This window comes from Rattus norvegicus, chromosome X (assembly GCF_036323735.1).
Source record: "Rattus norvegicus strain BN/NHsdMcwi chromosome X, GRCr8, whole genome shotgun sequence".
NCBI lineage: Eukaryota > Metazoa > Chordata > Mammalia > Rodentia > Muridae > Rattus > Rattus norvegicus.
Window position 1 is genome coordinate 143,809,270 of NC_086039.1, and position 72,089 is coordinate 143,881,358.

At 39.1% G+C, this 72,089-nt stretch overlaps 1 protein-coding gene across 4 annotated transcripts; it reads right to left on the bottom strand.

The window, feature by feature from the left end:
• Positions 1 to 6,395: 6,395 nt before the first annotated feature.
• Positions 6,396 to 46,614, bottom strand: Cxhxorf66 (similar to human chromosome X open reading frame 66). Of its 4 annotated transcripts, none has more exons than XM_006257603.4 (3): positions 46,479 to 46,614; positions 10,517 to 10,649; positions 6,396 to 7,437 (listed from the first exon to the last, which is right to left on the bottom strand). In XM_006257603.4, the coding sequence occupies exons 2-3, from the start codon at positions 10,594 to 10,596 to the stop codon at positions 6,498 to 6,500; spliced, it is 1,020 nt and encodes a 339-aa protein (XP_006257665.1). In that variant the 5' UTR covers positions 10,597 to 10,649; positions 46,479 to 46,614; the 3' UTR covers positions 6,396 to 6,497. The 4 variants fall into 4 exon arrangements, with proteins under 4 accessions (XP_006257665.1, XP_006257664.1, XP_006257663.1 ...); XM_006257602.4 differs by having other exon boundaries at positions 10,517 to 10,670; XM_006257601.5 differs by lacking the exon at positions 46,479 to 46,614 and adding an exon at positions 12,588 to 12,753.
• Positions 46,615 to 72,089: the final 25,475 nt, after the last annotated feature.

A 72,089-nucleotide genomic window follows, 5' to 3' on the forward strand; every position in this document is an offset into this window, starting at 1 on the left:
AGACATCACAAAAGACCTCAGAATATAGAAAGTTCTCCCATGCTCATGAATCATTAGGATTAACACAGTGAGAATGGCCATGTTACCAAAAGTAATCTATTAATGCATCCACATCAAAATTCAAACATGATTTTTCACAAACATGAGAAGAGCAATTTTCAACTTCATATGGAAGAGCAAAAACAACAAGAACAACAAAACCAGGATAGTGAAAACAATTCTCAACAATAAAAGAACTTCTGGGGGGGAATTATCATCTCTGACCTCAAGCTATACTACAGAGCAATCACAATAAAAACTGCATGGTATTGGTACAGAAACAGACTGGTTGATCAATGGAATAGAATTGAAGACCCAGATATAAACCAACACAACTATGAACACTTGTTCTTTGACAAAGAATTCAAAACTATACAGTGGAGAAAAGAAAGCATCTTCAACAAATGGTGCTGGACTAACTGGCAGGCAGCATGTAGAAGAATGAAAATACATCCATTCTTATCTCCTTGTACAAAGCTCAAGTCCAAGTGGATCAAGGACTTCCACATCAAACTACATACACAGAATCTAATAGAAGAGAAAGTGGGAAAGAGCCTTGAACACATTGGCAGAGGTAAAAATATTCTGAACAGAAAACCAATGGTTCAGGCTCTAAGATCAACAGCTATCAAATGGGACCTTACTCTGTGCCCAGAACCCACTTGCGGAGAAGTGCTGACACATCTGAGAGTATAGGTGAGACCACTATTTCTGTTCAGAGGACCCACCCAGAACTCTCAGGACACAGGAACCAAGGAGCAGTCTGGGGCAGGATTCTTCTAGTCTCTGTCTGTGCCTAGAACTGACACTGTGCCATGGCTCTCTGTACCTGGATACTGTCAAGAGAGAGCTGGACCCCCAGGAGTGCTGACACACAGGCTTACAGGAGGGTCAAGCTGCTGTCAGAGACAGCAAGACCAGCTAACACCAGAGAGAACCAGATGGCGAGAGGCAAGTACAAGAACCTAAGCAACAGAAAGCAAGGCTACTTGGCATCATCAAAACCTAGTTCTCCCATCCCAGTAAGTCCAGGATATCCCAACACACCAGAAAAAGAAGGGTCTGATGTAAAATCACTTCTCATAATGATGTTAGAGGACTTAAGAAGGATATAAATAGGGCTAGAGTGATGGCTCAGTGGTTATGAGCACAGATTGCTCTTCCAGAGGTCCTGAGTTCAAATCCCAGCATCCACATGGTGGCTCACGACAATCTGTAATGAGATCTCATGCCCTCTCTGGTGTATCTGAAGACAGCTACAGTGTACTTACATATAATAAATAAATAAATCTTTAGAAAAAATGACATAAATAACTCCCTTAAAGAAATACAGGACAACACAGGAAAACAGGTAGAAGACCTTAAAGAGAAAACACAAAAATCCCTTAAAGAATTACAGGAAAACGCAGTCAAACAGGTAAAGTAATAGAACAAAAGCATCCAGGATCTAAAAATGGAAATAGAAGCAATAAAGAAATCATAAAGGGAGACAACCCTGGAGATAGAAAACCTAGGAAAAGGAACAGAAATCATAGATGCAAGCATCACCAACAGAATAAAAGGGATAGAAGAGAGAATCTCAGGGGCAGAAGATACCATAGAAAACATTGTCACAATTGTCAAAGAAAATGCAAAAAGCAAAAAGCTCCTAACCCAAAACATCCAGGAAATTCAGGACAGAATGAGAAGATCAAACCTAAGGATAATAGGTATAGAAGAGAGTGAAGATTCCCAGCTCAAAGGACCAGTAAATATCTTCAACAAAATCATAGAAGAAAACTTCCCTAACCTAAAAAAAGAGATACCCATAGGCATACAAGAAGCCTACAGAACTCCAAATAGATTGGACCAGAAAAGAAACACCTCCCGTCACATAATAGTCAAAACACCAAACGCACAAAATAAAGAAAGAATATTAAAAGCAGTAAGGGAAAAAGGTCAAGTAACATATAAAGGCAGACCTATCAGAATCACACCAGACTTCTCACCAGAAACTATGAAGGCCAGAAGATCCTGGACAGATGTCATACAGACGCTAAGAGAACACAAATGCCAGCCCAGGTTACTGTATCCAGCAAAACTTTCAATTAACATTGATGGAGAAACCAAGATATTCCATGACAAAACCAAAATTACACAATATCTTTCCACAAATCCAGCCCTACAAAGGATAATAGATGCAAAACTCCAACATAAGGAGGGAAACTACACCATAGAAAAAGCAAGAAAGTAATCTAATTTCAACTAACCCAAAAGACGATACCCACACAAACATAATTCCACCTCTAACAACAAAAATAATAGGAAACAGCAACCATTGGTCACTAATATCACTCAACATCAATGGACTCAATTCCCCAATAAAAAGGCACAGACTAAAAGACCGGATATGTAAAGAGGACCCAGCATTTTGCATAGAGGAAACATACCTCAGTTACAAAGGCAGACACTACCTCAGAGTAAAAGGCTGGGGAAAAAATTCCATGCAAATGGTCCCAAGAAACAAGCTGGAGTAGCCATTTTAATATCGAATAAAATTGACTTTCAACCAAAAGTTATCAAAAAAGATAAGAAAGGTCACTTCATACTTGTCAAAGGAAAAATCTACCAGGATGAACTCCCAATTCTAAATATCTATGCACCAAATCAAAGGGAACCCACATTCATAAAAGAAACCTTACTAAAGCTCAAAGCACACATTGCACCTCACACGATAATAGTAGGAGACTTCAACATTCCACTCTCATCAATGGACAGATCATGGAAACAGAAACTAAACAGAGACACAATTAAACTAACAGAAGTTATGAAACAAATTGATTTAACAGACATCTATAGAACATTTCATCCTAATACAAAAGAATATACCTTTTTCTCAGCACCTCGTGGTACTGTCTCCAAAACTGACCATATAATTGGTCACAAAACAGGCCTCAATAGATACAAGAAGATAGAAATAATTCAATGCATCCTATCAGACAACCATGAACTAAGGTTGGTTTTCAATAACAACAAAAACAACAGAAAGCCCACATATACATGGAAGCTGAACAAGGCTCTACTCAATGATAACTTGCTCATGGAAGAAATACAGAAATTAAAGACTTTTTAGAATTTAATGAAAATGAAGGCACAACACACCTAAACTTATGGGGCGCAATGGAAGCCATGCTCAGAGGAAACTCATAGCGCTGAGTGCCTCGAAAAAGAAACTGGAGAGAATATACACTAGCAACTTTATGTCACACCTCAAAGCTTAAGAACAAATAGACACAAAGACACCCAAGAGGAGTGGAAGGCAGGAAATAACCAAATCAGGGCTGAAATCAATCAAATAGAAATAAAAAGAACTATACAAAGAGTCAACAAAACCAGGAGCTGGTACTTTGAGAAAACCAGTACGATGGAACGGACCAATCCCAGTAGCCAGACAAGATCCCCAGGGGAGGGGCGGGGCCACCTCCCCATTTTCATAGTTTTTGACCCACAATTGTTCCTGTCTAAATGAAATGCAGGGACAAAATGAAGCAGAGACCTAAGGAAAGGCCATCCAGTGACTGTCCCAACTTGTGATCCATCCCCCACACAGGCACCAAACCCTGACACTACTACTCATGCCATGTTGTGCTTGCACACAGGAGCCTAGCATGGTTTTCTTCTGAGAGGCTCGACCAGCAGCTGACTGATCCAGATGCAGACACTCACAACCAAACACTGAACTGAGGTCACAGCCCCATATGAAAGAGTTAGGGGAAGTGTTGAAGGCACCGAAGGGGATGGCAACCCCATAGGAAGAACAACAATGTCAATTAACCTGGACCCCTCAGAACTCCTAGAGATTGAGCCACCAACCAAAAAGCATATACAGATGGTCCATTGCCCCGGGTACATATGTAGTAGAGGACTGACTTGTCTTGCTTCAGTAGGAGAGGATATGCCTAATCCTGAAGATACTTTATTCTCCAGTGAAGGGTAATGCTGTGGGGTGAGGTAGGTGTGGATGGGTGTGTGAGTGGGTGGGTTGTGGACCACCCTTTCAGAGGCAAAGAGGATGGGGGAGGGGGACTAGGAAGAAGGGGAACATTTGAAATATACATAAATAAAATAATTTAAGAAAAATGTAAAAACTGAACAAAAACTAGAGTTATTTTTATTATTTGGCTAACTTAAGAGTGCCACATGCTCTGTGCTTGTTCTTCTGGCTTAACTAGGGAGATGATCTTGTTCTAATCACGTGCTGTTTACCCAGTTAGAGGTGGTAAGGGACCTCAATTATTCATCTTTTGCTCCTGCTTCATTAGCTACCAGTCTTGTCTGGTACTCATTGGCCCACTAGTCATCATTCTGTAGGTATCTTGAGAGTTGTGTACTATACTATGTTCTCTTTGTTCTTATGATTTTGTGGTCAGCTTATAGATTCACCATAGAGCTAACCCTACTCATAATTACCAAGTTGTAGCCATAGTTGTTCCTGGTTATTTAATATTTAAGAACTTGTTCACAGAGCAATCTGGAAGTCTCTTTTCTGAAATATATGAATACCTTTTACTGATAATTTACTCTGTTACAATTAGCTGCATTAGGATCAAGAGAATGTCAAAGGATAAAATAGTGTCTAACATACATTCCTGGTGAAATAGGGCTTAGATTAACCATCTGGCCTACTAACACTGGCTTAGAACCCTATCTTTCCTCCTGTCAGTTTGGATGTTTCATATCCAGATGCAAGCCATCCTCTTTGTCTTCCTTAGTATTCCCAATTTTACTGTTTTAATTTAATTCATGTGTATATGTGATTACCTGCATGAGTTTATGTATGTTACATATGTGCAGAAATTGAAAAGGTCAGAAGAGGAGGTTGTGTTCCCTGGAACTGAAGGGAATAGCCATGTGTGTGCTGGAAATTGATTCTGTGTCTTTTGCTAAAGTAAAGTACTCTTAACTGCTGAGCCATTTCTATAGCCCCCAATTTTATTGTTTTAACTCTACCCTTCCTTTGTAGCCCAACGTGTACTTTCATTTTAGTATTTATAATCAATGTGTAGTTTTCACCATGAGCCCCTTGCTTTTTCTATCTAGAATAAGTTGGTCGATGACTTAATTGCAACCCTTAGACTGATATAAGAGTGTTTTAGGAGTGTGTGCTTTAGGCGTGTTCCATTTAGGTGTCAATCCCTAGAGGAGAGTGTGGTGTTAGAATTGGTTGTCAGGGATTTTTCTAAATCATCCAGAAGCAAGCAGTATTAAGAATCAGTTTAGAGTCTATAACAAAAGAAGATAAACTGAGTTGCTAGTAAGTAGCAAATTTACTTCTCAGAGTTGTGAAGTCTGAGAAGTCCAAACTTTAGGCAGCAGCAAATGTCTTGTGAGGACCAACTCTGTAAGTTGTGGATGGGATTTTTTTGTGCTATCGTCTCACAGGGCAGAGACAAAAGCTCTTCGGATCCTTATTTTCATTCCTGGTGACTGTTTTCATGATTGCATTGCCACCCAAGGACTGAAGGTCTCCAAACCATCATATGCAGCATTAAGTTTCAACCACATCCAGGTTGGGACAAATAGAAGTATTCGATCTGAACAATTTCTAACCGGCACCATGTCACAGAGAGAAAGACTATGAGGTTTCCACATAAACATTAAAAAGTAGTGCTGGGCGTGTTGCTCAGTGGCAGAGCACTTGCCTAAATTGTGCAACACTCTGGAGTCCATTACCAGCACCATGTATTAAATTAAAATTACTTCAGGGAGTGGGAATATAGTTCTCTGGTGAAATATTTACCTAGAATGTACAGTCTCATGTTTGGTCACAACTTTAAAAATAAAAATTAAAAAATATATGTCTAGGGGCTGAAGAGTTGTCTCAGTGGATGAGTGCTTCTCCACAGGACCCATGCTCTATTCTCAGTATGCACGTGGTAGAACATAACTGTCTGTAACCCCCAGTTGCAGGGAATCCAGTGCTCTCCTCTGGCCTCCTTGGGCACTAGGTACACGAGTGGTACACAAGCATTATATAGAGGCAAAACACCCATACACATAACATAAAAATTTAATTGATGACCAAGTTCATCGGTAGACCACTGGACTAGCACGCAAGATACTCAAGGTTTCAGTGCTGCAGCACTGAAAAATAAAAGATAAGTAAATAATGTCAAATTGGGCCTTTTGTTAAGAGCTAATGCAAGAGAAAGAACAGTTCAGGATATCCATCCTAAACTTTCGTTCTAGATTTGTATGTGCAGGTAGAATGTAATTCCCATTCAAGTGACCACATCTAAATAAGATACACTAAATTAAAAAAAGATATACCAGATGAATTCTGTTCCCATGAGATGCGATGATAAATACAACAATAATTTGTAATGCCATGAATTTAATTACCTTAGAGATAAATAGCTCTTTACTTGATACTGATTACATGTGGATATTGTGTATGTAGATCAATTTGTTTTAAGTCCTTAATATCGGAAGGTTCCTTTATTTGTGATATCATCTTGACTTGTGTCACAAATAATGACTATCTCTGCGTTACTGTCTTCACTATCATACATTTTCATAGTATCATTGCTCACACTCTTCTGATAATAATTGTACTTGTATTCTGTATCATAGAAAGTGTGGAGACATGGCTTCATTTTCATTGAGCCACAAATATTTCCAGCATGGTTTTTCTCTGCCCCTGAAAGGTCATTGAGAAGAAATCCAGAAGTATTGCACACAAGGCATCTCTCCTTATAATGTCGGCAAGTTTTGGCTGCTGTAGGCTTGGGAAACAAAGTTTTTCCTCTATTCGCTGGCCTTTTTACCTCATAATGTCCATATGGCAGGTTGGGTTTCCTTATTCTGCATGGTTTGGTGAATGTGCTTTGCTTACATGGGATTGAAGAAGATGATTGTGTGATTTGCTTAGTTGAAGTTTTCAGAACAGCTAGCCAAGGTGTTACTTGCTTATCTGAACAGGATGAATTGACGTTACCTAATTTATAGCCATGGGTGATCTTCTGTGACTTTTTAATGTTGTGTTTCTTACATGTCCTTTCCATGTGAGATGACTTATGTAATCTTTTGGGGTCTGATGACTTAATTGACCTTTTTGACTCTAACAGTCTATTTGAAGGTTTTGGACTGCATGATGTAGATGACTTTTCTATATTTATGTATTTTGTGGTTTTTTGTACATTGGATGGTATGCATGACTTTTCTAGACTTGAAGGCTGAATTGATTTTACTATATTGTTTGATATGAGATGTTTCTCTTGACATGAGGGCCCAGATAGTTGGTCTGAATTGAATAGCAGAGGTTGAGCTTCTAGAATGTCCTCAGTTATCATATCAGGTTGACATGCTGATACTTTGGACACCCATGATGATATAGCTGCCATATTTTCTTTGTTGAGCCTGAAATGCAGAAAACTTGGGATGTCACAATTTAAAACCAAAAGTACAATTACTATCATCAGAAAATATGGTGCTAGCTCAGAGTGTAGATTTTTTCATATAGGAAAAGTAAACACAATTAAAAATTACAGTGTGCTGAGAGCTGAACTTTTTTTGCACATGTATATGAATTCATGATACATAACTTTCCTTAAAGAGTATTTTTACTATTTCAAAGGCATCAGGTACTTATTGTCAGTGTATAGACTGACACAAAGTTGTCAATAATAATAATAATAAAGACATGGTACGTGTACACACACACACACACACACACGCACACACACGAATATTACTTAGATGTAAAATAAATGAAATTGCCTGGGGAAATAGATGTATTTCTATGTAACTCAGGATAAAAAGGACAAATGTCACTCATATGAGAATCCTATCTTTAGTACTTTATATCTTGTGGGTTGAAACTCAAGAAAGAAAGAAATAACATGTGTGTGTGTGTGTGTGTGTGTGTGTGTGTGTGTGTTTTATACACCTTAGGGAGGAAGGATTAGGATTGAATAAAGGTAGAAAAAAGGTAGGGAAGGATAATACTGTGAGTGGAAATGTTTAGACGGAGAGGGAGGGCAGTTTGAATGGGAATTGAGCAGATGACTGTGTGGGATGCAGAAGGATTAACTGGAATAAAGGGAGTATAAAGAAACAATTTGAAAAGGTAGATCTACCCACCTACACAACAGCAGCTTGACTGTTGAGGGAATGGGGTCAACTAACTGTTCTCTCAATGGATTCTAGATTTTCTATATGAGGGATGGGAAGTGGACCGGTAAGACTGACTAAGGACCCAGGTAGGATGAAGTAATAGACACACAGGAGGAATGTACTTCTGATGACTAATTAAACTGACATAGTAGCATACAGCTTTCTAAATACCTATGTGTATACATACACATAAAAGCAGCTTCAGCCTTAATCAAAGGAGCCTCTCTTTACCATGAATAGTGGAGAATGCAGAAAATAAGTGATGGATGTGAGTCCAGTTCCATGCAAGTTACTTATACTACCACTTCTGAGAATAAGGGAATGTTGTGAAAGAGGTGGCCAGAAGTATGTAAGAGTCAGAAAATAAGACAAAAGGCTAAAATAAAAGGCCATTTCCTAGACTTGATGCAACTATAATTAGCATCAACTGTTGTTTCTGCACCAAGACCATGCCAAACACCCTGTCTCATTGTCCATCTATCCTCAGATGATCCTGCAACAATTTATATCAATCTAACTTGGTCCCCTTGATGATTAATCTCTGATATGTGAATGTCGACAAGGGTGGAGATCCTCAGCTCTTATATAGTCCCAAAAGTACAGAGAGTGGACTTGAAATCCGTCTTTGTAAACCAGATTAGGGTCTCAACTCTTAAGGGGAGAACGTTAGGTAGTTAAGACCATGTTAGTGGGCTTGGAGGGCATTGAAACAATGACCCTTTCTTTTCATCATCTTCCTCATCCAAAATTTCCTATCCTCCATAAGCCCTGTGATGACAATACAGCCCCTGTCCAGCAAAAGATTCTTACAAAAAATACAACTATTCCCTCGTTTCACCTATATAATCAAAACAAGTCATGAAATGTTATCCATAGTTGTGCCATTCTGTAAAACTCTGACATGTTGACTGAATAGTGACAATTTTGGAAACTAATATAATCAGATTTCCAGAATGGAAGTAACTTGCTTCTATAGATTCCTGCCTTCCTCTCTCTATCAAACTGTAGTAAGGAGATGGCCATGAAAGATGTTTATCAGTCGCCTAACATCCTTTAAATAGCTTACTGGTTACCCTGTGAATGACCAGCTGTGAGCTGTAAATGGTTATTTGGTGACTTTTTTTTTGAAACAAGAGTCTCATTTTGTAGCCTTAGCCACCCTGGAACTCACTATATAGATCAGGCTGACCTCAAATTCCTAGAGATCTACCTCCCTCTGACTCCCAAGTACTAGGATTAAACATGTGTACAACAATACTTGACTAAACAACAAAAAATTTATCATCCCCTCTACCATTTTCTGTCCCACAACTACCCCAGATTGTAAGCAAACAGTGAGCTCTTTCACCTGTAATTTAAAAAAGAATTAAATTATGTGTGTGTGTGTGTGTTTTGCTTGCAAATAAGTCTTTGTACGCTCTTTCACCTGTAATTTAAAAAAGAATTAAATTGTGTGTGTGTGTGTGTGTGTGTGTGTGTGTGTGTGTGTGTGTGTGTTTTGCTTGCAAATAAGTCTTTGTACCATGTCTGTGCTTGGTGCCTGTGGAGGCCAGAAGAGGGCAATAGAGCCCCTAGACATGGAGTTACAGGTGTTTGTGGGCTGCTATATTAGGTGCTGGGACTCAAGCTCAGGACCTCTTGTAGATCAGCCGGTTTTCTTAACTGCTAAGCCATCTCTCCAACCCATGGGCTCTCATTCTTACAAAAGAGATTTCTTCTGAAGAATGCCCCTCTCCCAAATAAAAGCCTGTATTATTGGGGCTGGAGACATCCCTTAGTGATTAAGAATACTTGCAGTTCTTGTGAAGAACCTGGATTTAGTTAATAGTACTCACACTGTGGCTTACAACTAGCTCTAATTCCAGTTCCAAGGAATTTGAGAGTCTTTTGGCGTCTGTGAGTACTGCACACACACGATGCACGTATGTATATGCAGACAAACACTCATAGATATAAAATACAATATTTTTTAAGCTTGAACTATTTTTGAGTTGCTTGTCCCTTGTCTGTCTTTCATCCTCATGGATCTTTCACTTACAATCCATGGAAAAAGCTGTGTATGGCAGCTTATCCATGTATGTCCATGCATGGGAAAGAGGTAGAGACAGGAAGATGGCTAGGCCATCCTGCCTGTGAGCCTGCCTCTAGGTTTAGTGATATACCTTGTCTCAATACAATAAAGCAGAAAGTAATTGAGAAGGACACACCTGAAATCTTCCTCTGGTTTCTGTATGTAAGCACACACCTGTGCACCTATACCATACTCCCCACATCCACACACATGCACACACAGGTTTTACATCCTTAAGTTCATAAAACTTACCCTCCTGGTGACTGGACCTCCTCAACCATACAGTTATAATGGAGTAGACAGAAACAGGTAAAGGTGAAGGCTATGATCATAATTCCAACTATGAAACCGAGAAGGCGTTTTCTAAAATCATCCAATTTTGCTCCTGTTGATTCAACGATTTCAACTGTAAAAATTGTACCATCACAAAATGTGTTAAGTAAACTAGTTTACTTCCACTTTGAAATTGGCTTGTCAGGTCTCTTTCTCAATGATTTTTTTAAAAAGATTTATTTATTAATTTATTATATATAAGTACACTGTAGCTGTCTTCAGACACACCAGAAGAGGACATCAGATCTCTTTACAGATGGCTGTGAGCCACCATGTGGTTGCTGGGATTTGAACTCAGGACTTCTAGAAGAGCAGTCAGTGCTCTTAACCACTGAGCCATCCCTCCAGCCCTTTCTCAATGATTTTTAAATGTATCTCTTTTACACAGAGAAACCCTGTCTTGAAAAACCAAAAACTTGTTTACTTTATGTATATGTGTTTGCCTAATGTGTGTGAGTGTTTGCTTGCATATATTTATATTCAACATATGCCTGTATGCCTGGAACCTGACAGAAGTTAGAAGACAGTGTCACATACTTTGAAACTGGAGTTATAATTCCTTGTAAATCACCATATGAGTGCCAGGAACTAAACTAGATCTGTGAGAGCAACAAATGTTCTTAACTCTTAACCAGTGAGTCATCTCTCTAGCTCTTCAGTGGTTTTTTTAAGCTTAAAAATGTTTCCATTATAATTTTTGTGTGTGTGTGTGTGTGTGTGTGTGCATGTATATGCAGGTGGACATGTGAGTATCCATCATAAATTTCCTCTTTGTGTGTGTGTGTGTATGTGTGTATGTGTCTGTGTACATGTGTATGTGCATGTGGACACATGGGTATCCATTATAATTTTCTTGTGTGTGTGTATGTGTGTGTATAAATGTATGCGAATGTGGACATGTGACTATGCAAGTGTGAGTGCCCATACATGTCCTTGTGGAGGTCAGAGGAAAACTAGTTGTTTTCCTCTATACCTCCTCCTGCCTCCCCCATACCTCCCATGTGTATGTACCATTTGTGAAGTATGGAATTGTCTGTGCATGCCACAGTATACATGTGAAGGTCAGAGGACAAACTTGGGTGTTATTGCCTGTCTTCTACCTCGAGACAGGGTCTCTTCTGTTTATAGCTACACTGAATACCCAAGCTATCAGATTCATGAGTTTACAGGATTCTCCAGTCTATATCCTATCTCACTGTAGGAACACTGGGGTTATATGTGCCAAGCCTTATGTGGGATCTGAATTCAAGTCATCATACTTGTGCAGTAAGTACATTACCCACTGAGCCCTCCAGTGTAATTTTCTTTCCTGAACACATCCTGGCTATAAATGTCAAATGTGAGTTGTATCTCTAGCTACACTATAGTATTATTTGTATTACTTCTGACTCATGGGGGATTATCGCAGTAACTAAAATTTTGAGCATAGGCTTGCATAGGTGAGTCAATTTAAGTTTTTCTAAATGAATTTATGTGATAGGAAACAGGACAGAATAAGAAGAAACCATGCTTATTCTCAATGGTGTGCTAGGAACAACCACTTCAGAGGCTAAGAATGAGGAGACATTTTAGGCCATCATTAGGACTTGAAATAGTAAGCCTGAAGAACACAGTGAGAACTCGATTCCAACAACTAATCCAAATAAAAACAAAACCCTGGTACTTACGTCCTACAGTAGATTTATCCATATAAGTTTGTCTAGTTTTTTTGGCACACTGCGTGTGAAAGGGAATTCGGGTGTGTATGTGTGTGTGTGTGTGTGTGTGTGTGTGTGTGCTGTAACTCTGTATTCTTTTTTTGTAATTCTGTATTCTTTATGTTTAGAATTTTAACATAGAACTGAAAATATCAGCTATTATACTCAGAATTCTTAAAGACCTCATAATAGTAGACCAATTATAACAGTGTTTTTCTTAACCTGGCATTCCTAATATTATAATAAATCAATAACATAATAGTATTTTTTAAACTTTAAGCTTAGGCACATACCTGTAGTATTGGCAGTAGTAGCAGTAGATGATTCGTTAGTTTGGTTTCTATCTAAACAATTTATTGTCCAAATGGACAAGAATAAGACATAAATATGAACCTTCATAGCCAGAGTGTGGCTGAAATGTTTCTTTGGCTAAGGTTACTGCTGTATCTTATTTGCTTCAGGCTGGTCATGGGGTTTGTGACATCACTGTCATTTTGCATCAGACTCTGACAACATAATCTCACCGTGGAAAAGCAGTAAGTTTTGGCAGGGATATTATCAAGTGACTTTTCAAAATTTACATTTTTTGTTTAAGAATGTTTTGTCTGCACGTGTGTCCATGCACCAGACTTGTGTACTACACACAGGGACAAGAAGAGAGTGTCAGATCCCCTGGAACTGGAGTGACAGTTGTTAGCTACCGTGTTGGTGCTACAAATTGAATCCAGATCCCCTTTAAAAGTTGCCAGTGCTCTTAGTCTCTGGAATCATTGCTCCAGCCCCTCAAGTGACTTTCCACCGTTTATTTTGTCTAATTAAAATCAAGATTAAAGGATTTTTCTTTGATTTTTCGAGACAGGGTTTTTCTGTGTAGCCCTGGTCATCTTAGAACGTTCTCTATAAACCAGGTTGTCTTTGAACTCAAGAGATCCTCCTGCCTCTACCTCCTCAGTGCTGGGATTAAAGGGGTATGGCACCACCGTCAGGCAGATTAAAGGATTGTTAATCACAGATAGTGTACTGGCTTAAGTGACAATGACTTATAGGAGCACATGTTTGCATACTTGATTCCTAGTTGGTAGAATGATTGACTTGTGGATCATATGTGAGATCTCAGCTACTACTATTTGTCATACCTGCCTGCCTGCTGCTGTGTTCCCTGACATGATGGTCATGGGTTCTCATCCTCTGGAACCAGGAGGCCCAGGTTAAATGCTTCCCCATCCCACTATTTTTTTTGAGACATCGTTTCTCTGTGACCTCACCTGTATTGGAATGAATGATTTCTTTTATTAGTTGCCTTGGTCATGGTGTTTTGTCATAACAATAGAAAAATAACTAATAGAGGTGTTGTGAGAAATTGTGTTAGTTGTCAATTTGACACATTCTAGAATCATCTAGGAGATGGACCTTTGAGCATGCCTCGGAGAGATAATTACCTTGGTTATATTAATTGATGTTGAAAGTTACAGCAATTGTGGCCAAGAAAGTACATTGGACATTTCAAGAATAATCTGGTTCTGGACTATGTAAACAGAGAAAGTGTTCTGAGCTTTAGAATTCACACATTTCTCATTCTGTGTTTTTTTCTTTTTGATGGTAGATGTGATCACATAAGATTCCTGCTGCTTTGACTTCCCTGGCATGGTGGACTATAACATTAAACTGTGAGTTTCAATAAGCTCTTTTCCCCTTCTATTGGTTTTACTAGAATATTTTATCAAAGTTACAGGAAAAAAACTAAGGTAGACATGAAACAGAATTTATTTTCATTTGAAACAGGGTCTTTCTATGTAGTGCTGTCTATCTTGGAACTCATTCATAGTGAAGGCTTTGAATGCACAGAGATCTGGTTGCCTCTGCCTCTTTCCTGAGTGCTAGGATTAACGGCATGGGTCACCACGCCCACCTTGTGAAGAAGAGATTTAATCAGATGATTCAATCAAGAGAACTACTAAGTGGAACCTAAAGAATGATGAAAGGCTATTGAACATCTAAGATTATATAGGTTGGGCCACAGAGCTATTTGTATATATTGTACTCTTCAATACAAAAGAAGAATGACTGAGAAAGAGACCATCAGTGTTTTTATTCTCAAAAGGTGAACCCTATTAATTACTGTCAGGAGCCATCTAGGAGAGGTTAAAGGTATGCAAGGATCTTTTCTGGAGATGGCCCGTCCTTCCGCATGGTTCAGTAGGTAAACCCTGAACTGCAGGGCCTTCAGACATCTAATATCAGGATAGATTCTTAATGCTGATAAGCCTTTTCCTATCACCATTACATAGCTTAGTGGTTCCTGGGCATCAGGTCAACCTATTGAGTAAATTTCCTGCAGATCAACATGAAGTTGAACTTTCACAAATTAATGCTGTTTAGATGAATTAATGACTTTATAGAATTCTGAGTTTGGTTAAAATAATTTTATGAAGAAAGTTTTTGGGAGATGGTTTTAGCTGTTTTGCCAGAAAGATGTAATAATGTCAGAATCAAGAATAAATGTGCCCACTCCTCATAGAATAGCAAGTAGAGGCTGCAAAATAAGGAATACAATGAGCTTTCAGAACTATAATAAAATGAAAAATAGTCTTGGGATAAATTTGTGATCAAGGAAAAAATTCATACTAGGTCAGAGCTAAGGATGAAGCCACAGGTGTGTGTAACTATAATTCTTTCAAAATCCACTTTTCACGATAATGGTTCTTAAATACTTTAACCTCCATTTTAGCCCACTGTCCACCAGAGGTAGTGTAAAACAAAAGTTATTAGGATACAGGGGAAGTAGAGCTGTTTAGAAATTGTGCTTTGGAGCAAATCCCATCTGCATTGTCAGGAGATCAGCAGTTCAGTTCACAGGTCAGCAGCCGCAGCTAGAGCCACTTGCATACACTTTACAAATATACAAGCAGTCCAGTTCAATAGTGTTGGGATAGCAAACATGAATCAGCAGTGTTGGGACAACTTAGTAGAGACAGCCAGGCCTCAGCATGAGTCAGCAGGAGGAATCAGGACCAAAAGGGATGCCAGGAGAAGTTCTTTGCCATGCCTTTCTCAAAGAACTTGAGATCAGCGATGATAAGAGGACCAAAAAGCATTGCAATGCTAGCTATGCCAGCAAGCCCCTCTCACAGTCCATTAAGTCCTATTTATACTCCCTCCAAATATCATGTGTCCTCCACATGTCTGTCTCATCGCGTGTCTTACCTCAGTACATGAGCCTGTCTTAGCAAAACTCCATGTGAGTCTGTATCAGCTGATATCACCCTAGCCATTGGCCCAGGACCATGGAAGTGGCAAGAAGCTGCCAGCACACCACCAGAAGTGTTTGGTGTTTCTCTCCATGGAGTTACGACAAATAGAGCTCAACTACGCACTGTAAGGTGAACCAATACATGCGTGTTGTTAGTGAAGAATCCTTCACTATGTGTCCTTTCATGTGCTTGCTTTAGCAAAACATCCTTTCACCTGTGTCTGCTTCCGTGAAACGTTCCTTCATGTGTTTGCCTCAGCAAAACTCCATTTGAAACAGATGACTTTCCAAAGAACCCGTAAGTTCCATTTCACGTGTGCTCTATGATAAAAGCAAAGCCATGTGAAACTATTGCTTTGAAGTTATAATGAGCTTATGGAATGAAACACTGTGTTGGATTTTCTATCAACAACCCTCTGTGACTCCTCTTTTGTATAATATTTTACATATAAGGTAATTTTTCTAAAGAACTTTGTCTAAGAAGGTATAAAAAGGCCAGAGAGAAGAAATAAAGTGGTGGCATTCGGCTCTGCCCCATCCACCTAAATGTATATATGAATGTGCCTGTTTGCCTGTGTGTGTGTGTGTGTGTGTGTGTGTGTGTGTGTGTGTGTCCAAGTAGGACACAGAGAGAACTTGATACATGAGCCAACCAGGAAGCAGGAATAACTATAACATTCAAAGCTTGCTTCCCCGTGATCCACTTTGCCAGCTACACTGCATTTCCTTTAAGTGCTACAACTTCTCAAACACCACTAGAAGCTGGGAACCAAGTGTTCAAAATATTAAGACTGTAGGGGGACATTTTATATCCAAATAGTAACCAAGGCCATCACCTTGTTTTCAGCAAGTCCAGAGACACAGAGAAAAAGGTGCGAGGTGGGGTTTAGCAAATGAATAGTGAGTTGACTCCTTCATAGAAGGACTTTTTGAGTGGGTTATTCAGAGGTATAGAGAAGAGACTGCAATTCTGGTGAATCCAGAAGTGGGGACCCTAGTAGTCCTGTAGAATATATTATGGAGCTATAAATTGAAGTTCTGAAGATGCTTTATCAAAATTAATTTTTCAGACTTGACCTTGGTTGAGTAGAACCGTATGATGGTAGAGAGAGAGAATATTGGGAATAAGGAGTCAGAATTACCTCAGGTTATCCTGAACCACTTTTAAGACCCATTTACTATCTTATTTATTATACATATTTATATATATCATAACCATTTATTATATATGTTATATATAACCATATATATCCCTTGGAATATAGTGCTACGTTTGACAAAACTCTAGTACCCACTGACCCTAAAACCAAGATTGATGACTATTCCTGGTTGTCAACTTGACTACATCTAGAATTAACTAAAATGAAAGCAGCTGGATACACTTGTGAGGGGTTTGTTTTTCTTAATTAAGTCATTTCAAGTATGAAAACACACTTCTAATCCGGATCTTTGGAGATGGGAAGATCCACATTTAATCTGGATCACACCTTCTGCTTCAGCCTATACAGAGGACATTTAAGAAGGATGCTCACTTTCTTTGCATGCTACACACACACACACACACACACACACACACACACACACACACACACACACAGAGAGAGAGAGAGAGAGAGAGAGAGAGAGAGAGAGAGAGTAATTTTTTTTCCGGAGCTGAGGACCGAACCCAGGGCTTTGCGCTCGCTAGGCAAGCGCTCTATTGCTGAGCTAAATCCCCAACCCCTGAAATCATTTTTCTAGTTTCATGTTCTACCATCTCAGTTAGGATTTCTATTGCTGTGATAAAACACCATGACCAAAAGCAACATGGGGAGGAAATGATTTATTTAATTTTACAGTTACACATCACAGTCTATGATTAAAGAAAGTTAGGGCAGGAACCCAAGGGAAGAACCTGGAAGCAGAAACTGAAGCAGAAGCCATGGATGAACACTTCATAGTAGTTTCTTGACCATGGCTTGCTCATACATCTTTCTTATAAAATTCAGGACCATCTGACTAGGGTGGTACCTACCCACAATCAGCAAGGCCCTCCCATGTGAATCATTACTCAAGAAAATACTCCACAGATTTGCTACATGACAATCTTCTAGAGGCATATTCTCAGTTAAGATTCCTTGTTCCCAGATATATCTAGGCTTTCGTAAAGTTTACAAAAAACAATTAGTATACTGACATACATATAACACGCATAAAATTTAAGTTTATATTGCATAGCTGAGAGAAAACATGATTATATTTCATTCTTCCAGTCATGTATTTTTTTTTCATTTTGGGGGGTATTTATTGGATATTTTTATATATTTACATTTCAAATGTTACTCCCTTTCCCCACTCTCCCATCTTCCCTCCCTGTCCCCGTGCTTCTATGAAGATGCTGCCACTCCCACACACCCACTCCCACCTCAACACCCTGGCATTTCCCTACACTGGGGAAACAAGCCTTCACAGGACCAAGGGCTTCTCCTCCTATTGATGCCAGACAAGGCCATCCTCTGCTACATATGCAGCTGGAGCCATTGGTCTGTCTAAGTGTATTCTTTGGTTGGTGGATTAGTCCCTGGGAGCTCCGTGGGATGTGGTTGGTTGATATTGTTTTTCTTCCTATGGCGTTGTGAACCCCTTCAGCTCTTAAGTCTTTTCTCTAACTTCTCCATTGGGGTCTCCATTCTCAGTCCAATGGTTTTCTGGGAGCATCTGCTTCTGTATTTGTCAGGCTGTGGCAGAGCCTCTCAGGAGACAGCTGTATCAGGCTCCTGTCAGCATACACTTCTTGGCATCAGCAATAGTGACTGGGTTTGGTGTCTGTATATGGGATGGATCTCCAGGTGGGGCAGTCTCTGGATGACCTTCCCTTCAGTCCCTGCTCCCCCACTCTTCCTGTATTTCCTCTCATATTTCCTTTACAGAGTAAAAGGTCCTGTAATCTGTTACATGGTAGGACAAGCTATTCTGGAAAACTAGAATAATGAATTCTTGGGGCATGATCGTTCATATTTGGCTCAGAATAAAATGTTTTATGTATAACAAGAAAATTTTCGAAGTAAATTTCACTCTAATTTATTATCAATATATCTTTGATTTATACCTATATACTTGATTTAGATACTTTTACACCTAGATTTGTGTAAAAAATTTTTATCTAGAAAGGGGTCATGAATAGCCAAATTTTAAGAAACATTGATCTATGAACTTTTTGAAAGCTACATCTTCCCTTTATGCCCCAGGTTTTTCTGTTTAGAAGAATAATGTCTTTTCCACCAGCATTGTATTTTGAAAGAATATAAATTTGGTTTTACACAGTCAGAGTTATAGAGAAAATTTACGTTTGGATGAATTATATGTTAAATTTTACTTATTTGCAACCTGAAGTTAGAAGAAACTCTAGCGTTGATATCAGAAAAAGTTGAGAGTTTTAGAGTTAATTATGATTAAATATGTGTATTAAAAACATATGACATTTGGAGGTCAGAGACAGCAGATTTCCCTGGAGCTGGAATTACAAATGGTTATGAATTGTTCAGGGTGGCTTCTGGGAACTTAACTTGGGTCGTCTGCAAGAGCAGTGTGCACTTTAATTGCTGAGCAATCTCTTTAGCCTGTAAATAACTATTAAAATGGATTAAAGAATCATGCTTGGAGCTACATTCTTATAATTCTAGCATTTGGAAGCAAAGGCAGGAAACTCATGCATTTAAAGTCAGCTGGTGAAACAGTAAGGTCCCGTCAAAAACAATTCCTAAACATTCACCAATACCGACAACTATATGGTAGAGAGAAATAAAGGAAGTGATTTCTTAATTAGGGTTTCTTTTGCTGTGATAAAATACCATGACCAAAAATAATTTGGGGAGGAAAGGGTTTATTTTAGTTTACATTCTATATCCCAGTCCATCATGAAGGTAAGTGAGGGAAGAAATTCAAGCCAAGAGTCTGAAAGCAGGAACTGAAACAGCCATGGGGGTATGCTGCTTACTAGCTTGTTTTCTTAGGGCAACCAGGACCACCAAGCCAGGGATGGTACTACCCACAGTGAGCTGAGACCTTCCACATTAATAACTAATTAAGAAAATTTTATACAGCCGGATATTATGGAAACATTTTTTAATTTAGGTTTCCTTTTCTCAGATGCCTGTAGCTTGTGTCAAGTAAAAACAACAACAACAACAACAATAACAACAACAGCAACAACAAAACAACAACTAGTCAGCACAGGGAGTAAGGGTAATCAGAATAGATTTAACCATGCATGAAATTGTCAAAATTTACATTTAATTAATTAAAACATTGAAAATAGAGGATAACAGTGACTAAATTTGTCTGTCTACCTACAACATTCCATGTATGTATAGTCATAAGACTATTTAGCCAAGGTCAAGCAGTCTGCAGGATCTTTACTATAGATGTAGTAACTTGAGTTCATATTAACACCATTTACAGAGTATTTTTATGTACCAGACACCAAGATTAATGCTCTAGATCTCTAAATTACCAAAGTACAAGTCCTTGTACTCAAGTAACTTATACCATGTAGGGTACACAAGTATGATAATGTAAAGTGACTATCTTCATGTTAAGTAACATATGTTGAAATGATCATTCTAACAGTGTTTGGAAAGTGTGCACCAGGAAGGAAGTCACTCTGTAGGGAGACTATTTAGAAAGAAAGAGAACACGATTACCAAAACTGAGGTGTTGAGAATAAAGAAAAATGGATGAATCTGAGAAATGTTGAAGAAGCTAAAGTCTTGTATTTTTCCTCTGAATTACTGGTGGGATGATGGAAAGGAATCTTAGAGGTGCTCAGGATGTAGATGTGGGCAATTTATCCCTCTCATTAAATAGAGAAGCCAGGAAGTGAGATCTGAAGTGAATGAGATTGGAAGAAGAGCTAAGTTCCATCTGAAGTTTTGTTTGAGATTTCCATGAGATATTCAAATACAGATGTCCATGATCTAGTCAGGTCATCAGCATCTGGAAGAGGGCTTCCTGACATTCTTTGTGCTCTTAGAAGGCTGGGAAGCCTATGGGCCTTTTCTCAGAATAATATTTAAAAATGAATCAAGTGAAAGGACTATAAAGAACAGAAATCATGCTGAGATACTATTATCAAATAGAGATATTGTGATGTAGTAACATATGTATTTGTTAATTAATTAAATAAAGAGATCTGAGGGTAAATCTAATAATACCTACAAGCTGAAATAAGTATCAATATTATTTTAATCTATCAGCAACAACTACAATATATTGAAATATTTGTGATTCCTATTAATGATGAAGTCATATATATTGACTTGTTCTCTATAATAATAATTTAAAGAAATATTAGCTGTTCACTAATGATTACTAAATATAAAAGTTAACATTTTTATCCTTGAAGATGGGTCAATAAAGTGCTTGCAGCATAACCACAGGATCTACATTAGATCCCTAGTAACCCTTTAAGCAAAAACTGGGAATGATTGCCTTGTAATACCAGTGCCAAGGAGATAGGGACAAATGGATCTCTGAGGCTCACTGTCCAGCCAGCCTAGACGAATTGGCGACCTCCAGGACAATGAGAGACCCTGTCTCAAGAAACCATGTGATGATTGACATGAAAGACAGTACTTGATGAAAGTCAACTATGGTTGACTTCAGGCCTGCACATACATGGTTACAATATATACCCATACACACACACACACACACACACACACACACACACACACACACACACACACACACAAAGTATGGTTGGTTTTGTTCGGTTGGTTTGATCTTGGTTTTTCAAAACAGGCTTTGTCTGTGTAACCCTGGCTATCATGGAATTTACTCTCCAGACCAGGCTGGCCTCAGACTTAGAAATTCACCTACCTCTGACTCCAGAGGGCTGGGATTCAATGTGACACCAATGCCTGGCAAAAAATTATGTTTTTATCTACTGTTTATATGCAAATTCTATTCACAGATCTATGTCAGAAACTTAATCTAGATGCTAATTCAAGTTTGTAGAAGTGGATAGGAACAACCGAGAGAGAGAGAAAGATAAAGGAGAATGCCCAAGACCAAATTCCGAGAATCTGTGTATTTAGACTTTGGATAAAAAGAGGCTGATCCAGGAAAGCAAATGAAATGCCCAAAATATTCATTGGAGCAGTGGAGTCAGAAAGCAGAGCTCAGCGGGTTTCAGAGTGATTGAGAGCCGAGAAAGAGATAGGAGTTTGTTCCTTAGTTATTTTTCTATTGCTGTGATAAAACACCATGACCAAAAGCAACTCATGGTTGAATATATTTTCTTTTTTTTTTCCATCTTTATTAAATTGGGTATTTCTTTTTTTTTTTTTTTTTGGTTCTTTTTTTTCGGAGCTGGGGACCGAACCCAGGGCCTTGCACTTCCTAGGCAAGCGCTCTACCACTGAGCTAAATCCCCAACCCCAAATTGGGTATTTCTTATTTACATTTCAAATGTTATCCTTTCCCAAGTTTCCAGGCCAACATCCCCCTAACCCCTCTCCCTCCCCTTCTCTATGGGTGTTCCCCTCCCCATCCTCCCCCCATTACTGCCCTCCCCCAACAATCCCGTTCACTGGGGGTCCGGCCTTGGCAGGACCAAGGGCTTCCCCTTCCACTGGTGCCCTTATTAGGCTATTTATTGCTACCTATGCAGTTGGAGCCCAGGGTCAGTCCATGTATAGTCTTTGGATAGTGGCTTAGTCCCTGGAAGCTCTGGTTGCTTGGCACTGCTGTTCATATGGGATCTCAAGCCCCTTCAAGCTCTTTCAGTTCTTTCTCTGATTCCTTCAACCAGGGGTCCCGTTCTCAGTTCAGTGGTTTGCTGCTGGCATTCGCCTCTGTATTTGCTGTATTCTGGCTGTGTCTCTCAGGAGAGATCTACATCCGGCTCCTGTTGGCCTGCACTTCTTTGCTTCATCCATCTTATCTAGTTTGGTGGCTGTATATGTATGGGCCACATGTGGGGCAGGCTCTGAATGGGTGTTCTTTCAGCCTCTGTTCTAAACTTTGCCTCCCTATTCCCTCCAAAGGGTATTCTTGTTCCCCCTTTAAAGAAGGAGTGAAGCATCCACATCTTTCTTGAGTTTCATGTGTTCTGTGCACCTAGGATAATTCGAGCATTTGGGCTAATAGCCACTTATCAGTGAATGCATACCATGAGTGTATTTTGTGATTGGGTTCCCTCACTCAGGATATTTTCCAGTTCCATGCATTTGCCTATGATTTTCATAAAGTCATTGTTTTTGATAGCTGAGTAATATTCCATTGTGTAGATGTACCACATTTTCTGTATCCATTCCTCTGTTGAAGGGCATCTGGGTTTTTTCCAGCTTCTGGCTATTATAAATAAGGCTGCTATGAACATAATGGAGCACGTATCTTTGTTGTATGTTGGAGCATCTTTTGGGTATATGCCCAAGAGAGGAATAGCTGGGTCCTCAGGTAGTGCAATGTCCAATTCTCTGAGGATCCTCCAGACTGATTTCCAGAATGGTTGTACCAGTCTGCAATCCCACCAACAATGGAGGAGTGCTCCTCTTTCTCCGCATCCTCGCCAGCATCTGCTGTCACCTGAGTTTTTGATCTTAGCCATTCTCACTGGTGTGAGGTGAAATCTCAGGGTTGTTTTGATTTGCATTTCCCTTATGACTAAAGATGTTGAACATTTCTTTAGGTGTTTCTCAGCCATTCGGCATTCCTCAGCTGTGAATTCTTTGTTTAGCTCTGAACCCCATTTTTTAATAGGGTAATTTGTCTCCCTGCAGTCTAACTTCTTGAGTTCTTTGTATATTTTGGATATAAGCCCTCTATCAGTTGTAGGACTGGTAAAGATCTTTTCCCAATCTGTTGGTTGTCGTTTTGTCCTAACAACATTGTCCTTTGCCTTAGAGAAGCTTTGTAGTTTTATGAGATTCCATTTCTCGATTCTTGATCTTAGTATAGCATAAACCATTGGTGTTTTGTTCAGGAAATTTTTTCCAGTGCCCATGTGTTCCAGATGCTTCCCTAGTTTTTCTTCTATTAGTTTGAGTGTGTCTGCTTTGATGTGGAGGTCCTTGATCCACTTGGACTTTAGCTATGTACAGGGTGATAAGCATGGATCGAACTGCATTCTTCTACATGCTGACCTCCAGTTGAACCAGCACCATTTGCTGAAAATGCTATCTTTTTTCCATTGGATAGTTTTGACTCCTTTGTCAAAAATCAAGTGACCATAGGTGTGTGGGTTCATTTCTGGGTCTTCAATTCTACTTCACTGGTCTATCTCTCAGTCTCTGTACCAATACCATACAGTTTTTATCACTATTGCTCTGTAATACTGCTTGAGTTCAGGGATAGTGATTCCCCCTGAAGTCCTTTTATTGTTGAGGATAGTTTTAGCTATCCTGGGTTTTTTGTTATTCCAGATGAATTTGCAAATTGTTCTGTCTAACTCTTTGAAGAATTGGATTGGTATTTTGGATGGGGATTGCATTGAATCTGTAGATAGCTTTTGGTAACATGGCCATTTTTACTATATTAATCCTGCCAATCCATGAGCATGGGAGATCTTTCCATCTTCTCTAGATCTTCTTCAATTTCTTTCTTCAGAGGCTTGAAGTTCTTTTCATACAGATCTTTTACTTGCTTGGTTAAAGTCACACCGAGGTATTTTATATTATTTGGGACTATTATCAAAGGTGTCATTTCCCTAATTTCTTTCTCTGTTTGTTTCCTTTTTGTGTAGAGGAAGGCTACTGATTTATTTGAGTTAATTTTATACCCAGACACTTTGCTGAAGGTGTTTATCAGCTTTAGTAGTTCTCTGGTGGAACTTTTGGGATCACTTAATTATACTATCATATCGTCTGCAAATAGTGATATTTTGACTTCTTCCTTTCCAATTTGTATCCCTTTGATCTCCTTTTGTTGTCTGATTGCTCTGGGTAGAACTTCAAGAACTATATTGAATAAGTAGGGAGAAAGTAGGCAGCCTTGCCTAGTCCCTGATTTTAGTGGGATTGCTTCAAGTTTCTCTCCATTTAGTTTAATGTTAGCAACTGGTTTGCTGTATATGACTTTTACTGTGTTAAGTTATGGGCCTTGAATTCCTATTCTTTCCAGGACCTTTATCATGAAGTGGTGTTGAATTTTGTCAAATGCTTTCTCAGCATCTAATGAAATGATCGTGTGGTTTTGTTCTTTCAGTTTTTTTATATAATGGATTACGTTGATGGTTTTCCGTATATTAAACCATCCCTGCAGGCCTGGGATGAAGCCTACTGGATCATGGTGGATGATTGTTTTGATGTGCTCTTGGATTCGGTTTGCAAGAATTTTATTGAGTATTTTTGCGTCGATATTCATAAGGCAAATTGGTCTGAAGTTCTCTTTCTTTGTTGGATCTTTGTGTGGTTTAGGTATAAGAGTAATTTTGGCTTCATAGAAGGAATTCCATAGCCCTCCGTCTGTTTCAATTTTGTGGAATACTTTGGATAGTATTGGTATGAGTTCTTCTATGAAGGTCTGGTAGAATTCTACACTGAACCCATCTGGACCTGGGCCCTTTTTGGTTAGGAGACCTTTAATGAGTGCTTCTATTTCCTTAGGAATTATGGGGTTGTTTTACTGGTTTATCTGTTCCTGATTTAACTTCGGTACCTGGTATCTGTCTCGGAAATTGTCCATTTCCTGCAGATTTTCAAGTTTTGTTGAATATAGGCTTTTATAGTAAGATCTGATGATTTTTTGAATTTCCTCTGAATCTGTAGTTATGTCTCCTTTTTCATTTCTGATTTTGTTAATTTGGACGCACTCTCTGTGTCCTCTCGTTAGTCTGGCTAAGGGTTTATCTATCTTGTTGATTTTCTCAAAGAACCAGCTTTTGGTTCTGTTGATTCTTTCTATGGTCCTTTTTGTTTCTACTTGGTTGATTTCAGCTCTGAGTTTGATTATTTCCTGCCTTCTACTCCTCCTGGGTGTATTTGCTTCTTTTTGTTCTAGAGCTTTTAGGTGTGCTGTCAAGCTGCTGATATATGCTCTTTCCTGTTTCTTTCTGCAGGCACTCAGCGCTATGAGTTTTCCTCTTAGCACAGCTTTCATTGTGTCCCATAAGTTTGGGTATGTTGTACCTTCATTTTCATTAAATTCTAAGAAGTCTTTAATTTCTTTCTTTATTTCTTCCTTGACCAGGTTATCATTGAGTAGAGCATTGTTCAACTTCCACGTATATGTGGGCATTCTTCCCTTATTGTTCTTGAAGACCAGTTTTAGGCCGTGGTGGTCTGATAGCATGCATGGGATTATTTCTATCTTTCTGTACCTGTTGAGGCCTGTTTTTTGACCAATTATATGGTCAATTTTGGAGAAAGTACCATGAGGAGCTGAGAAGAAGGTATATCCTTTTGCTTTAGGGTAGAACGTTCTATAAATATCTGTTAGGTCCATTTGGCTCATGACTTCTCTTAGTCTGTCTACGTCTCTGTTTAATTTCTGTTTCCATGATCTGTCCATTGATGAGAGTGGGGTGTTGAAATCTCCTACTATTATTGTGTGAGGTACAATGTGTGTTTTGAGCTTTAGTAAGGTTTCTTTTACATATGTAGGTGCCCTTGTATTTGGGGCATAGATATTTAGGATTGAGAGTTCATCTTGGTGGATTTTTCCTTTGATGAATATGAAGTGTCCTTCCTTATCTTTTTTGATGAATTTTAGTTGAAAATTGATTCTATTTGATATTAGAATGGCTACTCCAGCTTGCTTCTTCTGACCATTTGCTTGGAAAGTTGTTTTCCAGCCTTTCACTCTGAGGTAGTGTCTGTCTTTGTCTCTGAGATGTGTTTCCTGTAGGCAGCAGAATGCAGGGTCCTTGTTGCGTATCCAGTTTGTCAATCTATTTCTTTTTATTGGGGAGTTGAGGCCATTGATGTTGAGAGATATTAAGGAATAGTGATTATTGCTTCCTGTTATATTCATATTTGGATATGAGGTTATGTTTGTGTGCTTTTTTCTCTTTGTTTTGTTGCCAAGACGATTAGTTTCTTGCTTCTTCTAGGGTATAGCTTGCCTCCTTATGTTGGGCTTTACCATTTATTATCCTTTGTAGTGCTGGATTTGTAGAAAGATATTGTGTAAATTTGGTTTTGTCATGAAATATCTTGGTTTCTCCATCAATGTTAATTGAGAGTTTTGCTGGATACAGTAACCTGGGCTGGCATTTGTGTTCTCTTAGGGTCTGTATGACATCAGTCCAGGATCTTCTTTCTGGCCTTCATAGTTTCTGGCGAGAAGTCTGGTGTGATTCTGTTAGGTCTGCCTTTATATGTTACTTGACCTTTTTCCCTTACTGCTTTTAATATTCTTTCTTTATTTTGTGCGTTTGGTGTTTTGACTATTATGTGACGGGAGGTGTTTCTTTTCTGGTCCAATCTATTTGGAGTTCTGTAGGCTTCTTGTATGCCTATGGGTATCTCTTTTTTTAGGTTAGGGAAGTTTTCTTCTATGATTTTGTTGAAGATATTTACTGGTCCTTTGAGCTGGGAGTCTTCACTCTCTTTTATACCTATTATCCTTAGGTTTGATCTTCTCATTGTGTCCTGGATTTCTGTATGTTTTGGACCAGTAGCTTTTTCTGCTTTACATTATCTTTGACAGTTGAGTTAATGATTTCTATGGAATCTTCTGCTCCTGAGATTTTCTCTTCCATCTCTTGTATTCTGTTGGTGAAGCTCGTATCTACAGCTCCTTGTCTCTTCTTTTGGTTTTCTATATCCAGGGTTGTTTCCATGTGTTCTTTCTTGATTGCTTCTATTTCCATTTTTAATTCCTTCAACTGTTTGATTGTGTTTTCCTGGAATTCTTTCAGGGATTTTTGTGATTCCTCTCTATAGGCTTCTACTTGTTTATTTATGTTTTCCTGGAATTCTTTCAGGGATTTTTGTGATTCCTCTCTGTAGGCTTCTACTTGTTTATTAATGTTTTCCTGTGTTTCTCTAAGGGAGTTCTTCACGTCTTTCTTGAAGTCCTCCATCATCATGATCAAATGTGATTTTAAATCTAGATCTTGCTTTTCTGGTGTGTTTGGATATTCAGTGTTTGCTTTGGTGGGAGAATTGGGCTCTGAGGTTGCGATGTAGTCTTGGTTTCTGTTGCTTGGGTTTCTGCATTTGCCTCTTGCCATTAGATTATCTCTAGTTTTACTTTGTTCTGCTATTTCTGACAGTGGCTAGACTGTCCTATAAGCCTGTGTGTCAGGCGTGCTGTAGACCTGTTTTCCTGTTTTCTTTCAGCCAGTTATGGGGACAGAGTGTTCTGCTTTTGGGCATGTAGTTTTTCCTGTCTACTGGCTTTCAGTTGTTCCTGTGGGCCTGTGTCCTGAGTCCACCAGGCAGGTCACTTGGAGCAGAAAAGTTGGTTTTACCTCTGGTCTTGGGCCTGAAGTCGCTCCTCAGGGCTGGGTTTCAGGTCTCCATGAGGGCAGCAACCAGAAGGGCCTGCCCCTCCTTCTCCAGGGTCCCTGTGCACAGAGGACCCAGATGTCGCTAGGCATTTTCATCTAGAGTCAGAAATGTGGGCAGAGAGTAGTCTCCTCTGACTTCCCAGGAGTGTCTGCCCCTCTGAAGGTCTAGCTCTCCCTCCCACAGGATTTGGGTGCAGGAAGCTATTTGACTGGGTCCGTCCAGATCTCTGCGCACTCTGGACCTCAGGGCTCCTGCAGCTTGAGTGCCCCTATCTTCCTGTTCCCCGAGGCCCTATACAATTTCCTCTTGGGCCAGGGATGTGGGCAAAGGTATGCAGGAGTGGTGGTCTCTCCTGCCCTGCAGTCTCAGAAGTCCCCCCCCCCCCCCGGTCTGGGTGATGAGCTCTCTCTCCCACGGGGTTTGGGAGCAGGGAGATGTGGGTCGGGATCAGCGAGGTTCAGGCGCCAGCTCTTCAATTTATTTTTACTTACAATTCCATAAAAAGAAGCCAGAATGCCGGGTTAGTGGTGGGGCATGGATATAGGCTGTGGGAACAGGAACCTGAGACACCATTTCTTCAACCATAAACATAAAGCAGAGTGAACAAACTTAAGGGTAGGCGATAAATAAACTTTCAAAACCTACTTCCCATGATGTACTTGCTCAAGGACAACTTTACTTCATAAGTGTTCCATAATGGCCTTCAAATATCACAATTAACTTGGAAACAAATGCTCAAATACCTGAACCGGTGGGAGATGTTTCTCATTTAAACCACCACAGCTCGTATATATCTATATCTATATCTATATCTATATCTATATCTATATCTATATCTATATCTATATCTATATCTATATCTATATCTATATCTGTATATCTATATCTATATCTATCTATATCTATACCTGTCTATATCTATATCTATATCTATATCTGTACCATCTTTCAAGTTTGACTGGAAACAGTGGCAAGATAGAATTGTTAGGTAGGAAAGGGACTGTCTTAGTTTGAAGTGCCATGCCAAAACAATATAGGGGCTTCCTAAACAACAGATATTTAGTACTCAGTTATGGAGAATGTTTCTCTAGTTTGCTTCTCTATTGTTGTGATAAAACACTGATCGAAACAAACTTGGAGGAGGAAAGGGTTTATCTGGGCTTAAGAGTCACAGTCCAATAAATTCAAGGCAGGAACTTGAAGGGACTAATCTCAGAGCTAGGCTGACTCCATGACAGGTTGCAAACTAACAGTTTGGGAAACTAGGCCTAAGTCTCTGTTTCCTAGAAAGGAGAAGCCAGATTTGGGAGCCTGTGGTCAGCCAACCACAGCCACTGGAAGCCAATCTTAGGACACCTTACCATCTGGCCTGAAGTAAGAGTAAGTAGCTAGAATGAATAGGTAGATCTCCCGAGCCTAACGAATTGTAGAATTAGTCAGACCCCTAGAGATAGAGCTGACCAATCAAGCTGAGACACCCCTGACAATAAAAGCTGTGCCTGCAAGCCCACTAGGTGTCTCCATTCCTGAATGGGAAGACCCCTGCATGCAGGAAATTCTGCAGAATAAATGCTCCTTGCTTTTGCATGCTATCCGATCCTGGTTTATCATTCTTCAGTGAATCATGGACCCTAAGAAACTAAAGCAAACAACATGGAAGACTGCAGCTTACTTGCTCGCACCCCATGGCCCATGCAGCTTGCTTTTCCTACAGACAAGATCAAATTTATTTAGCTTTCTTTAAATCGGTACCTACATGTTATTCATGGATGTATACTATATTTGAAACTCAAATACTATCAATATTTAATTTTTTAAAAAGAGAACTGAATACTTTTTAATTATCACAATTATTTTTCCAACCAAAATTATCACAGTATTTTCTGCCAAATCAATTTAGTGGGGTATACATAGAAAAGAATTTAATCATGAAATGAAGTAAAATTCTGGTGGATGAAATAAAAAAAAAAAGAAATTGACCTTAGGGAAAAGAGGGATGCTATGTAGTTGACATTTAAACATTAACTCAGACACTATCAACACTGAGAGATAAGAAGGCAAAAGCATAAAAATACTACAATAAAAACCTAAATGAATGGGTAGAAATTTTTGTTCTAAGACATCATAAATGTATATTGCATTTGAATTATAAAGTTGAAATTAGTTGTTCTGAAGGATTACCTTTCTTAACTTCTTACAGAATCCAAATAACCAAGATATTGCTCTTTTTTATGACCTCGTACAGTAAGCCCCCAAAAAGCCATTTTTATGTAAGCATATAATTTACTTTGAAGATATAACCCTGTCATATCCTAGCTGTCCCACTATTATGTATTTACCTGAAGGGTCCCAAGGTCAGGAACGTATTGCAAAGGGATACTTTCACAACAATATTTATTGAACATTCTTTTCACAATAATTGTGTTACGGAACCAACCTTGGCATCTAACAACAGAAAAATGGACAGAGAAAAATGTCATATATGCACAAAATGGGATTGTGCAATGGAAAAGTACAAGACATTTTTCAAGGAGGTAGGGGAGAGGTCTGAGGCCAGTAAGGAAGGCTGGAAGCACACTGTAGGAAATGGAGAAACTAAAGAAACTATCAGATGTGTTATGATAGGAACTGTGCCTTTCTCTGGATAATGAGAAGATTATTTTCTTTAACGATAAAGGTATTTCTATGCTAGGTGATATATTCATTAAGAAATTAATCATAATTAATCCTACTTGGGAAACAGACGTTAATCAGAGCTACTGTATAAGAGAGCATTCAATTTGCTGAGGAGTTTTCTCTGAAAACCACATTCTGTCAGTGTATGACTAATGGACCAGCATATAACTATTCAAAGAGCTGACTCATCTCAGGGCTCTGAGCCCAAGCTCCTAAAACAGAGATATCAGGAGTTACCTTGCATAGCACATTACATGGCCTCTCTTTGTTTAGACTATTTTTGCCTGCCCTGGTTTCTGTATCACCATACAGACAAGGGAGGTCTGTATGTAAGATCTTTCTCTTGGAGAGGTGGCTATACATTACAGATATGTGGCAATGGGGAAGCAGAATGCATGCACTCAAATGGATTTGCTCTTGTTATTTTGAGTTGTGTCATCATGAATTGGTAGTACTCAATTCACAAGCAGGACTTCTGTGTTCTGGAGGCTTCAATGGTAGAGAGAGTTGTGTTGGGGGGAAACACTTGTGGGTTAAGGGTGCTAGTAGAGCTGAGAATAGCAGCTTTGGTTTTATTAAGGAGGTCTAGGGCCAATTACATTGTGTAAATGATACTGGAACTGAACTCTGGAAAATGGAAGAACTATGAGCAAATGAAAGGGGAAACTATCCGTTGGAAAATAGAACCTGCATTTATCCTTTGCTGGTGCCTATAAAGTAGAAATTGGTCTGATGAGAGTTCAGTTAATCCAGTCAGCACAGCAGGCAGTGCAATGGAGTTGAGTTGAGTTCCCTTCGGTTCATACAGTAAAGGCAGGTGAAGGCAGAGAATAAGAAGAAGCCAGAAGATTAGAACAAATTGCCAGAGTTAGTTTGAGGCCAAGCAGAGCAACTCAGTGATAACCTGAGAGAAGTCAGATTGAGTCAATCAGTGTGGAGAGCAGTTTGGGCCAGAACATTTGAGTTGATCCAGATAGCCAGAGTTCAGAGAAAGAAAAAAAAAACTAGAAAGGGTGAGTTTATTCAGCAGTAAGCCTGCTGAGACGACAATTATATCAGGTGAATAAAGGATATTTTGCATGGTATGATTCTGTAGCACAAGCTGGCCTGGAACTCGCTTTGTAGTCCAGGCTGGCCTCAGATTCACAGTGATCCTTCCGTCTCAGCCCTGATTGCTAGCATTACTTGCATGAGCCACCGCATCTGTTATCACATGCATTTTCTAGCTTCAAGTTTTGCTTTACATTGTCTGTTGTTATTAATTTATTGTTACCAGGATTAGGGTTAGTCCTAGTGAGATGCTTAACTAGTGCACATAATTTAAGGGATGTCTACCAACTGATTTGTTAAGATAAATGATATTTTAATGAAGTACTGTAAAAAATAAAAGTGCAAACATTCCAGGAATATCGTGTGTGTGTGCGCACCTGCTTGTGTGTTCAGAAGAGGGCGTAGGATACCCTGAGGCTTGAGTTATAGGCATTTATGAGACTCCATGTAAGTTTTGGGAACTACACTGTAATTCTCTGGAAGAGCAGCAAACACTCGTAACTGCTGAGACATTTCTCCAGCACCGTATCACACATCTTAAAGATTATCTTGAACCTGTACTTACCCTAATCCCAGCCATACATCTTTGGTCTGCAAGGCTATTTTATTATAGCAATAGCAAGTAAAATGCAGGATTCGGTGGCTCAGCTGGAGGTTTCTAAATAGACCCATGGGCTCCAGACACCTATGAATCTTTTAAGATTATCTGGTCACTGTTGCATGTTTCTTAGTGATATCTGATGCAGATTTCTCTCCCTTGGTTCTCCAGAGCTGAGCAGTTGGTGATCTTTAATTTTGTATTTTATATTTGGTTGTTTTGTTCACAGTGTCTTATCAGCACCTTTACCCTGAAGATAACAATACTTTTATCCTGAGAATTCGAAGTTTTACCCTAATCACGGTTCTGTCACTGCATCCTCATGGCTCTCTACTGCCCCTCTCTGGTCCTCAATTGACATTACATTGTTATCGAGAGCCTTCAAACTTTTCCTATTTGATTTTTGTTGTTAGTTTGAGACAAGGTTTTGCTATGTAGTCCTGCTTTGCCTGGAGCTTGCTATGTACTGCTACTCCGAGCTGACTGTATTTGTTTGAAACAGGGTCTTATTATGTAGACTCTGAACGCATACTATAGCCCAGGGCATTCTCTAACTTGTAATCCTCTTACCACAGATTCCTTAGTATTGTGATTACAGCCAAGAGCCACCACATCTGGCTACATTCTTCTAATTAGGTATTTTTAATTAGAAAATAATATGTCCACTTTATAAAAAATTTCAACTCACACAGTCATTTCCAGTTTCTTGTGTCCCTTGTATTCTGACCTTTTGAGAAATTCTTTAAATATATTTTACTCTCAGTCTGCAGATGCCAAAAATCACCATCATTATTTTACTGCATTTTAAAATTTCTTAAGATAGATATCATTCTATTCTTTTACTGGGAAAAATACAAAAACAACATAGGAGTAATAAAATTAATATACTCATTTCCTTCCCCACTCTATTCTCCTTCTAGAGATAATGACTCAAATATTTGATGTACATCACTTAGATCCTGTTGAAAAGATATTTATTTAAATTATGTGTGAGTGTGTGTAGGTATGTACATGTGAGTTCAAGTGTCCATGGAGGTCAGAGGTGTCCCTTGGAGCTGGAGTTACAGGTGGTTGTGAGCAACCCAGTGCAGCTGCTGGAATCCAAATTCAGGACCTTCACAAGAGAAGCATGTGCTCTTAATTACTGTGCCATATCTCCAGCCCTCCAAAATCACTTTTGGACTCTAACTTGAATATCCATGTATGTACAAGATGAACACACATGCATGCTACATATAAATGGGATATTTGTGTGGTATTGTTTTCAGTATTCTTTTTGTTCATAACTATGCATACTCTGATGGTCATAGTAGTAGTTCTCATAATAGCCAAAAGGTAGAAATACTCAAATAAGTGTTTATCAGTGGTTACATGGATAATGAAATAGGTTACATTCATTCAATAAAACGCTATCGAACTTTAGAGAAGAATGTCAATGAACCTTAAAGCTATTACAGTAACAGAAAAATCAGATGCTGTGACTCCACTTATATCACATACTTACAATGATCACATCCACAGAGACACAAAGCAGCATGCTTGCAGCTAAGGAATTGGTAGTGTGGAATATAGAAAATTATTTTTGAACGAGGACAGAATTCTAGTCTGAGATCATGGAAAATTTCGGAAGATGCATATCATGAAGGTTACATGGCAATTTTATGAGTTTGATGACTTTTGGGGACATTAATGTTTCTGTATTTTATGCTGTCATTTTTGAAGGGGAAAATAATAGAAGCTTCTAAATAAAAACATAAAAACAAAGTTAAATTATTCATGTATGAAACTTAGTATGGTATCCATCACATAAGAAACAACAAAGAAATCTTAGCTTTGGGGCTGGGGATGTGGGGATGTAGGTCAGAGAGCATTTATTTAGTATGCACAAGATCATATACATCACAAAAAATAGCTATTGTTGTTGGGTGTCATGGTCATCTTAGAGAATCAGTGACATATTCCAGACATTTTAGAGTCATCACTATAGAAAGGACAATTGAATGGCAGGGTGATTAAATAGGCCTTCAGATATCTATTTCTGATTCTTTGTAAGGAAATATAGCCACCAGACATCACCTATGGCAATAAAAGCGGGAATCAGGGACTGAAAAGATTGGGGCCAGAAAAGATGACAAAAGAGCTCAAGACATAATGTTAATGGTGGCTGATCAAGTCTAGTATTAGCCTTTACAAAACAAAAAAAAGGTAGAGGTTTAGGGACTTACAGATGCACAGCCGTAGAGAGCAAATGAAGTCCTGAGTACATTGTTGACATGGGCACGAAAATGTCAAGGACCAATATCTCACCCCATGGAAGTGGCAAAGCCTTATCTGGATGTGGCTCAGAGGGGTGGCAAAGCCTTCCTAGGGTCTAAGTGTGAATCCTGACAGTGTATACAAAACATTAGCTGCTGTAGCTTTCTACCATTAGATGTTTATGACCTGGAGACTGCTCTCCTATAGAGGCTGCTCCTGCTAATATTAGCTAAAGCTACCTCCCTGTTCCACTGTATATAATTCTGCCTCCTTGTTTTATGTATGTAAACCCTGCCTCCTTACTTAGCTTAGTGTAATAACCATTCTTCCCTTCTCAAATCTCTAATAAGCACACTGAGCTTCCAAGATATTGTGGCATCTCCATGAGAGAGCCTAGTTCACCCTTTCTCAGCTTTCCTAAGTCAACGTGCCTTTCATTTCTTTATCCTCTTACCACCCCGGTAAAGATGGTGTGCAGAGCATGGGACATAGTTTCATATACATTTCAGTGAAGTACAAAGAGAATTGACATGAAATTACTAAGATTTCAGACTAAGACAACATAATAATGTGATCATAAACGTATAGATAACTTACATGTGGAACCTTATGCTATCCCCTTTCATAGACATGATGAGTTATTTTATCTGCTTAAAACAGGAATTTTATTTTGAAAAGTGACTTCTTTTTAAAAATCTATCTTTTCATCTGTCCATCTGTCCACCCACCCACCCATCCATCTGTCCGTCCGTCCATCCATCCATCCATCCATCCATCCATCCATCCATCCATCCATCCATCCATTTTCTCATCTATTGCATCCTGACCATAGTTTCCACTCCCTTCTCTTCCCTCACTCCACTCTCACACCTCTGTTATGCCCCAGAACCACTCCTCTTCCATTTCCCTTTAGAAAAGAGCAGGCCTCCCAGGGATGGCAACCAAACATGGTATTACAAGTTACAATAGGACTAGGTGCATAACTTCATATCACGGTTGGACAAGGCAACCCAGTGGGAGGCAAAGAATCCCAAAAGCAGGCAAAGAGGAAAAATTACTTCCTTTTATCCCAATCAAGTAGTGCTGAAAAAAAAAAAACCTAACAATCACAGTGTGCTCCCATTTTTGCTACAAGAGTAGGCAGGTGGCTCAAACTAGGTCACTAATAATTGTTTCCTGTCTCTGAACATAATGGTTGGTCCATAGTTCAGTATGTGACTCAGAAGAGAATAATCAGAAGTCGTCTCCCCAAAACTTCAAGCCACTTAGTTTAAAAGGTTTCTCTAATTTGGGTGACAATAAGTCTAGGAAGACTGAAACCAAAGCTGTTCTTGTTCTTAGGTATAAGCTAAGTTGGAAGAAAACTGGCATAAAGAAAAGCAGAAAGGTCAAAGTCCGAGAAGTCCCTGAGGTTGTAGTCCCTTTTGTTCCCGTGGCTGTTTGCATTGCTGCCCCTGTTGGTGATTTCATTACATGCATCAATATATTACTGATTTGTTTCAGTCATAGGAATTAAGTTCTGTACTCTTTGATCCTGCCTAGTGTAAATTCTTGTGGTTTGTATGTAAAAAAACCTGGATAACACCACAGGAGTCCCCAAGCCATAAATTCATGTCATTGGATAAAAAGCGGGTCACTAAGATTGGTCTAAAGATTATAATCCCTAGGCCCACGTCTTTAGGAAAGAACATTCTGCTGAAGACGGCTGAGGTTAAATCTACATGTTTATGTGTGCATCCTCTCAAGGGTGTCTCTCCCACTCCCTCCTTCCCCCTCTACACACACACACACACACACACACACACACACACACACACGCACACGCACACGCACACGCACACGCACACGCACACCACAGCACACTGTTTCAGGAGTGAAAAACTATAGGACGTATCTATAGTCATAGAAATTATGTTTTATTATGTACTTCTTAATGTGCTCTAGTTGATATTATGCACATGCAGAGAAGCAAGAATTTGTGGTTCAATCTCAATTTATTTAGTGGCTGCATTAACGAACCTGTAATAGGTTGATTTCTATAAGGTTTTGACCACCCATTAAAAGGAGCTCCTCACAGGCCAGTATCCATTTCACAACTCTTTGCCTAGTCTGCCATCATGTGGACAAGTTGCATAAACACCAAGGGAATAATGGTGGAAGCTGTCGTTTAAAAGGGGCTTAGAGCCTTTTTTAGAGTAGTGGTGCATGCCTTTAATCCCAGCAGACAAAGGCGAGTCTCCATGAGTTGGAGGCCAACCTTCTTTACATAGTGAGTTTCAGGACAGCTGTAGGGGGACCTTTAAAAATAAGACAGTTTTTTTCCTTGTAGGAGTAGGGGAGAAGTGGGCAGGACACAGAAAACATGAGTCTGAAATCAGAAATGACAGATAGGGGTTAGTATGGGCAAAACCCTGGATTCAATGACCCCAGCACCCAGTAAAGTGGGCTTGGTGGTGCAGACCTGTAACCCAATCTTAGCAATAGTGTGCAGGAAGGACAGAAAAATGTAAGGTTAAGGACAGCCGGAACTAGAAGGGGCCTTGCCTCAAACAAACAAACAAACAAACAAACAAACAAACGAAAGAAGACAGCCTTTTCTTCCTCTTTTCCCAATCAATTCATGCTGTAGGATTTCATAATCCAAATGCAATGCTCACCAGTGGTGCTAGGATTTGTTTAGCACCACTAGATGCCAGGCAGGATCTTCTCACAGTTCTTGCCCAAGTTCATAGTGCTTGTCAGTGGAAGAGATAGGAGATGGGAAAAATAAACTAGTACTATAAACTAGAAATGTAAAATAAAAATTTCATTAGTGAAGTATATGTATGAAAGAATATAAATAATGTATGCATGCATGTGTGTGTGTATGTATGTGTGTGTGTGAATAATAAACTGAATATTTGTGAACCCTTCCACTAACTTAATGATACTACTAATGCCATGGAGTTTCTTTGTGTGCTCCTGACTTGTGACACTCCCTTTTCCTTGGCCTGAGTTAACTCCTCTCTTGACTTGCTTTCTTATTCACTTGACTCCATCCCCTCTCCTCCCCTCTTTTCCCCTCCTGTCCATTCCCTTCCCTACTCTTTCCACCGTCTCTTCTTCCTCCTCCTCCTCTTCCACCTTGCTCTGTCCCCTGCCTCATATCTACCTCCTTTCTTTCTTCTAACAGGTTCTCATGTAGTTCAGGCTACCCCTGAACTCATCTTTCCTATTCCACTTCCTGTGGGCAGAGATTATGGGTGTGTGCCACATTATACCTGACTCATTCCCTTTATTTTATTAAGATTTTGTCTCTGAAGCAGGTGTCTCTATAAGAATGATGGGCTGGGAGTGTAGCAGGTGGCGGATCACTAGGTTTACCATGGATGGGTTCTGGGTCCCATGGTCTCATCTGTAGGACAAAATGGGAAAAGGAAACAAGAATATACTTTTATGTTTCTCTTACAGCTTGTTTTATTTATCCTTGTGTATAATGTAATCCTTCTCACTGACATACAGGATCCTACAAAATGAATGTACTCACCCTTTTCTTCTGATGGTGGACCCCAGCCTGCTGCTAGGTTTTCACTGTTACATACAGTACTGCTCTTAGTGTCCATGAACACAACTTGTGGTAGGTCATAGATGGTCTTTCATGAGTTCTCTTCTAGTTTCTTGACCTTTATACTCATTCACCCTCACGTAAACACCCATTTGTAAAACTTAGGAAATGAAAAAGACCACTATCTATCTTTCTGAGTCTGTGTTTTAGTATTCATGAGGTAAGTAAATTTGCTTTTAGATATCTATGGTAGTTAGATTCTGAGGACGGCTCCCAGTGAACCATGCTGCTAACTGTTCTGTGTGCTCTTGTACAATACCTGTCCTCACTAAATATAGACTGTCATGTCGTGGTGGTAACCAACAGAGTGCTATGGAAAGTATGTTGGATCAGTTTCAGCCTTACTCATTAAAGAGCTGTCAGATTCTGATTTTTCTCTAAATAAGATTTAACCAATTGCAGACAATTTATTTTTGGTGGGGGAAGGGAATTGCATCTTACTGAATATTACAGACTTCTCTTTTGGTAATCATTCCCCTAATATAGCAATATAATAATTATTCCATACTATTTACAATGTAATCAGTATTACAATTAATCCAGAGATATTTAAAATGTGAAGGAGGGTGTGCATAGGTTATATGCAGATACTCAAAGCCAATCCTATTTATCATGTTGTTATCATGTGATTGCAATTGCATTGGAGACCTGTAGGAAATAACACTTTGTTAAGGGGCTGGAGGGATGGTTTTGTAGTTTAAAGCACTGGCTGCTCTTCCAGAGGACCAGCTCCCACATGGCAGCTTGTAACTGTTTGTAAGTCTAGTTCCATGGGATCTGACACTCTCATTCAGACATGCACGCAGGCGAAACACTGATGTATATAAAATAAAAATAAATGAATTTTAAAATTCAGTTCAATAAACCCACAGAGCCATGTGAGATGATTGAATGGTGATTGGTCTAGGGTAGTTTTAGGGTGGTTTATTATGCAATGATAGAGAACCAAAATATAAAAATAAAAAAAGATGGCTTAACATAGTGGCACACGATTCTAATTCCAGTACTTGGGAGGCTAAAGCCGAAGGATCATGAATTCAGGGTTAACTGGCCTACCTAGCAAGACTTTGTAACAAAGCTAAAGAAATGAAATGAAACAAAAGTCAAGGCATGGTAGCTCAGTTTCGCAATCCCATCACTCAGGGCTAGTTTGGGATAAGGGATAAAATCCTATCTCTTAAACAAACAAAAAGAAAGAAGGAAGTGTGTTGTTTAAATAGGAATGACCCACAGTAGATTTGCATGTTTGCATGCTTGGTCATAGGGAGTGGCACTATTAGGAGGTGTAGCCTTGTTGGAGGGAGTGTGTCACTGTGTAGGTGGGCTTTGAGGTCTCCTATGCTCAGGCTCCATTCAGTGTGGGCTCAGTGAGGAAAAGTGCCGTGCTGCTGCCTGCTGGATCAGGATGTAGAACTCTCAGCTCCCCCAGCGCACTGTTTGCTCACACTCTGCCACGCTTTCCACCATGATGATAATGGACTCAATTTCTGAAAATGTAAGCCAGACCCAATTAAGTCTTGTTGTTTATAAGAGTTGCCTTGGTTGTGGTGTCTCTTCATTGCAATAAAACCTTAACTAAGACAGAAGTTCTACTGGCTGTGTGTGTGTGTGTGTGTGTGTGTGTGTGTGTGTGTGTGTGTGTGTGAACTTGACACACAAGCTAGAGTCTTCAGAGGGGAAATACCTCCATGACCTCTATTTTCTCAACTAGTGATCAATGGAGGAGGGTGGCTATTGTGGGTGGTGCTGGTCCTGGGTTCTATAAGAAGGTAGGCTATGAGAAGGAACTCAGTAAGCGGTACCCTCCATGGCCTCCACATCAGCTCCTGCCTCCAGGTTCCTGTCCTGTTTGAGTTCCTGTCCTGACTTTTTTCACTGATGGACAGCAATGTGGAAGTGGAAGCCAAATGAACCCTTGATGAGTAGGTAAAAGGCAATGCAGCTCTAAGTTATTGTGCTGGCTAATTTTTATGTCAACCTGATACAAGCTAAAGTCATCTGAGAGAAGGGAGCCTCCAAAATAAATAAATAAATAAATAAATAAATAAATAAATAAATAAATAAATAAATAAGAAAAAGAAAAGAAAAAGAAAAAGAAAAATGCCTCTAGAAGATGGGACTGTAGATAAGCCTGTAGGACATTTTCTTAGTTAGGGATTGATTAGTGAGTGATTTCTTAACTACAGGTGAGTGGGAGGGCTCAGCCCACTGTGAGTAATACCATCCATGGGCTGGTAATCCTGGGTTCTGGAAGAAAGCAGGATGAGCAAGCCAGTAAACATCATCTCTCTGTGGCCTTTGAATCAGCTCCTGCCTCCAGGTTCCTGTACTTACTGCTTTTGATGATGAATGTGGAATTGTGAGTGAAATGAACTATGCTTTTAGCCATGGTATTTCATCAAAGCACCAGCAACCCTAACTAAGGGAGATATTGTATTAAGCAAAGCTGAAACGACCTTGTAGAAACTGTTAGAAAAGGTTAGAAGAATCTGGCATGATGGCACATGCCTTTAGTTCCAGCAGAGACAGGAGAACAACGTAAGATAGTAAAACAGGTGTTGTTCTAAACTGTTAATATTAGGCCAGTGTTTGTTATCCAGAGCAGATAAACAGAAACACCTCTTCTTACCTCATTTTTTATTCATACATTCTAGTCTTACCTCAGTCCTTCATTATTCATACATTCCTGTACACAAAATGGCCTCATGCTGCCCTGTTTGGATTCACCAACGTGGGGTATAGAATTCCATTAAAATAGACCTTCACTTTACTGTGGCACAGATGGTCACTGAAGTTTTGACTTCGTGATCACATGGTTCTCAGGTCAAATTTCTGCTCTTTTGCTTGTTAGCAGTATAAACTTTTGTAGGTAATTTAAGTATTTGAAGCTTTAATCTGTCAAATCAGGCAAATGGTACTCATCTCCTTCCAAAGCATGTTATGAAGATAAACATCTTCAATGCTTCAAAGCTACAAAGCCTATTGTAAAACACAGTCCTCTGAGCAAAACATCCACTATCTTCATAAGATCAGCTGTGCCTGTTTACAAGAGCCCATCATGATAGGGTCAGTAGAGTGCTGACATTTCCTTGTAGGATGAAGTCATAGGGACTATTGGACCTTCATCTGACTTCCAGTCACTCCTCCTAGCCATTGATATGCAATTCTGACCTAATTGTTTGCAGCCCAAGGGGTCTCAAGAAGTACTGGAGAAGGTGAACAGAAGGGGATTGGCTAATTTTACAGCTACAAGGAAACTGCCACGTATCCTGGGTGAAGACAAGACATTGCCTGAGGCTTCTTTGGACTCATCCACACTTCTGTAGCCAACCCATGCTCTGTAAGAGTGCTCTGCAATAAATACATAGGCGTATGCCAGCAGCAAACCACTGAACTGAGAATAGGACCCCCGTTGAAGGAATCAGAGAAGGAACTGGAAGAGCTTGAAGGGGCTCGAGACCCCTTATGAACAACAATGCCAAGCAACCAGAGCTTCCAGGGACTAAGCCACTACCTAAAGACTATACATGGACTGACCCTGGACTCTGACCTCATAGGTAGCAATGAATAGCCTAGTAAGAGCACCAGTGGAAGGGGAAGCCCTTGGTCCTGCCAAGACTGAACCCCCAGTGAACGTGATTGTTGGGGGGAGGGTGGTAATGGGGGGAGGATGGGGAGGGGAAGCCCATAGAGAAGGGGAGGGGGAGGGGCTAGGGGGATGTTGGCCCGGAAACCGGGAAAGGGAATAACAATCAAAATGTAAATAAGAAATACTCAAGTTAATAAAGATTAAAAAAAAAAAAAAAAGAGTGCTCTGCAATAAACTCTGATGTCCTAGCTTGGAGGAATCATACTTTGGTTTGCTATTAGGATCTTATAAGGAGCTGCCAGACATTATTTATGTATTTTCAAGGAAAGAGTTCTTGCAAAAAAACATACATCATCATCATCATCATCATTATTATTATTATTATTATTATTATTATTATTATTATTATTAATCAGAGAATTGGGAATTAACCATACTAGCCCACTGAAATCCACAAGTTAGTTCGAATTCTGTCTCCTTCTGAATGCCAGGTTTTTAGCTGCAAACCATTGCGCAGCTTAAAACAAGGAAGCTATGGTCTGAAGAGTTACCACTCCTCACGTGGATCACTATTCTAAATCTGTTCTCCTGCAATGCTAGGTAACTGTCTCTCAGACACTATATGCCGTTTGGAAAGTTGCTTCATGTGTAGTTCCAAGATATTGCCTTGAAATTCTCTCACAGAATCTGGGCTCATTGATCATTAGCTTATACAACACCCTTCCCCCAATATTTGACAAACATCAAGGAACTTTCCGATTCTAATTTTGTAGTGCCACAAAGCCAACTCCCCAGATAGACTCCAAAAGCACATTTAAAGTGCAAGGGATTCATAAATAGTATAAAGGTACACATTAGGGCCTGAGAGTGTGATTCAGTGGAGGATGAATACTTAGCTGGAGTGAGGGTTCCATCACGAACATACATATATGTAAACCTACACATGCTCTCTTCTGGACTTCAGCTTCTAAGTAAGGTGCAGCAAAATCATACAGTGCTATTGCCAATATTTTGTCTGCTATTTTTTACATTATTTATTATAAAATATTGGCAATAACAATTTCATGGTACAACACATCAAGAAATCAGGGGCAGCAATCCTGGGAGATAGAAAATAAACACTGTGACTACTACACTGTATATAATTACTACCTAGGGTGACTGTTAGCCACAGCATGTGAGGAGTAACCCAAATAGAGACAGGCAGATTTTCTATGGGTTTAGAATCCACATGGAAGAATGATGGATGGTAGTCGAAGCAAGGACTGGGGAGGAGAAACAAAAGGTCATTGTTATCTAGGTAGGATGAAGACATGTCCAATAAGCTCAATTAATTGCTAAAGTACAGATATTGCTGGTAATTTAGCAAAGGAAATAAAATGAAATCATAAATGGATATGCCTAATAAGGTAGAACATTGAGGAAAGCTGAGTGGCTGTTCCCTACATACTCAAAGTACGGAATTTAATTGGGGCTTGCTTACAGTTTGGGAGGTTTAGTCCATTATCACAATGTCAAGAAGCACTGTAGTATGCAGACAGGCACTGGGGCAGTAGCTGACAGTTACATCCTGATCCATAGTTACAGAGAACCCGGGCCTGGCTTGGGCTTTTCAAACCCCAAAGACCAACCTCAGTGACACACTTCATCCAATGAAGCCACCCCTACTCTCTTCTTACTCAAACCACCATGTACTCTGTGTAGTGAATTCACTTTTTCCCTATATATCATGAAGTATGTGAAACTGTTGTGCTTTGCAACTCGAAATTGATCAAATGGACTGTTTGTAGGTTTAGCTTTTTGTCTGCCTAAAGTAATTACCATTTAGCTATTGTAAAGCAAATACTTTTTAATTTTTTAAACTTTTAAAATAGACATTTTTATTAGATATATTTCCTTACTTACATTTCAAATGTTATTCCCTTTCCCAGTTTCCTGTCCATAAACTCCCCCTCCCCCATATGGGTATTCCCCCATCCACCCCCCTCTGCCCCCCACATATTCCCCTGCACTGGAAGTCCAACCTGGGCAGGACCCAGGGCTTCCCCTTCCACTGGTGCCCCAACAAGGCTATTTTCTGCTACATATGCAGTTAGAGCCCTGGGTCAGTCCATGTATAGTCTTTCGGTAGTGGTTTAGTCCCTGGAAGCTCTGGTTGCTTGGCGGACTTTTAAAATTTATTTTGTATGTGTGACTACACTGTCACTGTCTTCAGACACAACAGAAGAGGGCACCGGATCCCATTACAAATGGTTGTGATCCACCATGTGGTTGCTGGGAATTGAACTCAAGACCTCTGTAAGGGCAGTCAGTGCTCTTAACTAGTGAACCATCTCTCCAGCCCAAAGCAAATACATTTAAATAAAACTATTTTGTTCTTTTCCCAGCAGTATATATCAAAAGTTTCAGTCATCCTTAATCCTGGACGTGTCTGAGCAAATTTTTAGAAGAGGGAGGAAGTAAACCAATATCACTGTCCAGAGGATTATGATTTGACATGTAGTCTGTTATAAGAGTATTTTAAAAATGTTCTTTATCAGTATTCATCCAACCTTAATAGTTTCTGAAAATGTTGAGGCATGGATTTTTAATAACTCATTAGAAATATATTTTTCTATAGAACAGATACGTTATAAAAGCATGACAATGTGGATACTGCTGTGATAGGCCTGACCATGCTTTTTTCTGGAAGAATGTAGACTTCGGGGACTTTGGATTTGGAAAGCAGCGGAGTGCTTTAAATGGGGCTTAATGGGCTATCCTAGTAGGAATAAGATTTGAATTGGGCAGGCCCAATGGTTTCAGTGAAGAAGATCTTCAGTATGTGGACTAGAGGCAGTTTTTATATTATTTTGGTGAAGAACATGGCTACTCTTTGTCCTTTTCTGAAGAATCTGCGTGAGGCTAAGGTAAAGAGACTCAAATTAATTGCATTGACAAAGGAAGTCTCAAAAATGCCCATCATAGACTTTGTTTTTTGTTTAAGCCTCATGAAGAGCATTTTAAAAAGGCATAGTAAGCTGAGAAAAATATAAAATATATGGTTCGAGTACTAAAGGGGCTCCAGGACATGAAATGGAGCTGAATCCTGTGAGTGTGAACTTCATGCCACTCCCTTCCCTCCATAGAGAAATAATTATTGAGAGAACGCTTTTAGGCTATTTATTGTGAGGCTCTTCATTGGTCTTTATATCTGTACTTATGACAGCTCTACAGTTTTTGGATTATTCCAGCTTTGAAGTATTGAAAGTAGAACTGTGAGTATGGGAAGTTTGTTCTTATCAAGATTGTATTGCGATTTTTTGGTTGTTTAAGCTTTTTAGAGGTATATGAAATTTTTAAATGAGTGTTTCTATTTATGAAAAAAGACCACTGGGGGTTTTGATAGAATTTGCCTTAAATCTTTAAATTCCTTTGGTAATCATTTAATAATTATGCATTTCAATATATGAACATGAGCTATTTTTCCACTTCATTTCAGAAATGTTTTATATAATTCTCAATATACAAACCTTTTTTACCTTTTGTTTTGACTTATTCCCAAGTAGTTTATTCTTTTTAGTGCTAATAGAAGCATTTTTCTCAATTTCCTTTTTGAATTACTCATTGATGATATCTAACAATTGGAACTGATTTTGGTGTGTTTATTTTATATCCTGTAATTTAATTTAGTCTTTTAGATCTAATAGTTTTATTTTTTAATGAGGTTTTCTAGTTGTTCATTCTGGCTTTGAACTCCTGAGCAGAAGTGATCCTCTTGCTTCAGCATTTTGAGCATCCGGGAATTTAAACATGCCAGCATAATCACTTCTAATAGGTATGGTTGTGGTGGTCTATGTGTGTAAGATTTATGTACATAGATACTCTTACATTTCCCTTCTAATTTGGAAAACTTTTATTTCTTTTCTTGTCTGATTACTTTGGTTAAGACTTCTAATAAATTGTTGACTATAGATGGTGAAAGTGTGTATCTTTTTCTTGTTCCTGATTTTAGATAAAAATTGTCTTAGTTACTTTTCTACTGCTATGGCAAACACCATGATCAAGGTAGCTTCAAAAAGAAAGCATTCAATTTGGCTTATGAGGGTTGGAGGAGACTGTAGGAGGTGGCCTGATTTGTGGAAGTAGGTACTAGAATAAGGTCCTTGAAAGTCATATTCTCCTTGGTTCCAGCAGTATTTCCTGCTTGCTGTTTGCTGGGATGTGAGAAAGCTGCATGGTTCCTCTGCCATAGATGGATCTGTTCTGTGGCCATGTCTCTCCCACCACCATGGACTGAAAATCTCTCTGAAACCATTAGTACAAATAAGACTTTCCTCTCTTAAATTGATTCTGTCAGAGAATTTGTCATAGTAATGAGAAAAGCAATGAACACACAACTATGCCCCTTTAATACTTGAACCATGCAACTAGTATGATAGTAAGTAGAAAATTTCACACACACACACACACACACACACACACACACACACACACACACACGATTTTCATAAATATCGTTACATTCTAGGGTTAAACTCAGTTGGTCATGATGTAAAACTCTTTTGAGAAGTTACTGAATTCAGTTTGCTACTATTTTAGTGTAGATTTATTTTCAGTGCTCGAGTTCTAATCCAGGGACCTACTCAGGCAAGCACTGTGCCACCGAGTTAAACATTAATAGTATTTATATTTACATCTAAGAAAATACGCACAAAAATGACAGAATTAAAAGCTCTTCATACCTCACAAGCCGCTCAGCCACGTCCTGATATATTCTAGTGGTCCTGCTCACTTAGGTTAGAATTTGCATCCTATTCTAACTCTTCCTGTAGCCAGGCCCCGTACCAGTGTTACTGTTAATCACGCTGTCAGGATCCAAGGCTCTGCCCACATTACAAGCGTCACAACTCAGCTGCACTCTAGAATGTTTATGTTCGTATCCACCCGGTCAGAATTCGTTTAGGAGCCCCAACTCCTCCTCAGCGCTCATGCCTACCCTGGTATTCCAATGGCCAGACCGCCCCGGTCAGTACTCTGCCCTACTTCCTGGTAGATTCTGTATTGCACCAACTCACACTCCAAACTCCTACTAGCTGCTCACAGCCCAGCCAAGCTCTTCCTCAGCCCTACCCCTTCAATGCTTAATCTCAAGACTTGCAACTCTACCCAGGACATTTGTAGACCTGACCACGAGTCTCCGGCGTCACAGCGGTGCCTTACTTTATTAACGGCCATTCACAGTGTTAAGATCCAAAGCTATATCCATATTTTCTGTGTCACCACACACAGCCCCTTTTATATTGCTACTTCCTTGCTTTCTCATAGACCCTCCCTGGTCTCCTCTAAGCTCTTCCTTCCTCCCTCCAGTACCACCACACTCATTCTGGACCCCTGGTTCCTTTTCTCACTTGTTTTCCCTTCAGGTCACCTACTTACGGACTCTGTCTGTGCTCTGATCTGTGAGAGCTCAAAGGCCCAGTGAGTTCAACAGCATCTCTTAGCTGTTAGTTCAGCCTAGTATCCATGATTGGTTTCAGCTGTGGGTGTGATTGGCTACACATTGCTTTAGGTTATACATCCTTAAAATGGATACATGTACATTCATGACTGTGTGTACCGCATAAGTCCCTTGAAAAAGCTATGTCAGAGCTTGGGGGATGGCATCAGAGTTAATGCTTACAAATGCCCCCAGCAGTGTCACCATGGGTATGTAAAGGAGGTACATTTGCTCTCAGTGACATTCCCTATGCCCTGACTTGGGTATGGGTGCCATTTATCCTGGACCTGCAGGCCTGGCCAGGACATGGAGAAGTAGAAGACTATGCTGTGTGATGGCTACAGGACCCAATCGCCATGTGAACCCAAGTCTTATGGTCTTGGGATGATAGCAGAAAAGTATACAGAATTTTAGGTAAAGCCTCTTAGCTTGGTCCTTCTCAGAGCATAACTCTGGCTATATGATTCCCCCCCCCACCACCACCACCACTGTGAGCTTAGAACCCATGCTGAGCAGGCTAGACCCTCATATGGCTGCTCCATACCCCTCCTGCTAGCATCTTTTACCTTCTCTCCTCTAAGTGTTGGTGCAGGCAGGTGGAAAACCTGTGTTGTTCCACATGAGTTATGTGGATGGAACCCTTCTTGCCTGTAGGTTGTGAACTCACTGAGATTCCAAACTGTGAGGGTTACAGGTTTGTGTGTGTGTATTATATAAATGTTAAGTTATTATTACTTATATTAATACTGCCATTATAAAGGCAGCATGTGGGTGTGTAGTCACACACAATTGGATATAACTGATATATACTTTATATTATGTAGTATATATAATACACAAGTATAATTCATTCTCCTTGATTTTTGGTTTTTCAAGACAAGATATCTCTGTGTAGCTCTGGCTGTCCTGGAAGTCACTCTGTAGGCCAGGGTGGCTTCAAACTCAGAGATCCACCTGCCTCTGCCTCCTGAGTGCTGGGATTAAAGTTGTGCACCACCACGACACATATTCTCTTTTAAAAACATTTTTGTGGTGTACATGTTCATGTGTGGGTGCATACACATTTGTGTTAATGTGTACGTGGAGACGAGAGGTTGATGTTAGGTGTCTTCCTGTATTACTCTCCACATTATTTTTTGGAGACAGAATCCATCACTGAATATGGAACTCACTAATTTGGCAAAACTAATTAGCTCTATGAATTCTCCTCTTAGCACCTTCCCAGTACTGGGAGTACAGTCAGGAGCCACTGTGCTGGGTTTCCTACATCGGTGCTGGGGATCAGGATTCATGTCTTCATGCTTCTGTAGCAAACATTTTCCTGGCTGAGCCATCTTCCCAGCCTCTAATCTTTTACATTTTTTCTTTTAGTTAGGATGACAAATAATGTTTCATAATTGCAATTTTATTCATTTTTGTTGATTATCTTTCTGCCCTTGTCTTTAAGTCTCTCTTTCTGTTGCTTGTAAGCCCAGAACTTTATGCATGTTATATAAAAGCTCTTCCACTGAGTTAAATCCTCAGCTAGCTCCTTTAACATATTATTAGGGGAAAAAAGAAAGTTGAAGCAAATGACAAACACTATTAACAAACACTTAACTGGATGATATGATTATAGGGATTACTTCTAGTCATTTTACATATTTCTGACATGTAATTAATCTTTATATTTAACACCAATAGAATGTGGTTTCTGAACTAGAAAGCATTATACAAATGTTAGGCTATTATCATTATTTATATTAATACTGCCATTATACAGGCAATGTGGGCATATATTGAGAAGATAACAGTTAAGTTAGGAAATAGCTAAGATGTAATTCCAGTAATTACAGGTGAGACGAGAAATATGTCAATTCTGCAAGTAAATAAAGTTAAATTAATCACCTTAATTTAAACACACTATGATTCAGATGATAGGCTATAACGTCTTTGATTAGCTTATAAGATATGACAACTCCTGTCTATTGAGCCCAACGTATACCTTATTGGCTTAAGATGCTATGTTGAAGATGCAGGGCGAGGATCTTACTGAGGTCTACAATGCGCTGTATAGACACTTAGACCTTTGGTTTCACAGACTACAAGGAACTGAATCTTAGCCTGCATGCCATTCTTTCCTCAGCCATCCTTCAGAACTGTAGAACCCGGTTCTGCTAAACACTTTGATATCAGTCTCATGAGAGATTCTGAATAGGAAGACTCGAGCTCTGCATGGCCTAGATATTTGACCTATATAAATAGTGAGATAAGAAATACTGGCTCTTTCGGCCTGTGGAATTGTGGTCATTCTTTATGCAGCAATATATCGCCACTATAAGTATTAAAGATGCTGCCAAACTGTTACAAAAACTCCAGACATGGTGACCACACTCGTAAGTACTTGACAGTAAAAGGGATGAGGATAGTGAGCTCAAGATCAGCCAAGGGTAATTTCAAAACCCTTTTTAAAAAAATAGTTTAATATATTTTAATAGCAAACTTACAGGAGCAGCACAGAAGACAGACAACATTAAAAGCATGTACTTGCATGTAGGACAACTGTGTTAGAAAAGTCCAGTGAATGGATGGAATCTACTGTAAGATAAAAATACTACAAACACAATTTAGTTGTCCTCAATAAGAAATTTGCTTATTTTTAAAAAACACCCAAATGCTTGTGTTGTCCAGAAAAGTTTAACAGGTTTATTTGTAATTGTTATAAAGTTGAAGTGTTGAAATGTGTTCACTGGAACATTTTGCTTGCATTAATGCTTTACATCTTGAATATATATTAAAAATTCACATACAAATGAACGTGGAGAAACTTCCAGTATCTGATTCTGTCCCCTATGTTTCCACTCGCAATCATAGACTTAGTACCTTTGACCCCATGGAAAAATATCTAACATTCAGAACTGCTGACAACAGGAAGAAGAGGAAAAGAAAAAATTTATTTTTTTGAGAATGAAATGTTTTCCCTCGCATATGTGGCATGCTAGCTGGGTATCTTTTGACAAATTGTTACACATTTGGCATGGATAGCACACAGGTTGGTATCTTCAAAAAGGCGAACCAGACAGGCTTCACTTGTCTCCCGCAAAGCACCTGCAAGCTCAGATCTGTTTTGAAGTCCTGAGCAATTTCTCACACCAGACTCTGAAAGGGGAACTTGCGAATTAGAAGTTCAGTGGACTTTTGTTTTTTTATTGGATATATTTCTTTATTTACATTTCAAATGTTATTCCCTTTCCCAGTTTCCTGTCCATAAGCCCCTTATCCTCTCCGCCTCCCCTCCCCCTCCCACATAAGGATGTTCCCCCCATCCCCTCCTTACCTCACCCCCACATTCCCCTGAACTGGGGGTCCAACCTTGGCAGGACCAATAGACTTCTGATAGCTTCTGATTTCACCCACTGTCACAGTACCAGGCCTGTAACGATGAGATTTCTTCACCTCTCCAATAGAGGGCGCACTCTTGCTAGCTTCTTTTGTAGCCACTTGTTTCCTGGGTGCTTTACCAGTGATTTGCGGGAAGTCTGCTTTGTACTGGCCATGGTATGGGCACCTCCTTACTTAATCCCCTTCTTCTCCTGGAGCTCAGCAGCATGAGGCGGCACTGGCATTAGAGAGCGACGGCTGCGCGGTGAAGGCTGTGAACACAATTGTCAAAACCCCTTCAAAAAATAAAAGAGAACAAAAATTATTCCACAGTTTTCCAGTGGTTAGTTTGTCTAGGGTTGAGGCCTCATGAGATATTTTCCCTACCATGTTACCTATGTCTGTTGGTGTCCTTTAACATTATATAAACAAAGCAGATTGTATTTATAAATGCTGGGATGGAACAGGTTTCTAATTTTAGAGTTGTGAGTGATTGGGAAACCCTGGGTAGTAGGTAACAGTGGCAGCTGGGACTACAAGATCTTCCAAGCTTTTTTTCCCAAAAGTAATCCAGAGCAACAAGAAGATAAAAGGGAAAGTATAGAAAGTGGTGCCCTTATAGTAACTTGAAGAGATAGAATAGCCCAACTTCAAAATGCATCTGAGCAAAAGGAGAAACAATAACAAATTACAGTGTATTACTGCTCATGTTCCTTACCTTATTACATGACTTTGTGGTAAAGGGAAAACAGAAGAGATAAGTAATAGCCAATGGGCCTACATATATAAAACCACTACTGGAAAGTCAGAAGTCATCCAATTGAAAAGGGGAGCACGCTCAGAAGTGGGAGGGGACAGGTTATGGACAGGAAACTGGGAAAGGGGATAACACTTGAAATGTAAATAAAAAATATCTAATAAAAAAACAAACACAAACAAACATGTAGATGGGTCAACACACATACATGCATAGGCATGCACATGCACGTGCACACACACGAAAGAGACTTAAAAGTGCGTCATTTGAAGGCACAATGTTTGAAATAGATGGTTTATGAGGAGGTAAAGGTAAACTCGGTGGAAAATGGGGTGGGGGAGTGTAGTGAGAATTTGGGAATTTGGTTTCTTTAAAAACACAGAAATATCATGTAAGAATGTGCTTTCATTTTAATTCAAGGTATGGGATATGGGGCTGCTTCAGACTGTCTGCAGAAGCTGACCATGATTTACCTTGCGTTCTAACAGACACATGGTTTTGCCAGCTGCAGATAGTTTCTGCAATTGCGTGACATTTGGAATTCTGGGAACTTTTCATTCATATATATGTATATATATATGAATATATGTATATATATACATATATATATATATATATATATATATATATATATATATATACATACATACCTGGAGAGGTGAAGTAGGTGGTTGTTGGTCATTCAGGGAGGTTGGTTGCAGTTTCTTAGTGGTCCTGTTCAAAGAAACAAGAAGAAAGACATTAAATTCAGAAATGTCGATCTCTGTTTACCCTCTCTCCTTTCTTTCCTATCTAGTGATAGGTAGTGAAGCCAAGGAGATAAAGGATGGGAACAAGAAAAACCCACAAAGTAGTAAAGACCAACTACAGTGGAGAGCCAAATTCAGTGTCCACATAGAGAAAAGAGGACCATAAGGTTTGGGATCCAGATCAGTGGCAGAGCAGTTGCCAAACATGTGAATCTAGGTTAAACCTTCCATGCTTTTGGCGGGAGAGAGAACACAATACAAGAAAACACACAAAAAGGAGCACAAATGGGAAGAATAAGAGCAAAAGCAAACAGAATAGGAAATAATAAGACAACGAGTAAAGAGAAACAAAATGTTTCTTTTGTTGGAAATATTAATAAAATTTATTAACCTCTGTCATAAAAGACAAAAAGAGAGGACTAGGTATCTGGACTTTGCTGTGCTGACAGAAGAGGGCGCCATTAAAATAGGAATCTTGAAGAATATCACAAAGTGAAAAACAAAGATGAATATCCGACACATACAGAAGAAGTGTTGCTGACATACCAGGTACTTAAAATAGAAGAGAGGAAAGACCTTAAGTCAAAGCTTTGATCACCTTAGAAAATCAAATATTACTATTGTGTTATCAACAAAATGATTCCTAAAGGCATTTTGCCAGATGCATAGCTCAGTATCTTGCTCAGTCATCATCAGAGAGCTTCCTCCTTCAGTGGATGGGAACAAATACAGAGACCCAGAGCTGGACAAGGTTCAGAGTGTGAGAGAGCTTGGAACAACTGGTCCTAAGTTCCCAGAATTCCTGTTGGGGCTCAGAGAACCCTATGAAAGAGGAGGGAGAAAGACTGGAAGAGTCAGAGGGGATGGAGAAGGACAGGGAAATGAGGCCTAAATATAGCACAATCGATGCACACATGAACGTAGAGACTATGACAGCATGCACAGGGCCTACACAGGTTCCATCTGGTGGGTCCCAGCTTGGAGAGGGGAAGTGGACAGAAGCCCCCATCCCTAACCCAGATGCTCTCTTCAACTGATAACCACTAGCACATGAAAATTTAGTTTTCACCAAGGGAGGTTCACTGGGGAAACAAACCACTCTTTTTTTTTTAAAGATTCATTCATTTATTACATATAAGTACACTGTAGCTGTCTTCAGACACATCAGAAGAGGGCATCGGATCTCTTTACAGATGGTTGTGAGCCACCATGTGGTTGGTGGGATTTGAACTCAGGACCTCTGGAAGAGCAGTCGGGGCTCTTAACCTCTGAGCCATCTCTCCAGCCTGAAACAAACCACTCTTAAGGTTAGGCCCCATGTCCAACAGAAAATGGACTTAATGGTATTTTTGGACTTTTTTTTTGTCTTATACTACAGTTTTTTTTGTTTATTGTTATGTTTCTGATTTGTGTATGTTTGTATCTGTCCCTGTGTCTCTGTTTCCTGTGCCTTTTCTTTGGCTCTTTGTTGTTCTGTTTGTTTGTTTGTTTTGTCCTATTCAGGTTTATTTGCTTTTATTTAATTTTATTATCTTCTTCCCTTCGTCCCTCCTTGCCTCCCTTCCTTTCAATGTTCCTTACTGATGTCTTTGTTTTCAAATGAGAAAGCAGGAAAGGATGTGGATTTGGAGATGTAGGGAGGTATAGAAGGTTTGGAAAGTGTTGGGAGAGGAGCAACCATATTCAGAATATATTGTATGAAAGAAAATCTGTTTGCAATTAAAAAATAAAATAAAATTTAATAAAATGGAGAATAGGAAAAAAAGAACAAATATTTCAAGGCACATTTAACTCAATATCAAGAATTCAATACAAAAGGCCCCCAAACAATGAAAGAACACATCCCCCATTTAACAGCAAAGACAATGCTGTTTAACATGTGCCTGATGAAAGAAATGGCTTACTGGATAATGGAGTACGTCTCTTCCTAGTCAATACTTTATACAATGTGGTTTTCAGATGAATGCTTCTAATGCCCCAAGCAGTTTCAGTCTAAAGTTTAAGAGCACACATTCACATTAGCACAGTCGAGGTTATTTAGTTCCTACAACCATCGAAGAGCAAAACCATTGATAGAGACCACCTAGATTTAAGGCTCCATTATGTAATACAGAGCTCGGAGACAATAGGAGAAATCTATGCACTACCTATATTGATAGCTAGGCCGTGATTGTTGCATGGCTATTGAAAGTTGGTTCTTAGTATGTAAACCCTTTAAAAGTCAAATTTACCTGATTTGGGTTATGATGCATCATGAAGTCCACAGTCTATTGGCATAACTGATGTGCAGTGTCTCAAAGTCACTATTAAGAGCTATACATATTTCAATTTTACATGCTCAGTATTTTAAAAGTTCATGATTTAAAATTTCTAGGTTTTTAATCCTACAAACTATCTGAAGACACAGTGCGCTACAGACTTAAGACTTCTGCTTCTCCCTCTCTTTTCTTCAAGCAGAAACATTTCTGAAGCATCTATGTGTCCCAGAAGTGGAACTTTTCAGAGGTGGTTCCTTTTTTGGAATAGGTCCACTTGCACCTGAAGCAAAAAGAGAAAGAAGCTGAAGCCCAAGGTTCATTGGTAAGTTTGACAGTCACCATTACAAGCTGGGCAGTGTAAGACGTGTGGTGGGCTGGGGATTTAGCTCAGTGGTAGAGCACTTGCCTAGGAAGCGCAAGGCCCTGGGTTCCGTCCCCAGCTCCGAAAAAAAGAACAAAAAAAAAAAAAAAAAAAAGAATGCGACTTGTGACTCTTTTGGTTCAAAAAGTTCGAGTCTTGGTGTGAAAACAGTACTTGGCTGTTCCAACGGAGCCCTTTTCAAGGTAGGACTGTCATGGAAATCTGGCCTAGGGAGGATGCTTTGTTTACCTATCAGGTGTAAACAAACTTTTAGGCACTTAGTTCATTCGTGCTTTCTTCCAGTTTGTCTTTAGTCTGGGGTCCAGTTCACATTTTAGCTGTAGGGAAACAAGCTGATTGCTGGGCCTACCATTGCTGACCTCAGCTGGGCCACACTCCGCTGCTAGACTTGCTGGATGCACTTCCGTGATTGGTAACCAGTCAATAAGAATGTTGTGCCATTGTACAGATAGCTGATGGTGCTGACTTAGGTTCTTTTTTCATATTCCTTTAAGCCAGTCACATGATTTGAGTGGACATCATCTATAGACTTTTCCTTGAACGTGTTTCATGTTGTTTCCATCTGAGAATTAACTCATCTCATGTCATAAGCTCTGTTTCACTTAGATGGATCTTTTTGGGGAGAAGTTCTTCATTGGTCATCTTGAACTCTTTCCAGCCCAAGGTCACACAGGTTGAGAATACTCAGCCACTAACTCTCCCTATCCCACCACAGCAGCCCTGGTACTGGCCTTTATTTGCAGGTCTCACAGCCATACCTAGAGCAACAAAATTTTAAGGACACATTTTATGAACTTGTTTGGTTTCTGGAGTTGGCTCTTTATCCTTATTAGATTTAAAGGTGCTGGGAATGGAGGAAACAGCTTACTGATGGAGATGGGATACTTCAGTGAAAATTGCAATGCAATCACCAAACTAAACAAACATACAAACCAAGCCAAACAAACATACAAACCAAACCAAACAACCAAAAAAATCCCACTTATGAAAATCACGTGGTGCACACCTGTAATCCTAGTACTCAGGAAACTGAGGCAGGAAAGATAGAGTTTAGTTAAAGGCTAGCATAGATTACATTGTAAGATTTAGGTCATACAGATCTTTTTTTCTTTTTATTAACTTGAGTATTTCTTATATACATTTCGAGTGTTATTCCCTTTCCCGGTATCCGGGCAAACATCCCCCTCCCCCATCCCCTTCCTTATGGGTGTTCCCCTCCCAACCCTCCCCCCATTGCCGCCCTCCCCCCACCAGTCTAGTTCACTGGGGGTTCAGTCTTAGCAGGACCCAGGGCTTCCCCTTCCACTGGTGCTCTTACTAGGATATTCATTGCTACCTATGGGGTCAGAGTCCAGGGTCAGTCCATGTATAGTCTTTAGGTAGTGGCTTAGTCCCTGGAAGCTCTGGTTGCTTGGCATTGTTGTACATATGGGGTCTCGAGCCCCTTCAAGCTCTTTCAGTTCTTTCTCTGATTCCTTCAACGGGGGTCCTATTCTCAGTTCAGTGGTTTGCTGCTGGCATTCGCCTCTGTATTTGCTGTATTCTGGCTGTGTCTCTCAGGAGAGATCTACATCCGGCTCCTGTCGGTCTGCACTTCTTTGCTTCATCCATCTTGTCTAATTGGGTGGCTGTATATGTATGGGCCAAATGTGGGGCAGGCTCTGAATGGGTGTTTCTTCAGTCTCTGTTTTAATCTTTGCCTCTCTATTCCCTGCCAAGGGTATTCTTGTTCCCCTTTTAAAGAAGGAGTGAAGCATTCACATTTTGATCATCCGTCTTGAGTTTCATTTGTTCTAGGCATCTAGGGTAATTCAAGCATTTGGGCTAATAGCCACTTATCAATGAGTGCATACCATGTATGTCTTTCTGTGATTGGGTTAGCTCACTTAGGATGTTTTCCAGTTCCAACCATTTGCCTACGAATTTCATAAAGTCGTTGTTTTTGATAGCTGAGTAATATTTCATTGTGTAGATGTACCACATTTTCTGTATCCATTCCTCTGTTGAAGGGCATCTGGGTTCTTTCCAGCTTCTGGCTATTATAAATAAGGCTGCGATGAACATAGTGGAGCACGTGTCTTTTTTATATGTTGGGGCATCTTTTGGGTATATGCCCAAGAGAGGTATAGCTGGATCCTCAGGCACTTCAATGTCCAATTTTCTGAGGATCCTCCAGACTGATTTCCAGAATGGTTGTACCAGTTTGCAATCCCACCAACAATGGAGGAGTGTTCCTCTTTCTCCACATCCTCGCCAGCATCTGTTGTCCCCTGAGTTTTTGATCTTAGCCATTCTCACTGGTGTGAGGTGAAATCTCAGGGTTGTTTTGATTTGCATTTCCCTTATGACTAAAGATGTTGAACATTTCTTTAGGTGTTTCTCAGCCATTCGGCATTCCTCAGCTGTGAATTTTTGTTTAGCTCTGAACCCCATTTTTTAATAGGGTTATTTGTTTCCCTGTGGTCTAACTTCTTGGGTTCTTTGTATATTTTGGATATAAGGCCTCTATCTGTTGTAGGATTGGTAAAGATCTTTTCCCAATCTGTTGGTTGCCGTTTTGTCCTAACCACAGTGTCCTTTGCCTTACAGAAGCTTTGCAGTTATATGAGATCCCATTTGTCGATTCTTGATCTTAGAGCATAAGCCATTGGTGTTTTGTTTAGGAATTTTTTTCCAGTGCCCATGTGTTCCAGATGCTTCCCTAGTTTTTCTTCTATTAGTTTGAGTGTGTCTGGTTTGATGTGGAGGTCCTTGATCCACTTGGACTTAAGCTTTGTACAGGGTGATAAGCATGGATCGATCTGCATTCTTCTACATGTTGCCCTCCAGTTGAACCAGCACCATTTGCTGAAAATGCTATCTTTTTTCCATTGGATGGTTTTGGCTCCTTTGTCAAAAATCAAGTGACCATAGGTGTGTGGGTTCATTTCTGGGTCTTCAATTCTATTCCATTGGTCTATCTGTCTGTCTCTGTACCAATACCATGCAGTTTTTATCACTATTGCTCTGTAATACTGCTTGAGTTCAGGGATAGTGATTCCCCCTGAAGTCCTTTTATTGTTGAGGATAGCTTTAGCTATCCTGGGTTTTTTGTTATTCCAGATGAATCTGCAAATTGTTCTGTCTAACTCTTTGAAGAATTGGATTGGTATTTTGATGGGGATTGCATTGAATCTGTAGATTGCTTTTGGTAAAATGGCCATTTTTACTATATTAATCCTGCCAATCCATGAGCATGGGAGATCTTTCCATCTTCTGAGGTCTTCTTCAATTTCCTTCTTCAGTGTCTTGAAATTCTTATTGTACAGATCTTTTACTTGCTTTGTTAAAGTCACACCGAGGTACTTTATATTATTTGGGTCTATTATGAAGGGTGTCGTTTCCCTAATTTCTTTCTCGGCTTGTTTTTCTTTTGTATAGAGGAAGGCAACTGATTTATTTGAGTTAATTTTATACCCAGCCACTTTGCTGAAGTTGTTTATCAGCTTTAGTAGTTCTCTGGTGGAACTTTTGGGATCACTTAAATATACTATCATATCATCTGCAAATAGTGATATTTTGACTTCTTCTTTTCCGATCTGTATCCCCTTGACCTCTTTTTGTTGTCTGATTGCTCTGGGTAGAACTTCAAGAACTATATTGAATAAGTAGGGAGAGAGTGGGCAGCCTTGTCTAGTCCCTGATTTTAGTGGGATTGCTTCAAGTTTCTCTCCATTTAGTTTAATGTTAGCAACTGGTTTGCTGTATATGGCTTTTACTATGTTTAGGTATGGGCCTTGAATTCCTATTCTTTCCAGGACTTTTATCATGAAGGGGTGTTGAATTTTGTCAAATGCTTTCTCAGCGTCTAATGAAATGATCATGTGGTTTTGTTCTTTCAGTTTGTTTATATAATGGATCACGTTGATGGTTTTCCGTATATTAAACCATCCCTGCATGCCTGGGATGAAGCCTACTTGGTCATGGTGGATGATTGTTTTGATGTGCTTTTGGATTCGGTTTGCCAGAATTTTGTTGAGTATTTTTGCGTCGATATTCATAAGGGAAATTGGTCTGAAGTTCTCTTTCTTTGTTGTGTCTTTGTGTGGTTTAGGTATAAGAGTAATTGTGGCTTAGTAGAAGGTATTCGGTAGTGATCCATCTGTTTCAAGTTTGTGGAATAGTTTGGATAATATTGGTATGAGGTCTTCTATGAAGGTATGATAGATTTCTGCACTAAACCTGTCTGGACCTGGGCTCTTTTTGGTTGGGAGACCTTTAATGACTGCTTCTATTTCCTTAGGAGTTATGGGGTTGTTTAACTGGGTTATCTGTTCCTGATTTAACTTCGGTACCTGGTATCTGTCTAGGAAATTGTCCATTTCCTGAAGATTTTCAAGTTTTGTTGAATATAGGTTTTTATAGTAAGATCTGATGATTTTTCGAATTTCCTCCGAATCTGTAGTTATGTCTCCCTTTTCATTTCTGATTTTGTTAATTTGGACACACTCTCTGTGTCCTCTCGTTAGTCTGGCTAAGGGTTTATCTATCTTGTTGATTTTCTCAAAGAACCAACTTTTGGTTCTGTTGATTCTTTCTATGGTCCTTTTTGTTTCAACTTGGTTGATTTCAGCTCTGAGTTTGATTATTTCCTGCCTTCTACTCCTCCTGGGTGTATTTGCTTCTTTTTGTTCTAGAGCTTTTAGGTGTGCTGTCAAGCTGCTGACATATGCTCTTTCCTGTTTCTTTCTGCAGGCACACAGCGCTATGAGTTTTCCTCTTAGCACAGCTTTCATTGTGTCCCATAAGTTTGGGTAGGTTGTACCTTCATTTTCATTAAATTCTAAAAAGTTTTTAATTTCTTTCTTTATTTCTTCCTTGACCAGGTTATCATTGAGTAGAGCATTGTTCAATTTCCACGTATATGTGGGCATTCTTCCCTTATTTTTATTGAAGACCAGTTTTAGGCCGTGGTGGTCCGATAGCACGCATGGGATTATTTCTATCTTTCTGTACCTGTTGAGGCCCGTTTTTTGACCAATTATATGGTCAATTTTGGAGAAAGCACCATGAGGAGCTGAGAAGAAGGTATATCCTTTTGCTTTAGGATAGAATGTTCTATAAATATCCGTTAAGTCCATTTGGCTCATGACTTCTCTTAGTCTGTCGACATCACTGTTTAATTTCTGTTTCCATGATCTGTCCATTGATGAGAGTGGGGTGTTGAAATCTCCCACTATTATTGTGTGAGGTGCAATGTGTGTTTTGAGCTTTAGTAAGGTTTCTTTTACATATGTAGGTGCCCTTGTATTTGGGGCATAGATATTTAGGATTGAGAGTTCATCTTGGTGGATTTTTCCTTTGATGAATATGAAGTGTCCTTCCTTATCTTTTTTGATGACTTTTAATTGAAAATTGATTTTATTTGATATTAGAATGGCTACTCCAGCTTGCTTCTTCTGACCATTTGCTTGGAAAATTGTTTTCCAGCCTTTCACTCTGAGGTAATGTCTGTCTTTGTCTCTGAGGTGTGTTTCCTGTAGGCAGCAGAATGCAGGGTCCTCGTTGCGTATCCAGTTTGTTAATCTATGTCTTTTTATTGGGGAGTTGAGGCCATTGATGTTGAGAGATATTAAGGAATAGTGATTATTGCTTCCCGTTATATTCATATTTGGATGTGAGATTATGTTTGTGTGCTTTCATTCTCTTTGTTTTGTTGCCAAGACGATTAGTTTCTTGCTTCTTCTAGGGTATAGCTTGCCTCCTTATGTTGGGCTTTACCATTTATTATCCTTTGTAGTGCTGGATTTGTAGAAAGATATTGTGTAAATTTGGTTTTGTCATGGAATATCTTGGTTTCTCCATCTATGTTAATTGATAGTTTTGCAGGATACAGTAACCTGGGCTGGCATTTGTGTTCTCTTAGGGTCTGTATGACATCAGTCCAGGATCTTCTGGCCTTCATAGTTTCTGGCGAGAAGTCTGGTGTCATTCTGATAGGTCTGCCTGTATATGTTACTTGACCTTTTTCCCTTACTGCTTTTAATATTCTTTCTTTATTTTGTGCGTTTGGTGTTTTGACTATTATGTGACGGGAGGTGTTTCTTTTCTGGTCCAATCTATTTGGAGTTCTGTAGGCTTCTTGTATGCCTATGGGTATCTCTTTTTTTAGGTTAGGGAAGTTTTCTTCTATGATTTTGTTGAAGATATTTACTGGTCCTTTGAGCTGGGAGTCTTCACTCTCTTCTATACCTATTATCCTTAGGTTTGATCTTCTCATTGAGTCCTGGATTTCCTGTATGTTTTGGACCAGTAGCTTTTTCCGCTTTACATTATCTTTGACAGTTGAGTCAATGATTTCTATGGAATCTTCTGCTCCTGAGATTCTCTCTTCCATCTCTTGAATTCTGTTGGTGAGGCTCGTATCTACAGCTCCTTGTCTCTTCTTTTGGTTTTCTATATCCAGGGTTGTTTCCATGTGTTCTTTCTTGATTGCTTCTATTTCCATTTTTAATTCCTTCAACTGTTTCATTGTGTTTTCCTGGAATTCTTTCAGGGATTTTTGCGATTCTTTCAGGGATTTTTGCGATTCCTCTCTGTAGGCTTCTACTTGTTTATTAATGTTTTCCTGTGTTTCCCTAAGGGAGTTCTTCACGTCTTTCTTGAAGTCCTCCAGCATCATGATCAAATATGATTTTGAAACTAGATCTTGCTTTTCTGGTGTGTTTGGATATTCCATGTTTGTTTTGGTGGGAGAATTGGGCTCCGATGATGCCAAGTAGTCTTGGTTTCTGTTGCTTGGGTTCCTGTGCTTGCCTCTCGCCATCAGATTATCTCTAGTGTTACTTTGTTCTGCTATTTCTGACAGTGGCTAGACTGTCCTATAAGCCTGTGTGTCAGGAGTGCTGTAGACCTGTTTTCCTCTCTTTCAGTCAGTTATGGGGACAGAGTGTTCTGCTTTCGGGCGTGTAGTTTTTCCTCTCTACAGGTCTTCAGCTGTTCCTGTGGGCCTGTGTCTTGAGTTCACCAGGCAGCTTTCTTGCAGCTGAAAATTTGGTCTTACCTGTGGTCCCAAGGCTTAAGTTCGCTCGTCGGGTGCTGCCCACGGGCTCTCTGCGGTGGCAGCAACCAGGAAGACCTGTGCTGCCCCTTCCGGGAGCTTCAGTGCACCAGGGTTCCAGATGGCCTTTGGTGTTTTCCTCTGGCGTCCGAGATGTATGTACAGAGAGCAGTCTCTTCTGGTTTCCCAGGCTTGTCTGCCTCTCTGAAGGTTTAGCTCTCCCTCCCACGGGATTTGGGTGCAGAGAACTGTTTATCCGGTCTGTTTCCTTCAGGTTCCGGGGGTGTCTCAGGCAGGGGTCCTGCCGCTCCTGGGCCCTCCCCCACGGGAGCCCAGAGGCCTTATACAGTTTCCTCTTGGGCCAGGGATGTGGGCAGGGGTGGGCAGTGTTGGTGGTCTCTTCCGCTCTGCAGCCTCAGGAGTGCTCACCTGACCAGGTGGTGAGGTCTCTTTCCCACGGTGTCTGGGAGCAGAGAGCTGCTGCGGGCCGGGATCCGCCGGTCCATACAGATCTTCATAGACAGATCCCATTGCAAAAAATCCAAAATTCAATAGGAAAGGAAGGAAGGAGCTAGTTGATTAGATTTGAAGATATTTTTGGAACTTTTATGATTATATTGAGGCTTGCTAGTTATACATTTTTTAGTATAGAATAGAGTTTAGTTAGGGCATGGGGAGGGGAGTTGAGAGGGTAGTATAGACAGAGAAAGAGAGAAAGGCAGAGAGAGAGAGAGAGAGAGTTAGAGAGAGAGAAAGAGTGTGTGTGTATTGTGTGTGTGTGTGTGTGTGTGTGTGTGTGAGAGAGAGAGAGAGAGAGAGAGAGAGAGAGAGAGAGAGAGAGAGAGAGAGATATGAGAGGACAAAGCAGGAGCAGGAAAGCAAGAGCCAGAGCTCATTAGTTATTCTTAATGTTCCTGGACAAAATAATTAAAGTTAAAAACACTTTAAGGATTTGGTTCTTAGCTGAAGTGTCAATAATGACCTAAAAGCCCTGAAGAAGAAACTTATTTCCTATATCCACAAGGATGAGATTGCTGAAAATGAAATGTAGAATCTCATTTTGTAACTAGAGGAATTGCAGGACAGATTAGACTCCTGGCCTTAAAAACTATCTACTGTGAGGATACTATGACTGTGCTAATTGGGAAAAAAAGTCAGATCTCTTCATTTGGAACGAAGACATGTGTGGATATTATGCAAAGTTGAGGACACTGAGCCTCTCATCCAAGTACTAATCAGCCTGGACCCTGCTTACTTTCTGAGACCAAATGGGATTAGACAAGAACACTGAGTCTCTAAATTTGGATAAACCCCTTTTCCTTGTTTTTTTTTTTTTCTCCTTCTGTTCTTGACCAGATGCAGTCACTTTCCTGCTTCTAGTAGTATTGCTTCCCATGAACTCTCTACTCCAATCTGAGGGAATTAGCCCTTCAAGACAAAAGGAAACTAGAATATCCTCCTCTGAGGAGGTTGCTATGTAGGATAACACTGATTCTCCAGTCCAATATGTTAATGAAAACTGAGGACGTATGGGAAATCCTTGTGGAAATGAACAAGTTAGTAAAAGAATTTCAAAATATAAATTAAAAATGGAGGAGCTACTCTTCTTGGGTAGATAGTGGTCCTTCTAGAAGATATGAGTTATTAAATGAAAACCATGATGTAAGGCATTGTAGTTCTTTCTGCCTTTATTGGTCAGGGAGGCCCCAAAGGCCTACAGAGAAACACAAACTACTGTCATTGCCCCTGGTAACCCCTCCTAAATGCATGGTAATACTCTCTAACAGAAGACACTATACTCTTAGATGTAGCACCTAGAAAAGTCAGTTTTTAACTGACTAGGAAACTCTTTACCTGCTGGATAGCTGTCATAGTACTAGAGGTGCTGTGCAGATTGCTATAGAAAAAATGGCCCCAACAAGCCCTGAACCTTGCATGATACCACACTGATGTGCTAAGGAAGATGGACTTGTATTGTAATCCTGATCCTAAACAAGTGAACCGGATGAAGAGGAACTTTTACAGTAGCCAAGAATATCATTTTCTCATGCTTCTTCTCACTGCATCATCAGACCTTACACTTCTAAGTCTATCACAATTCTTGATTAAGGCAGTAAGCATGAGGAAATACCTACGATTTTTAAATAAATAAATCTGGGGGACATATTTAGTTGTATAATGTAGAAATCAGAGGGAACAATTAAAATTGTAGGAAAACGATTACTTCTTAGACGGGTAATGAACAGTGATGGCACAGGGAACTATCGATATTTGCTAGAAGCCATATTTAGGTTTTATTTTATGTTTGTATGTGTAAAGTTTAAGATAAGGTATTTGCCATCCTTTAACTGCTAAGGGAACAGAAATCACAAAACGACCATCAACTCACAGTATGGCGTAACTTCCAACTTAGATGTAATCTTTAGTTATGTGAACTTGGCCTCTATATGGGTGAAGTATGTTACAGAGATCCTTCTAGATGCCAACCTCTGATGATGTGAATTAATGTGTGCAGGTGGCTTTCAACTGGCCAGCTAATTTCTGCAATATAGGAAATGACTGTAATTTCTGTTTCTGCATCTGGCCGCAGAAGAGAAAGTGGCCCCAATTGCCTATTGAATTTATGGAGATGAGCTCTCAAGTATCTCAGGCTAATTGTTGGATGAAGGGAAAGGCTCTGCCAGGAAAGCAATTTCACTACTTCTCTCTCTTACAAGGTACTTTGACACAATTTTTCTATTTAATTTTCAAGGTACTGTATCTTTCAGCATCTCCATTCTCACTGTGACTAGTCTTTGTTAATGCAGTTTAGCTCCAATCCTACTTTTCTAGTTCACTGAAACAGGTTCTACATAGTGAGCTTGCTGTCTTATTTGCCCTGATTTAGTTATGTGTTTATCCGGCTACCTAGGTTCCGGTATATCTCCTGTTCTTGATTATTATATGTTTCTATGCCTCTATTTTTGTTCCTCATTTATTTCTTTCATCACTCCCCTGAACCTTTATTTTGTGATTCTTTTGCTTCACACTCATACATTTTTCTCTCTATTGCCCATTCATTTAAGAAGTATTCACAGAGCAGCTATAATATGCATTAAAACATGACACTCCCTGAGACACAGGCTCTTAACAGTCTAATTGAGGTGACATACAGATGATTGAATAGAAATAGTAATTAACTACAGTTAATGATGTAATGACAAAATTATTTCTATGCACGATGAATGCTACAGGATTAAAAATAAAGGTAACATGTGCCTATTGTAGGAAATTTCTAAAGTACAGAAAGTGTTTTTAAAAGAATATGAAATTTCAGTTAGATTATCTGGATTGGGATCCTAGCTCTCTCTTTATCTCTATAGCCTTGGACAAATTATATCACCTTTTTGAGGCCCAGTTTCTTTATTCATTAAATGAGGATAATACTATTACTTACCCAAGAAGGTTAATAAGCTTACCTCTGAGCCTAATACAACACGAATAGTGCTAGACATAGTAATTACTACCACTATCAGCCTTTGGTATATAGCATTCAACGTTTTTGACAATTAGTTTATGATTCTTGTGACAACATATTTTTATTCATTTAGTCACATTTCCCTTAGTTTATACAAGTTCATTTGCATGTCTTCTTAATGTCATTGCCCCCTTAGGGAATGGTCTCTCTAACTTCTCTTCTATTACTACCTGTATTTATTCTTTTCTTCCATTGTTTTGGAAGTAGTCACACAGGCAAAACTTTCAGGTGCTATTTAGGAAGTAAAGTTGGTTGAGGTATCATGGAAACAAGAAATAGAAGGAATAAGGATTCATTCTAGAAAGTTTGTGTAAAAAGGGTGCCTGTTCTATTTATAGGTAACAACCAGACTAGTTTCTGCTAATCTCAAGGTAAATGGATGTATATCATCGAGCTGTGGATGACAGATGTCAGTGAGCTCTGTAAACCAGATGCCAAGGAGAAAATGACAGGACCCAGGTTTATAGAGATAATCGTTTCTACTTTATTAGTGGGCACCACAGAGCAGATTATTCTTATTAATTTTTTTTGTTTCTCTTTCATTCCTTCTTGAAGAAGGTAATTTTAATTATTCTTGCTTTTGTTCACTTTGTCAGAAATAACTTACTCAATATTTAGAACTACAGCTAAATAAGTGGTCCGATGTAGTAAACCACTTAAGCATTTGGTGTTATAAATGCCATCATTCTAAAAATGAAAGCATTGTCCTGTTATCTGTGTAGTTAGAACCCACCATTGCACCACAGACAATTGTAATTTATAGCCTTTGGTGGGGACTGGCAAACTGATATATTATTGAGACTGGAGACGTAATTTTCTGAAATAGTATAAAAAGAAATACCTTGCAAAATATCAGCATGTGTCTATATATTTTCAGATTTTTGTTTTTGTTTGTTTGCTTTTCAAGACATGGTTTCTCTGTGTAGCCCTGGTGTACTGAAACTCATTCTGTAGACCAGGCTAGCCTCCGACGCCCTGAGATTTCCCTGCTTCTGCCTGCCAAATGCTGAGATTAAAAACATGCACCACCACTCCCTGGCTATTTCCGTGTTTTAAGGTTTAGCATTTCCTCAGAATTTGACAGTATCAAGTAAAAATTCTCCATTATTTTTGTCAGCAGAGGAAAGGATCATATTCACATAGTATTTTGATTTTTTTCAAATAGAAATATGAAAATGTTGGAGAATATTGAAAACAAAAACCATAGAGCTGCTAATAACTAAACCTAGGTTATTAATCATGGAGTTTAGTGTTCCTCACTTTTGAATGTGTTTAAATTTTTATATAATGAAAAATAAAAACAAGTTAAAAATATTCTGAGTGTAGTATATTTTTAAATTCTTTTTGCTTAATTTAAATGTTAATTACACACACATACATACACACACACACACACACACACACACACACACACACACACACACACACACACACACACAAGTGCCCCGCGGATACACAGTTACTTTTGAAGGCCAGAAGAGTGGTTCAGATCACCCGGAGGTTGAGTTACAAGTGGCTGAGAGATACTTGACTTGGACATTGGGAACTGAAGTCAGGTCCACTAGAAAGAACAGTAAGTAGTTTTAACCTTGAGCTCATCTTTTCAGCCCTATTGGCTATTTTTGTAGATAGGTTCTCCGTAGCCCAAGCTAGTCTTGAATTCACTGTGTAGCTAGCACTGTCCTTGAACTCCTGATCCTCCTGTGTTTACCTCTAGAGCTTCAAAGAGCTACTGGCATGTATTCTTGATTGATGACTTGTTAAAATATTTATTTTACTAGGCATTTTTATGACCTAAAATTTTTCATCTGTTAGCTGGGAAATCTATAAGATCCTGTAGAATTTTGAACTTTTAAAAGACCATTTCAATTGTTTTAATTTTACTGAAAAACCCATGTGAAGAGAATTATTATGATCATAATTTTTTGTTATATAGATAAGAAATGAAATCTTGTGGGGATTTGACTTTTCTAGGGACACAGAACTGCTTAGCACTAGCAAATTGAACAGAATCCAGTTTCTTTGACTCTCATGGCAGAACTCTGGTGAGGTTAAAAACCAGAGGGACAAATAGTTTACAATAAGGATGAGTAATCACCCTGTGATTATGTTGTGGGATAGCCACATGTGTTTTATGTATAAAAATGTAAGTTTATGAGGTCTGCTGACAGTTATTCATCATTCTTTTGGGTGTGTTACTTTTTTCCTCATAGTATTGGGTTTTAGTTCTTGTTTGTTCCAACTTACTAGCTGTGGGAGCATTTAGATCTTTCTAACAAATCTGGAAGTCCTCTAACTTACTGAAGAATATAAATGACACTGCTATGCAAAATAGAGGCTGATGATAAATTAACACTTCAATCAAATAGGGAAGAGCAAGTCGATAAGCAGAAATATTTAAAAGCATATCCTGATAGCTTATATTTTTATAAGAGAATACCAAATGGATAAAAATATAAATATTGAATTAAGAACATAAAAGTACGAGTACTTGCTGCATGTCTGTGTGATTAAAAGCTGTGGGAGAGGGGTGGGGGATTTAGTTCAGTGGTTGAGTCCTTTTCTAGTGTTTGCCAGCTTTGAATTTTTGCCACAGTACTAAGAAAAGGTAGTAGAAGAAAAATAGTAATAAAGGAAGCCTAAAATAGCTGACTATGTGAAACATTTTTTTTCTAAATTTTAAATATTACACGAGGCAAAAATAAACTAGGAAAATATTAACTTAAACACGAGAGAAAACATAGTGTCTTTAAGATCTAAAGGACACAAAATAATGAGAAAATACAAAGACTCTAGATGGGAAAATGACAGTAAGAGAATAAGTCCCCAAAGAGGAACTATGAATGGCTAATAAACATATGAATACATGTTCACCTGCACTACTAATCAAAAACAGTAATGGAAACAAGAGCCCAATTTTCACCTATTAATTAGCAAAGATGAGACAGGACAATACTCTCTCTTAGCCATGGTGTCCTAAGAAGGCCATTCATACATTGATAATAGAGTAAACTGATGCAGTCTTCTGGGAAAACAAGTCAGCTTTAATAGCTAAAATACAGTATTATCCTTTGGCCCATAATGTTCTACTTTTACTAAATCCAGTCCCTGAGAAATAAGCTGACTTCCTGATAAAATTTATGCAAAGATGACTTTCCTTATAATAACCAAATTATTAAGTAGCATACATGTTCAACAATTGAAACTTAGCAAGTAAATTATTGCACATAAAATTATGTCTATGATGACTCTTAAATGGCTTAGGAAAAAATCTTTTTATACAGTGTTTAGGAAAATAAATATGACATATCACTGACATATATATCCATACACATACACCCTTATCTGGGTAAAAGAGACATATACTCATAGAAACAGAGGAAAACCTATTAATAAGATAAGTATCCTGGGAAGGCAAATTGCATGTGCTTATTATAGTGCCTAGCATCATTTTTTGTTGTTATGCAAATGTTTGGTAAAGCTATATTGTAAAAGGGTGTATACCTAGAATAGAGCATGAAAACTGTTGCAGCCTAACATATGATGCCCCTTTATCAATAATCACACTTATTAGTGTGTTTAATGCCCAGCAGATGGAGCTGCCTCCCTTAACATCTAGCTTGAATTCTGGGAATTTAAAAACTATGGAGATATTTTCATTTATTTTAGTTCATTTGAAGGAAATCTCTTCTGTCCCATTAAAGGTTCTCTAAAGCATAGTTTCTTTTAAACAATTATGTTTAAAATTTGTTGAGAATTTTATGACATTTCTCTGAGATAAGTAGAGACTTGGATGAGATAATCTTTAAAACATCCATCTCAGAAGCATTCTATGGTGGTATTTCAAAGGACACCACTGAATGAGATCAAATCAAAGTTATTATCTTTCAAATATATTCACATTATGCAGTCTCTTCTCGGGAGCTCTAAAATTCTCATAATTAGGTAAAGGTCCAAGGGCAAGCAGAATGATTCCAGGAGAGGCTTGATAAGACACCCATCCTTCTGATGCTGGAGGGGAGAAAAAAATTCACTTTAAAAATATATGCTGAAATAGTGCCTTTCAAAAAGTATCTTGGTTTAATGTGGTTTGACTGATAATGAATACATGTGATTTAATTTCTGTTTACAAACATCATGGGGCCCCAATATTTCTCATTTCTGTACTCATTTCTCTTTACAAAATGGCATTCCATCATTCCATTATTACAGTGTAGAGGGGTGTGTGTGTGTGTGTGTGTGTGTGTGTGTGTGTGTTGTGGTATGTATTTGTGCATGAGTATATAAAGTGTGAATATATCTGTGATACCTGTGATTTTGGTTGCTTTTGTTTTATTTTATTCATTTAATTCTTGTTCAGTGCTTTTTTTTTTCTGAAAAAGGTCAAAGAGTAAAGAATTTAGACTTTATGGACTATAAACCTACTATAACATATTTTTCTTAGGCCTGATACACAATTATTTAATGGTGTAAAAACACTTTTATATCGCAAGTATACACAAATACAGACTCAGGATTAGTTTTGGTCTGTGGTCCAATTTGTTGGCCTTCATCTGAGATCATATTTTCAGCCTCCTGTTGTTTGGTTTGCTTTCATGGACTCTCCCATGTCCACTCCCATCCTTATACAGAGAGAACCCCTTCTTACCCTTGTTTCCTCTACATGTTCTCATGTGATTGCATACTTTGTCTGTTTCCCGTCTAGTCTTTTCACTAATGCCAGCAATCCTGTGCTGTACAATACAGATCTAGCACAAAGCGCCATCTAAATCAAAATGGTGTTTGGTAGCCTTGCGTAAGAAATGGACTGCTCTGTGGACAAGAAGCCTATCCCATGAAACTAGCTAGCTCTTAACCCAGCTCTTTCATTATGACAACAGCAGCAACTTCAGATCCACCGAAATTTTCATTATACGAAATACTTATTGCACATGAGTTGTGAGCTTGGCATTGCTTTTCAATGCAGAAATTTCATACTATAGTGAATGGGAAAATGTGGACAAATTTTTATATAATAATGCTGAAACTTTTGTAACATTATAACACAGAAGAGACAATCTAATACAGCTGTAAAGTCAAGGGAAGTGATTCCTAGAAGAAAGGACACTTAAGTCCTTAAGGGTTGAGCTCTGCTTAGATTCTAGCTATTACGCTGCACACTCTCAACTTTTCCTCTTAGTGTGAGCTGTTTCTACCCCTAATCCTACATTCCTAGACACACCATCTGAACAAGTGTAGAACACTCATAATAACTTAATCTTAAACATTCACCTCTTCCAGGCAAAGCATTTTTCCTGAAGTGACCCAAATAGATTAGCCAATTAGCAAGAGTGCTGATTACCAACTTTATTAACTTTCAGTTCCTAGTATCCATACCATCAAACTCTTAAGATATCACGCATTTACCTTCTTCAGTTGACTGGGTTGGTTATAAAGGAGAACTGAAGTTTACATGGATATTTTCTGCACTCAAATTTTCAGGTCAAATTCTGAACTCCCCAAGAAAATTGGTCAGAAAAGGTCCTCTTACTTTTAATTAACTGCAAAATGAAAGGACCACCTCCTTTTGTGACACCCCCCCTCTGCATGCAACGGCTTCTTGGGAGGTATGGTAGCCTATTCATATGTTAATTTTGTAGAACCCTCAATCTTTTCACAGAGGCCCTGTACAATGAGGGGGGGTCTGCATATTTCAGAAGAGCAGCATATGCTCCCTAAGGTGCAACAAAACTACAAGGGAAATATAGTGCATTATGCTTTGCCCCTTTGTTGAGAATTTACAAGAAATATTCGGAGATAGATGGCCTTTTCTTTTTTGTACAGAGATTGCATTTGACAATTAACCATGAGAGACTCAGTAGTTTTCTAGACTACTTTCATTTTTTATGCAACTAAATGAAATAAGAGAACAGAAAATTTCAATTCCTGGAAAGAACAAGAAGTGCTACCCCTGAGTTAATTAAACTGTTGTTTTGAGCATGAATTCCTCTCTGAATAAATTCTGAGATGGCAGGAAAATGGACAATGTATATAACTTAATATCTGAGATTTCTTTTTTCATTCTTAAACCTACTACATCCTATTACAATAGTGCTTAATGTTTAGGTTATAATTTCACATATGCAAATGATTCATTAGTCGAGCATTTGATAATCATGTTTCAGAAAACTTCTGATAGACATTAATTGCTTCTTCTGGAATTACGTGCTAGCCTCAGTAATGACAAACACTCATATTAATTTCACATGTATTAGAAATAATGATTAAAATAAAACCTATTTGATGTAATAGCCATTAGTTTAGAGCTGTTAAACGATGCTTCATAGCTTAAGATGAATAATAATGGTCCATTTTTCATCAGACAGATGTTTCTTCTTATTGTATGAAGAAGTTACAGCATTATAATACAAAATGTAAAAGAACTAGAATATACAATATCACTGAGTTTGATTAGCCAAATTGAACAATTGATATCTGAAAAGAACCAGCATTTGAAATGAACTAGGAGTTTTTTTAAAGTCAAATTTTCTTTGAAATCGGTTTTGAAGAATGCTTTATACAAGAAATTTTAAAAAAATAGAGAAGCCGATAATATGGGTCAGGTATATATAGATTATGAAATTCCACATGGTCAAACCATGATTATATAAAAGATTTTGATATAAAATTGATCAATTGTTAACCATGATTATCCTTGGGCAAATCACTGGTGATTGGGGGAAAAGAGTGGAAATGTTTTTCCACTCATGTTTCACTATGTCTCCTTTTGCACTGTGTACTGTAAGCATGTATTT

Bases quoted from the DNA above. Each gene is read 5' to 3' on its own strand.
- Cxhxorf66 (XM_006257600.5), bottom strand. From the start codon at position 12,693: ATGAAGGTTCATATTTATGTCTTATTCTTGTCCATTTGGACAATAAAT. The intron at 10,671-12,587 runs GTATGTGCCTAA...CAATTTTTACAG, and splicing joins TACTACTGCCAATACTACAG to TTGAAATCGTTGAATCAACA. The intron at 7,438-10,516 runs GTAAGTTTTATG...TCTGCATTTCAG, and splicing joins GAGGTCCAGTCACCAGGAGG to GCTCAACAAAGAAAATATGG.